General features: G+C 43.1%; 3 protein-coding genes across 9 annotated transcripts; 1 reads left to right on the forward strand and 2 right to left on the reverse strand.

Moving 5' to 3' along the window:
- Positions 1-7,586: 7,586 nt before the first annotated feature.
- On the forward strand, positions 7,587-12,301 carry r3hcc1l (R3H domain and coiled-coil containing 1-like). 2 transcript variants are annotated; one of them, XM_023820592.2, is made up of 7 exons: positions 7,587-7,673; positions 8,461-8,839; positions 9,422-9,603; positions 9,692-9,762; positions 10,154-10,249; positions 10,573-10,713; positions 11,395-12,301. In XM_023820592.2, the coding sequence occupies exons 2-7, from the start codon at positions 8,486-8,488 to the stop codon at positions 11,445-11,447; spliced, it is 897 nt and encodes a 298-aa protein (XP_023676360.1). In that variant the 5' UTR covers positions 7,587-7,673; positions 8,461-8,485; the 3' UTR covers positions 11,448-12,301. The 2 variants fall into 2 exon arrangements, with proteins under 2 accessions (XP_023676360.1, XP_023676361.1); XM_023820593.2 differs by having other exon boundaries at positions 7,625-7,726.
- A 3,043-nt stretch (positions 12,302-15,344) lies between these two features.
- LOC111848505 (lysyl oxidase homolog 4-like) lies at positions 15,345-37,782 on the reverse strand. 2 transcript variants are annotated; one of them, XM_023820586.2, is made up of 15 exons: positions 37,700-37,782; positions 35,972-36,240; positions 34,754-35,496; positions 33,019-33,233; positions 27,830-27,868; positions 27,302-27,524; positions 25,944-26,124; positions 21,783-21,937; positions 21,395-21,562; positions 20,086-20,248; positions 19,408-19,651; positions 18,875-18,990; positions 18,625-18,761; positions 16,799-16,910; positions 15,345-16,396 (listed from the first exon to the last, which is right to left on the reverse strand). In XM_023820586.2, exons 2-15 carry the CDS (start codon positions 36,231-36,233, stop codon positions 16,326-16,328), a joined length of 2,829 nt encoding a protein of 942 aa, XP_023676354.2. In that variant the 5' UTR covers positions 36,234-36,240; positions 37,700-37,782; the 3' UTR covers positions 15,345-16,325. The 2 variants fall into 2 exon arrangements, with proteins under 2 accessions (XP_023676354.2, XP_023676356.2); XM_023820588.2 differs by lacking the exon at positions 37,700-37,782 and adding an exon at positions 36,335-36,435.
- A 1,957-nt stretch (positions 37,783-39,739) lies between these two features.
- LOC111848506 (uncharacterized) lies at positions 39,740-56,431 on the reverse strand. 5 transcript variants are annotated; one of them, XM_023820589.2, is made up of 16 exons: positions 55,942-56,242; positions 48,719-48,804; positions 48,415-48,495; positions 48,259-48,315; positions 48,029-48,187; positions 46,970-47,095; positions 46,185-46,230; positions 45,671-45,761; positions 45,390-45,531; positions 45,191-45,295; positions 44,973-45,063; positions 44,035-44,068; positions 43,819-43,896; positions 43,624-43,726; positions 43,365-43,474; positions 39,740-43,231 (listed from the first exon to the last, which is right to left on the reverse strand). In XM_023820589.2, exons 1-16 carry the CDS (start codon positions 56,051-56,053, stop codon positions 43,093-43,095), a joined length of 1,560 nt encoding a protein of 519 aa, XP_023676357.1. In that variant the 5' UTR covers positions 56,054-56,242; the 3' UTR covers positions 39,740-43,092. The 5 variants fall into 5 exon arrangements, 3 of the variants coding, with proteins under 3 accessions (XP_023676357.1, XP_023676359.1, XP_023676358.1); XM_023820591.2 differs by lacking the exon at positions 43,819-43,896 and having other exon boundaries at positions 43,624-43,663; positions 55,942-56,246; XM_023820590.2 differs by lacking the exon at positions 43,819-43,896 and having other exon boundaries at positions 55,942-56,245.
- Between the last annotated feature and the right edge of the window lie 5,457 nt (positions 56,432-61,888).

Here is a 61,888-nt window from a genome sequence, read left to right on the forward strand (position 1 = left end):
TTGACTTCACAAAAAGCCCTTTGCTTTTTTCTCAGAGGATTAAGCGTTGACTCAACAGCCATATACCCGTCTCAAAAATGTAAGAAGCTTTTCAACAATTCCTTTCGCTTAATTGTGGTTTCCGTTGGGCTCAAAGACCACCTGAGAGATATTTTCACTGACCTTTTTTATAATGCTGGTCTTTTCCCCAACTCAGCCACTTAGCTGCCTTCCTCCATTTTTGCCATTTAGCGAAAAGCTAGTCAGCATATTTTATGTGTGCGCTGACGACTTGTCCGTTCCTTTCCCTGCGGACAAAATCTCAGCTTTCCTCTGCTTTTGAGCCCTTTTTCTCAATCATAAATCCATGTCTATGATGAAACAGGCTTCAGTTCGGACATGCCAACTCATACACTGTACTGTATGTCTCAATGGGAGCTCTTTAGTGCTCACTCAAGGCTTTTAGTTTGTCGTGTGTGTGGATACCACTAATCTGGATTGAATAATAAGGGCAATCTTAGGAAAGTTACTCCAGTTCCTAAAGGAGAAGGCCCAAAATGGTTCCCCCACTTTCCGTATCCTCTCCTCACCCTTTGCCCTGTAAAAGACCTCCCAGACAGAGCAAATGTCACCTCCATGTTATTGGCCGTTGCTTTCTCCATCTACCAATCAGAGATCAGATAGGAGGCGGGCACCATGCTGCTTTTTTTGTGTCCCTTTTCCCCCTGTTTTTGTTTGGGTGGTCGACCTCTTCTGTCACCAGCGCCCACAGGGTCCAGCAGACACAATGAATAATGAGCTCCCTCTTGCAACCCCCCCCATCCCGTCCCCCAAGCCCCCAGTGCGAATAATACAGCATCTGAATGAAAGGCCACCCAAGAACCAGCTGTAGAGGAGCCAGGCTAAGAGAAACTATTTGGAAAAGACGTCAAGAGGTCCTTCAACAGCAAAATTAGCAAGTAAAGCGGCCTGCGTTCCTAAGCTTTTGTTTTTATTCTATTATTATCAGTAGCTTGACAGACACTTTATTTAAAATAAAAATTCCACATCATCAACCATGATACTGTCACACCACAAAGGACTTGGTGGCAGGGAGAGCTGGAGGGAGAGAGTTGTGACATCAGCTTGACAGGCCTCTGTTTGCACTGATCAGGAGTCACTGCATTGATTGCTGAGGAACAGGGTAATGATTACAGGCTGGGTGCAGCTCAGGGGTCCTCAGTCACTGTCTTACTGCAGCTCTGGGGCCCTCAGTCACAGACTGGGTGCAGCTCTAGGGCCCTCAGTCACAGTCTGGATGCAGTTCTGGGGCCCTCAGTCACAGTCTGGATGCAGCTCTGGGCCCTCAGTCACTGTCTGGGTGCAGCTCTGGGGCCCTCAGTCACTGTCTGGGTGCAGTTCTGTGGCCCTCAGTCACAGTCTGGGTGCAGCTCTAGGGCCCTCAGTCACAGTCTGGATGCAGTTCTGGGGCCCTCAGTCACAGTCTGGATGCAGCTCTGGGCCCTCAGTCACTGTCTGGGTGCAGCTCTGGGGCCCTCAGTCACTGTCTGGCTGCAGCTCTGGGGCCCTCAGTCACTGTCTGGGTGCAGCTCTGGGGCCCTCAGTCACAGTCTGGATGCAGTTCTGGGGCCCTCAGTCACTGTCTGGGTGCAGCTCTGGGGCCCTCAGTCACAGTCTGGATGCAGTTCTGGGGCCCTCAGTCGCAAGCTGAATGAACCATTGGGGCCCCGATAACTAACAGTGAATCCTGCAAATATGTCAGGCAGTGGACCTGGGAAACTGTGATCCCTAGTAAACCTTGGGTAGGAGCAACTAAGGAGAGGCTCCATCACACCTGAAACCTTTATAAAATCTAAAAAGACAACAGTGCCCCCTATGGGTAAAAATCATGCATAGGATCACAGGTTATCCAAACGCGAGCTTTTCACCTTGGCTTGCCTCTCCCCTTATCAGACCTTTCCCAAAGAGTATCGCATGCCTTTGAAGAGCCTCCCAGCCCTTAATTAAAGCAACCTTTCCCAGGTGAACAAGACCCCATTGTTCTCGGAGAAGGTCAGTGTCAGCTGGGAGAGTCTGGCCATGGAACAGGTGACATTTCATTGTTACCAGGTCAGGCCGGACCATCCCCAAGTCGTCTAAGCAAAGCCACTCTTATTAAATCGGCGACTGTCAGCCCCCCCTACCCCCCCCCCCACCAAAGGTCACTCCAAGGGAGCTTATCAGGCATTGAGTGATAATCCGAGTTCAGGTAAACAGACTGATCTGCTATGTCTGATGTGTTGGGTAAGAAGCCAAATAAAGCCTAAGCTGAGACTCTCCTGCCGCACTGCTAGCTGCATTAGCAGTAACGGGCCATCTCAATTATGGGCTATCTCAATTACGGGCTATCTCAATTACGGGCTATCACTTAGCAAGGCTCCTGTGGTTATTATACTGGCCCTTTCTATGCACCCTTGAGTTGCCCTTACGTTTGAGCTTTTGCTCAACCATAATAAAGGTATACAAACTACCAGCTTCTACCAGCCCAGCTTTGCGGTGGCACCATGCAGGAGAACCTTGGGCCAGCCTGGCATAAACCACCCAGACAGAAGCTTCCCACATTCTGGCCAGACACGGCACCATGGTGGTCCGTTAGATGGAAAGGGGCCTTGTGAAGAACAGCCCGGAAAGTGCACAATGGGCTGGGTTCTGAAAACACACCAGAACTTCCCTGAAATCCATTACACACCCCACACATCCAAACAGTCCCTAAGCTTCTCTTCCAAATGCACTTGGAATCACACCAGCGAACTAAAAACTAATTCCTCGTTCCAACTTATGAGTTCTAATTCAAGTATTTTTTTACCGTAAACCCAAGGACATCATTCAAGCTGCTCTTTTCCTGCTTTGTAGTTTAACAGAGGTTCTCCTGGAATGTTCCTTACAGTACGGCCTGAGGTCCTCACTGATTGCTCGATCCAGGACTGGTCCGATTGAGTGAGAATGATGCACACAGAAACACTGACACTCGTGAAAGTTTGACAAGCCTGGAAGTGTCAAGCCTCCAGCCGCGTTATGCATCCCCACAACAGACCGATACGTCTTAATTTCTTCTTTGTCTCACAGCTGCAAAAGCCATTGCCTCCTCAGCTTGGCCGTCTGTTCTCCGAGTCACCTCCTGCTCTGTTTTGTCTGTTGCCGACATTTCTAGACCAAAGCCTTGCAGAATGCCTTGTGGAACATTCTGCACAGGGCAGGTTCTGCTATCGAGCCTAAATATCCTCAGTGTTGCCCCCGGGGGGCCTAAATTCTCGCTTGAACACAGAAGCCCAGCCAGCTGGTCCCACCAGCACGGGTAGCTGGTGACCATCTGAAATGCAGCAGCTCTTAGCAGGAAGGGCTCAGTTTCCTGGTCCCGGGACAGCTGTAGATGAGTGAAGTGGCCCTTTTTCTGAATGAGGCCCATGAGAATCAAACCTAAAAGTGAGGGGAAAAAACCCCCGTTAATGACAATTTAACAAGATGCGATGACGTAACAAGAGACCCGTACAGCTGCACGGCCTGCAAAAGGTTTCACATTCAAAGGCCATTCAAATTCATTGGGCTCTAGTTCCGGCCACTTTACTACCTTTAAATCCCAAGATGCATTCAGTTCAATTCAATTCAGCCGAAAGACAAAGGAAACCAAAGTTCCTGTGTCAGTTATAGGAAGAAATAAACACCTAAGAGTCCAAGGTCAACTGACTGCCATGTTATCCTTGCACATGTCAGTAATACGCTAATGTGGGTCAGTAACAGGTATGTCAGTGTTTTTAGAGCAGAAGCTCCTTTTCCGCCATGCAGGATCATGCAGGTGTGAGGAGCCGCCTGACTCAAGGGCCCAAGTGAACGACGGAATCCCTCCGCCTGCAGAGGTACACCGCGTGCATGCAATTGTGCATGTATACTGCATTTTAAATATAAAAAATCACGCAATACATGCCACTTGTGTTCTGCAATAAGCTTATACTTACTAATCAAGGTTCAGGTTTCAAGTTTTGAGATTTTATTTGTCAAATACTCAGTACAATGTGCAGGTATGCAAATGCAGGTTTAATGTATTTCATATCTACACAAAACGGGCGTGGTTACTTAATAATCATGCTCACAACACCAAGGTGGGCGTCCTTTGGGTAATGACTGTGCTGCCTTTATGTCACCAGGCAATGTACTGCATCCTCTCAGTTGTGACGTGTGTTACCTGGGACAGGCTAAAAGTCCCATGCGTCCTTCTCCTAGATGAGCAACTAGAAGACTGACAGATCATACAGCTGCATACATGTAGATACACACCCAGGCACATATACTGTGGGTGTGGATGAACATGCATGCGAGTACCTGCACACGTTCTTTGGCATCATTGTTCGCAGGGAGAGGGCCAGTTCATTCTTTACGTTTTTACAACTTGGGCTTAATTTCCATTTTCATATAGAAGCTATTCTCTGTTGCCATCTAGTGGTCAAGAAGAGATTGTACCCTTCCACATCGAAAAATTATTGGGTCACTGTGAGATTACTGACTAAGATATCACATGTGGGGCGACCGTAAACACATTTGGCGTCCTCCAAACGAGACTGTACATGTATTTTGTGCCTTAATGATTGGCTGAACTTTTTGTGTGTTGTCTGCAGCGTTTGCAAAACTCCCAAAAACTCCAAAAAAAATCACATTAATTTCTTATGCTAGCCCTGCTATATATCGAAACTGTGATGGGGAAAGTGGCAATGCAGAAGGATCAAATGAATATAAATTTTAGGTATTTTTGCTACTCTGGGGTAAGTCTGCATGTACAGTATTGCTCGTCAAATTCCATGGTTCTCCTCTGATAAGTGACCATTGTTTTAATAGAAGCCTATGAATCTCTGCATTGTCCTCTATGATCAGGGTGTCTGCCTAGATATTCTGAGATGCCACCACAGTTCCCATTAGCCCCGACACTCACCAGTGCTTTACAGAGTTAAATGGTATGCAAAGGAGAAAAACACATGAGTAAATTGCCTCCTAAAACTCCCAGTCATAGTGGTGTGGAGTTTACTGCTTTCTTAGGCCACAGCCTGCCAGATTCTGGCCATTTCTCACAACCTGCCTGGGGTGCTGGAAAGTTGGCTGGCTCCGTCGGACAGGCTCCGTAAGACAGGCTCTGTAGGACAGGCTCCGTAGGACAGGCTCCATAGGACAGGCTCCGTAAGACAGGCTCCGTCAGACAGGCTCCGTAGGACAGGCTCCGTAAGACAGGCTCTGTAGGACAGGCTCCGTAGGACAGGCTCCATAGGACAGGCTCCATAAGACAGGCTCCGTAGGACAGGCTCCATAGGACAGGCTCCGTAAGACAGGCTCCGTCAGACAGGCTCCGTAGGACAGGCTCCGTAGGACAGGCTCCGTAAGACAGGCTCCGTAGGACAGGCTCCGTAGGACAGGCTCCATAGGACAGGCTCCGTAAGACAGGCTCTGTAGGACAGGCTCCGTAGGACAGGCTCCATAGGACAGGCTCCGTAAGACAGGCTCTGTAGGACAGGCTCCGTAAGACAGGCTCCGTCAGACAGGCTCCGTAGGACAGGCTCCGTAGGACAGGCTCCGTCAGACAGGCTCCGTAGGACAGGCTCCGTAGGACAGGCTCCGTCAGACAGGCTCCGTAGGACAGGCTCCGTAAGACAGGCTCTGTAGGACAGGCTCCGTAGGACAGGCTCTGTAGGACAGGCTCCGTAGGACAGGCTCCGTAGGACAGGCTCTGTAGGACAGGCTCCGTAGGACAGGCTTCGTAGGACAGGCTCCGTAGGACAGGCTCTGTAGGACAGGCTCCGTAGGACAGGCTTCGTAGGACAGGCTCTGTAGGACAGGCTCCGTAGGACAGGCTCCGTAAAACAGGCTCCGTAGGACAGGCTCCGTAAGACAGGCTCTGTAGGACAGGCTCCGTAGGACAGGCTCTGTAGGACAGGCTCTGTAGGACAGGCTCCGTAGGACAGGCTCTGTAGGACTGGCTCCGTAGGACAGGTTCTCTGAGGCAGAGCTGGCAGGAGGTGCGTTTGTCTCCAAGGCAACACTGGCCCAACCAAACTGAAGAATGCTGATGGGGATTTAAACTGCCAGCATTTTCCCTGGGAAGAAGGCCAGACTTTTCTTGGTTTTCTCTTCAGCCAGAGAAATTTGGTCAAGCTTTTCAGGTGCCAGTTGTGTGAACATCTGGCTCTTGGTTTTGCAGGCTTGGGTTTGCCCACAGCCACCTACCTGGCGAATTCTGCTTGCAAAGGAACAAAGGTTATGGACCATTTCCTGAATAGAAGTATGATAGTTTTTCTGGATAATGTTTTCACTAAATATCAGACTGTATTCACATTCAGTCAAAGAATGCATACATTTTTAACTACAGGGCAGCACTGAAAGCTCTTCCAGTGTACATGCACTGGAACTCGTCAAGTTAATAGGAGTCTAGGGTATTCAGGTTTTTCTGTGTTTCCAGTTGGATAAAGCAGAGTTTTTTGGTTCTGGGTTCTGCAGGAACCATTTGTTATAAACCATACCAGTGCTCACGGGATTTATTCACAGGAACCTTTTGACAGATCATTAGGATATGAAAAGGTGGAGGTCCAGATAGTTTGAAAGCTCAGCAAAACAGAGAGTGGGGCAAACTTCCACAAGATGGAGTTATAGAATCCCTTGAGCACCTCATTCACTCCTAATTCCGAACATATGGCTTCTTCAGGAGAGTCATGTTGATTTATTCATACCAACAACCCCAAGAGAGAAAATCATCCACATATTCAATCAAAGTAAACAACTGGCATATGACTGGGAGGCTGAGAAGCCATTTTGAGGTTTTCCTTCAGGAAGAACCTCACCAGCATGTTATGGTTCATCAGTTATGAATGCATAGCCAAGAAATAATTCTCTGTAAGTATTGCAATTCTAGTAAACAACTTCTCAGGTGTGTCTGCAGAAAGTGTGCTCTCTGTTACTTGGCAGCCTAAGCCCATGCAAGAGAAATGTCGCCACCAATTAAGTTCCTCTGGTAATTTGTAGGATTTCCTTCATCATCCAACTATCCATCCTCCTAACCCAGTGTTTCCCAACCCGGTCTTCAGAGACCCCCCAGGCAGAGTTAGGAGGGAGCAAAAATATGGACTGTCTGGCAGGGTTGTGGGAAGAAACAAAAAAGTGGACCGTCTGTTGATCCCCGAGCACCAGGCTGGGAAACCTTGTCCTAACCCATCTTGTTGTTCCAGGTGACAACCTCCAGGGCCATCTCTCAGCTACATTCCCACTCAGAACAGGAGGCTTGGTATCTTTTCCTAAGAGTCTGTAAATATGTGGGTTAATTTCCCAGCCATATAAACTGACCAGTGGTATGAAGATTGGTGAAAAGAAACAGTGATGGTAATGCATAAAAATTCAGTATAATAATTCGAAATGCGCTCACAAAGAATGGGGGGCAGTGTTATGGCAAGACAAAATGTAAAGCATTGTATGTGTTACAATATTATAGTTTATACATAAAGAATTTGTTTCACCCTTTGAAGAAATTCGACTTATTTTCTGAAATTCTGGCACACTACAATTCCCAACACCTCCTGGCTCCAGGAAGTTATGTGACGTCATGCGGAAATAGATGTTCCAAACATCCGGTGGTGGGTTCCGTGGAAATTTGCTGGTTTTGGAGAGTTAAAACCGAAGAGATACAGGTAAACAGGCCGACGAGAGTCGTGATATTCGAGGCGTTTGTGAAGTTTTGACGGTCAGTTGAAAACCAGCTGTTTGTAAATTCAAGCGTTTAGCGGAGTTTACAAATTTAAGCGGTAATCAGACCTGTAGTGACCTCATGTGTGTCACGGCATGTACGGCCAGCGAAATAGAGAAACAGCGTTAGTTTTGTTTAGTTTGGTATTTTTGTACACCTTGGAGATCCCAGGATTAAGTTACCTTGTCCAGTAAACGGTGTTACTGTGGTTATACCAGTCCGTGCCGTAGGGATTCCACGATCGATAATGGTTATAATGATTATAGTAAAACGAGATTGTACAACAAACTGATAATCAAAACAGTGGTACTTTCTAAATTATGTTATTAGGTCTTTGCATTATTCACTAAATGCTGCGTATGCATTTTAAAGTAATTGCATTTGGTCCGTTAATAGTATTACCGTTAGTATTATGTTAAGTATTATATTATTATTTCATAACACCTTAGATTTTGGGTGAATTGGAGAGTAAATGCATACGATTTTCAGTAACAATGAATTGGTGAGAATTGTGTTTGCATGGTCAGTATGAGGTTCATACTGACACTGATCTGTTATCAGCACGAAGCAGACTACTGCAAGGTCACAAAGATGCAAAATCATTGTTTCAGTCCTGTGCTATGTCATCGGTCTAGGATCATTTTGGGACTGTTTAGATATATTCCTTGAATTTTACTTTTTATCTGTTTATTGGGCATTCCCCCTTAACACAATATGTGTGTTTCTGCCAGGTGTGAACCAAGCTGGGGGGCAGTGATGGAGAATGGGGAGGTAAAGGCCCCGGTGTGCTCCAGGCAGGTGAAGGGGGGGCCAGGGAAGGAAGGCCCGCCCACTCAAAAGGCCCCCAAGCCCCGGAGGCCCCGCTATGGGGACAAGCACAAGAAGAAAAAGAAGCCAGTGAACCCGGCCGAGGAAGGAGGCTGTGAGGCTGGGGAAACCGCGGGCCCCGACTGCAACGGCACCACGGAGCTGGACGGGGAGTTCCAGCAGAACACAGCAGAGGCAGAAGCACCCCAAGGGGGGGCAGGCACACCTGAGGAAGAGGGAGAGAGCTGGGACACCCTGTTCAACGACGACGGCGACTGTCTGGACCCGCACCTGATCGAGGAGGTAAATGCATGGGCTCCTCAGGCCCCAAACACACATCACAGCTCCTGTCGCAGTCAAGCTGCACAAGGAAGCAGGTAGCATGCAGAAAGATCCTACTTTTGGGGGAGGTGTACCTCTCAACAAGCACAAGCCTCCATCTTGTTGGTCAACCTTGTTTCCTCACTCGTTTAATTTCGCTCTTGCTTTTCGTCATGGCGACAGTTTTCCGAGGGGTCATGCCCTTAGCAATACCCAGTGCAGCGCTGATCCGACAGCCTCCTATGGGGTGTAATATCCGTGTTGTTGCCCTGCTTAGTAAGGTAGTAAGAAAACAAAAGAACCGAATGCTTCGGTGATTCTGGATGAAGCTGGGCACATCAACGGCCAACGACATAAATCACAGGAAGCCACTCTGTTCTGCGCCAGTTTGCAGTGCCGCTTATGGATGCCAAGCTGAACCCGCCTTTGACACCGATCTTCCCTGCTGTCTGAGAGGGGACGCGGCGTTAGCCGTTTGTGGCTAAGTTGCCCCCGACCAGCTCACACTTCTGCCGTTTGTCAGCGCTGCATGCTTCCCTCCGTCTCTCTCCGTCGTTCCCCCAGATCTCACTGACGGAGGGGAAGAAGAAGAAATCCATCCAGGATCCACAGTTCGACTACTACAACTACACCGTGGAGCGGGAGGTGGACCTCTTTGAAGACGAGCTGTCCCACATCCTGGAGATATACGACTTCCCTGTCGAGTTCAAGGTGGAGGATCTGATGCGTGCCTTCCAGCCCTACCAGTGCGTCCTTGTTTTGGAATCAGTCTCTATGACAGCATGTCAGGTGTGATGATGTCATGGTCACATGGCCTTTCCTTCTCCTCGATAGGCAGAGAGGCATTGACATCCTGTGGGTGGATGACAGGCACGCCTTGGCACTGTTCTCCAGTCCAATAACAGGTCAGTCTGACAAACTCGGGCCACTGGTGTCATTTCAGCAGGTTTTTCTGTCGAAGTCTGACAGAAAACAAAGACGACCCTGGCTTCCATCATACCTCTTAAGCCTCTTGTTTAACACATTGACCTATAAACCAAGCCTTTTGAGATTTTTATGGTTTATAAAGTATCCGTAATTAATGCATGTTCAAAGACTGTCGCTGCTGCCTTCTCGTTAGTTGGTTCTGGTTTGTTTTTCCAGCAAGACTTTCCCAGATTATCTCCTGGGTTATTCTCAATACTTTGTTAGCCTTCTCGATTTTGGGAGCAGCCTGGGTTCTGTTGAATTCTCTCATGTATGAAGGTGCTGCTCCCATGTCAAGCTCACACCGTCTCCTGATTCTGTGCCCCCCAGCCAAAGAGGCCCTGAGGTCGAAGCACCCGATGGTGAAGCTGCGATCCCTGTCGCAGGCATCCGCTGCTAGCAAGGCCAAGGCCCGCCAGTGCTCAGGTGCCCCAGGGCGGCCTGCCAGCCTCCCCTCCTCTATGACCATCGTTCTTTTTGAGTAACATCTTTTGCACTCTTTTAGTAGGACTGGCTATGGACAAAATAGCACCCCATGAACCATTTGCTGTACTTTTTGACTCCATTAGGTGGTGCTCTCTGTTCAAAAAAGAGCATGCCCAAAAGCCCAAAGCACAAAGAGCATGCCCCAAAGCAACCGAAGAGCACCATCTAGTGGGGTGAAAAAATACAGCTAATGGTTCATGAAGCGTCATTTTGTGTATCACTTATTATGACCCAATGCATTCCTGTGTCTACCCCCTTCCCAGATGACGTCCTACCTGCCAAGGAGCGACCACAGACCAGTGCCGCTCTTGCCCGTCGACTGGTGACCAGCGCCTTGGGTGTGAAGAGCAGGCAGACCAAGGAAGAGCGCGAGGTGGAGAAGAAGAAGCTGCAGGAGGCACGAGGTGACATCGCCGAACTTTTCACTTTTCATGATGGGTCTTCTAAACCTGGGACGTTTCCCAATTATGGTTGGGTCTTCTCAAAATATATGACTTCCAAAAATAAGGTTGCCTCATTAAGCAGGGGGGCTCTTACGAGGGCATGGTGGAAGGTTTTTCAGAGTAGGAAGTTCTCCCCTTTGTCTCCGGAGCGCCTACTAATACCGTCACATTTTGATCTGGCCGTCTGTTTAGCACCCACCACTAGATGGCAGCACATTTCAAAATAGTCATTGACTCGGTGGCCTGCTGCTCTGTGATATAAACTCATTCCTGTTAAAGAGATCTGAGCCGTTTTTAGCACCAAACAAAATTATGGTGGTTTTTATGGGAGCTTAGATCCCTTTTCCACCAATTGCAGCTTTGCTTATAGGAACCACTTGTTTGGATCATGGATACTTTCTGAAGCAATAAAGCAGGACTAAGAGACCTGCTGTGACTGTCACACACAAAGCGTTAATAGGACTGGATATATTTACTGCCACCGTTCCGGTTAAGGATCGTGTCCCAAGAGTACGGCTGAAAGACTCTGTATTGGGCAGCGTGGGAGAGTGCAGGAGGACCCTGAAATGGGGAACGTGTCACCGGCATGAATGAGTCCCCCGGCTGTGGTTTCATGGTTGCATTTTGTCGATTTATTCTTAGAGCAAAAGCGCTTGGCAGCAAAGCAGAGAGATGACGCCTGGGAAGGGAAGTGAACCAAGATGGATGGATGAGAATGAAGATGCCCCCCCCCCCCCCAATTCCTTATAAACTGCCAGTGAATCCCTCACCCACCCCCCAAACACACGTGTGACCATGAAGGGGTGCATTTGTGCGCATGCAACTCACATGCCGAAGCAGAGGGCTGGCACTTAGAGCTTATATAGACATTTGGAGCAGGCCCCGCTGCGGTCACATGACCCGCCATGATCACATGCCCCGCTGAGGTCACATGACCCGGTCGCAAAGAAACACGGAGGCTTTTTTAATAGAATGTAGCCAGACAATGCCACGAAGGCGGCATTTTTAGAAATGCAATCAAAGCCAGTCAATGGAGAAATTTTCATTAATTATAAGACCCATTAAGCTAATAAGCTGTTCATTAAAAATATTGGGTATGTACATAGTTTTTTTAATTGAGAAAATGTATCCAAAACTTTGTTGCTATGTTTCCAAAAATAGCAGGTATTTATTTTTTATGATTTTCAAAGGCCATGTTAGCATTCCTATCAGCACGACAGTCAAACAGTTAGTGAATTTAAGCCAACCGGTGTTAGCATAACAATGCTGCCTAGGTGAACCCCAAAAGCTCACCAGCTCCTTCCTGGCTGTGGTCTATGATTATCTGGGTATAAGCCCTTAATTTTCATTATCTCTACATTTGAGTGCTTGAGGTGTGGGATTGTACAGCTGTCAGTGTGAACCATGTGACCGGCTTGTTTTAAAGGAACATCAAATATTTTTTGTTTCTAATATTTTTGGCTACCTTTTGATTTTTTTTTTTACCCCTTTCATCTACTGTGAAGTTGGTGCACTTACTCTTCTGTCATGAAATAAATGGTTTTAAGAAGTTTCTGCTTAATGTGTGTCAAGTCAAAATCCTGAACGACGCCCTAGTCTCTACATCGCCAGGTCATGTCCTCTTGCCAGAGACTTGGATCATCTATATACTGCCTGTCGTTGAACAGACTCATCCCAGGACAGAAATCAATTCCAAATATCAGTGGGTTCAGGGTTCGAAAACGACAGTCGTTTTATAGGGTTTGGAATTTTGGAGCTCACCAACCAGTCAGACTGCCATCTGCTCACCTGTCCAGGTTTCCTGGAAAGATGCAACACCAGTACGTATTTTTTGACATGAAAAGACTTTGGTCTTATTAACTCAAATTATTTTTGCCGGGACTGCATTGAGCGCCTGCTTAAATGACTGAAATAATTAGTGTTTTAAATATATTGTTAACACGTACACCTTCCAATTGATGCAGTTGGTGCATTTCCATAACAAAAAAAATTAAAATTTGTAATCTTTTTTCCCTACCTTCCCTCAGTTTTTTCGCCTGGTCTTTAAGTTACCGCTATCCACCAACCCTCGACCGGAAGAGGGTCAGTTGCCATGTTCTCTCGTCCACGTGACATCTTGTCTATCCTTTGTGTAACGCATCTCTCAGTAGCAGCACTAAACAGCTACTGGTGTAGATGACCATCTCCTATCCCCACAGAAGCTTCCAGACACTCACTGGCACAGGAGTCTGTTTCATTGCTTGTGTGACAGCTAAATAACTCCGTGAGCACATACAATTTTGATCACCACAGATTTTTGTATAAAAACTAAAGTCTATTAAATGTATACAGTGTCATGGGATCTAGCAATAAATGTTCGAAAAACTTATAATTAAAGGTCAGAAAAAGATCCTTTCCTGTCATTTTAGAGCACATTGTGGTGTCTGAAAGGTTTTATGGTTCCAGGAGGTGGTTTAGTTGTGTTTGCTATTTAGGAAGACCTAAAGAAGGTTTAGGTTACCAAATTTTAAACAGGAATCAAGTCCACGTGCTGAGAATCTTTGGTGCTTTAAAGCAAAATTGTGGGTTTCTCAAAATAAATCGGTTGGCTAAATTTTGCCGACGTAGCCCAGGACTGCTTGTCTGAGTAATGAATGCTTACTTTGAAGGCAATGCCGCGTTTCACGTTTGCTTAAGTGCTTGATTGCATTTGTGTATACGCCTGCAAGAAACCCTGCGTGTCTAAAAGTGTTTTCAGCCGGATGTGAGCGTACTCTTGAGCTATTTTTGCTTGTTCCACTCCCTCGGTTAGATGGATGTTGCTTAGTGCCACAAAGAGTCTTCATTAATTCTAATTTTCTTTGATCATTGGTTTGCCGTTGTATCCCTGTTGCCCGTCTTAAATTTTGTAATATCGTAGTTGCACTGTAAAATGCCTAACCAATCTAACTAAAGACAAAATCGGCGTCTGATAAAGACTGATAAATTTCTTTTTATGTTGTTAGCTAGGTTTGCTCTGTTTTTTAACAGGTTTTTCGAGGACACAGATGATCTTGAAGAGCAATCTCCCAGCAATACACGTGTGCATGTGTCTGGAGCAAGTTACGGGCTTTCGGATGAAGTGAAGTAAACGTTTCGTTAAGTGCGAATGTTAAAGATGACGCAGTACGTCACTGTATTGTTCTGACAGATGTTCTGCAAGGTTACATTAACAGATGTGCATGTTAAAGTCAGCCGTTACATACGTGCACAAAATTACACGGTTTTCTATTTGCTTGATTTTTTTTTTCCCCCGCTCAGGTTGTTTGGTAGGTTATTTCTGCCCTGACATAGTCCCTCCCTATAATGGTGAAGAGCTGCAGCGTTCATGTCTGTAAGTGTTCAGTCACCGCTGTTACCAACGAGCACGTTAGGCATTGCAGTGAAAGACAAGTCCATTTGAGCTCCAGTGCCTGCGGTCAGTGCCTGTCTTGGCCTTTCCGGGCAGTTTAGACCCCACTTCAGGCTAATTTGAGGTAGTTCTTTTCCCGAAATTGATCCAGCGCTTTTTTTAAAAAAAAAAAAAAAACACGTTTATCCCATGTATACCGACTAACTCCTTTACAAACAACCTAGACATAAGTATTGCTAGTATGTACGGGAAGTCAGTATTTTCCCCCACTGTCATCAGATGTTCCCATTTCATTGTGCAGTATTTTATTTTAATGCCATTGCAAGCATCTTGTATTCCATTTTGCCGGATAATAGAAAGCATGCTTGACCTGTAACTTTTTCAGGCAATCTGAATATAATTCTCGTTTTGCTATGTTGAAGGAAGAGCGTTTATATATCTTAATTGAATTAGGGCTTCCAACAAGAGCAGTACTAAACCGAGCTTTTGGTTGTTCACTTGAGGGAGAGTTCATCAGGGGTTGTGGGCAGTGTTAAACTCCTTTAACCTCTAAGATTCCCATTAAGAATTAAATGAGGTAATGGATTAAGACAGAGCATATAAAGGCCTACCAGAGAGCAATTTAGCTCACCAGCAGGGTGAATCGCACTGACGCTGTCATAATATCGAAAGAACAAATGTGATTGTAATTGATGGAATCTCTCTGTTCGGTCTCTTGGTTACAGAGTGATGGTAACTGGGCGTCACGAAACAATAAACAGGAAAGAAAAAGTCAGACAGACAGTCTAAAATAGACATGAAATGATACCGTTGCCGTTCCTTTTAGGTGAAGCGTTCCCATCAAAGCCGGCTTTCCAGTCTGTGGTATCTCCTCACCCATAACGTCTGTTAAAGTGGTTTAGGCCGAGCAGCCGAAGTGGCGTTTCCATTCCGCCCGGCCCCTCGCTCCAGGAGAGACCACCACGTCCTCATGGGTGCCCATGCAAACTCATTTCATGCTTTTAAGTGGGTTTTCCACACAGTACCGAAATACTGCTCGCTGTTTCCAGTACCGGTTGTTAGTACTTAAATTTAACATCTTTAACATTTCTTTCACTAATATTAATAGCATTTATTTAAAATTTGTTCTTTGGTTGGGTGCTTCATTTAACAGTAATACACACAGTCAGATTTTATTTCTCTTTTTCTTTGTGAGTCACATGTAAGCAAACTGTACACAAAATATACAAAAGTTTTAATTATCTTTATATCACCAGTAGAACAAAGAAAATTACATTTTCACTAAAGCGTCGTCATGCTGACGTAAGTGCTATATCCCAGTGGACACTTCAGAAAATGGTATATTTTCACTGCCATTGTTGGTTATCATTTTGGTGACAAGTTTTGCGAACATAACTGTTTAAATTCCAAGGACTAACAGGAAAAGTGCATTATTTCATGTGAGTCGTCTGTAATTTTATATGGTATGACAGCACCCTCAAAACATAGCAGGAGACAATGACTTGTTTTGTGTTTTTTTTTTAAAAAAAAACAAAACACTTAAAACATGTACATGACAATACAAAATGCAACAGTACATTTATTTAAAACTTATTCCTAATCTGACAAAAAAATATGTATTTATAATTAAAAACACAAAGAATACTGTAATGAATTCCAAGAAAAAAAGCACCAGTTTCAAGATGGATATCACAGATCTTCCAAAAGACAAAACAAAAAGCAACCTGATCTATTTCTACAGACATTACACATTTACCTAAAGAGGATTCTTCCAACAAGGACAGCAAGTTTCAAGTCCACTGCCATATATTAAAAATGTTTTTTTCAAATAACCTCTGTAATAGTTCCTGAATAATTTAAAAATACCTTAGAGTAATGTTTAGAAGTAACATTTAAGAAAAAATGAGTAGACTTTAATCAGACCCAAACTTTTAACTTATGAGCTGTTTTAAATTAAAATGTTACAATGATGACATCTGTCCCTGCAACTGCCATTAAGGTCCCATTCCGAATGTTGTTTTGGCACTGGAATCTCCATAGATCCAGTTGTCCCCAAGGCATGAGCCACTCAGTATAGCTCCCGTAAGCTGACAGTATAGAAGTCCATGCCCTTCTGTAACTTTTCTGACATTGTTACCTACCTACCATATGACCCTGCCATCACCCCCCCACCCCTGCCCCCCAGCTTTCAGCTCTGCCCAGATTAGATGAAGTTATTGGAGATCTGAGCTTCGTGCTCGAAGAGGTCCTCAGACTCGGGGCTGTAGGCATCTCCTGGTGGGGGCAGAAATAGTGATTTCAGTGTGAGCATATCAGTGACCTGGAAAATAACATCAGTATGTGGCAGACAGAATACTCCGGATGAAAGGTAACAGTAAGCAGACAGGTTATCACGGCCGGGATCGTGTGGGGGAGGGGGGCTTAGAGGAGAGAGAGAGGACGAGAGACCGGAACCAGGGGAGCCTGCAGTCTGAGCTGGACAGGTGGATGACATTGTGATCAGAATGAACAAATAAAATGATTAAACCTTAAGCACTGTGTCATCACTGCTGCCTCCACGGAGCCAGGACTGATCTTCAGAGCAGCAAGTTCATGCGTGCATGCATGCTTCTGTGTGTGTGTGTGTGTGTGTGTGTGTGTGTGTGAGATGCGAGGGGGTATGCATCCGGCACGTACTGGTGTGACAGCTGTACAGAAAGACTCTCTGTCCGTCGTATCGGCAACGGCAGCGCATCACGTTGTTCACAAAGTCAGATTCTGCCATGTCCAGCGAGGGATTAACCTCCACCTGCAGAAAGCCAGGGAGGATAGATAGACCTCTGTCAGCGGTATAATCCTCAACACTTCACATATGTCAGGAAAATATGAGCCCTCCCCAGGCTCTTCAGTAGACATTTATGGATGGTATTCTTTATAAGTTCATCCCTAAAATAAAACGCATGGAAAACTTAAGGACTTAAAAATGAAAATACTGCAGATGCTTGAGTAATTTAAAAAGGTTTTACAGCATTCAGGCAGGAAATACATTAAAAATCATGTGAGCATTCATCCCCAAAAAAAATCATAGGAAAAAAAAAATCTCATCGAGAACAAAAGAAAGATGAATGTTGCAGAAAAGCTTATTTTACTAGGGGCCCGTAGTGTAGGTGGAAAGAGGTCCTGCTGTGTAAAGGGCGACATCAGCGCACTGAGTCATGGGCTCTACATCCCGCCAAATGGCCTCTTTAGGTTTTAGTTACGCCCTGTAATTCAGTGAGGTTCGCTATATAGCACACTAAATGGTCGCTGTCTGAGACGCCCCACAATCAGAACTGACAATAGCATAGCCCAGTAACACACCAACAGCCCCCCTGCCCAAGGAGGGCAGGGGCTAATTACAGTAGCTTTTCTAATTATGTAAGGATAAGGAGGTAACTCTGAGTCTGTTGTCATGGATATACTGTAACACTGCTGTCCGCTGTAAAGTCAGCCGACTCCCTTTTAAATTAAAATGCTGCATCTGTATCTCCGAAGCAGTTTTCCATGTATCCATGGTTTGGGGCCTGTTTTATTAGGTCATACTGGATCCTGCCACATGCAGGCCCTGGTGACATGTGCCACACAGACAGCACAGCAGCAGAACAGGAAACCTGGGGAACTGTCCTGCATTCTCCCCAAAAGCCTTTAAATCAAGGCTTGTTACACAGCAGCCGTTTTCTTAAAGCATTATCCGGCAGAGAGAAAACAGACGGCTCCATCATGCAAAGTGACATAGCTAACAAAATTAAGCCAGCTTTCAAATTCAATTAAATACAATAAACTTTTATATAGTGTGTCTCCCCCCCCCAACATGGTTGCCATGAAACAGTTAACAAAGATTCAGCAAAATGACAGATTTCATTAAGGGCAGCATCAGAGGGAGGCATCTCTGCAGTTAATGTTATACTAATTATATATATTTTTGAGACGGTGTAGAAAAATGACAGGGGATAATAAAAATAGAGCAGAACTACGGTTGGTATAGGAGGAGAAAGAACAGGAGGGAGGTACCGCGGTATTTGTGGGGTGATAAAGATGATTTTACCAATTTCAGTACTGTACTTCTTAAGCATTTTCTCAGTGGTGAAAATGACACAATGGCTGTAAACACACTTTCCATGTGCTGGTTTTTTTCTCCAGAAGGGTCTACGCCTTAATGAATGCAAATGATTCAGGCAGACTTTCCCTTCTTTAATTACAGCCTGCACCTTGGCTGTGAATCTCTGGGTCCCTGTGCGTCCTTTCTGCCAGTCCAGTGGCTTTAGAATGGCCTCTGCTTCCAGACACAAAGCAGATAATTTCCTGTGCAATAAATCACACTCTTCAAAGTGAGGTGAAATAAAGAATAAATACCAGGTAAACAAACAGCACTGCTTTGTTGTGTCTTCTGCTGTGTAGTCAACTCCTACTTGGGAAGTGACTTATTTAGCTCATGGTCTGACGTCGACGAGAACGGACGCCCAGTGACCTGCATGAACTCTGACCTGGAAGATGTAGTTCCCCGGCCTGACGTCCGTGATGTCGACCCACTGGCAGTCGATGTCGTGGCGGTACGTGTCCCAGCAGCCTGCCGTCACGCCCTGGTCACCCATATTATAGCAGGAGTAGCGTTTCTGCAGTCCTGCACATCAAACCATCATAGCTTCTTCAGAATCACACGTGTGGCTGTTTACAGGAAATGTAAGAAGCTACTATAAAGGATGAGTGATGATAAAAGCAGAGATAATGACGTGCCGTCGGGACAGGTGGTGTCCTCCAAACAGAAGCTGGCTTTGTGGCCCTCTGCGATTCTACTGCCGTTGAGGGTCAGGAGGTCGTAGTGTGTAAACACCTCGATGCTGTGGTAATGTCTGTAAACAGAGAAATCGGGCTCCCCATCAGCGGCCATCGCCACTAACCAGACTCATTTATATTTTGACATTTTGATTATCGCGTCACATTTTTGCGGGGTCTCATGCAGAGTTTAACTTGTGGTCATGCAAAGGGTTTCTTCGGTGTCATGTTTGTTCCTAAATGCTTCCACCAATAGAAACAATCCTGTGTGAACTGCAGTTCATCTTAAATGAAAACTAACAGTTACGCTGCTGCACAAACAAACAATTAGTGTTATAATCTTGCCGCTTGCACCAACATCTTTCTTACTGACAGAAACATGCGCGGGGGTGGTTGTGTGGTGGACAGGATCTGAGAGGACACTTTTGATAAGCGTGGTTAGACTGATGGCAATAAGCAGAGGGTACTGGTCCTCGCAGCACCACCATGCCCACCTGTGGCACTGGTGCCAGACCCAGGCCTCCCGGGAGGCGCGGGGGCGGAAGTCGGCGCGGCCCAAGTTGTGGATGCGGGAGGAGAAGCGCAGCAAGCGGCGGTGCCCGTAGGGCCACTGCATGCGGTGGGCAGAGGAGGACAGGCAGTTCTCCTCGTGGGCACAGGTGAGCAGGTGCAAAGGCCGGTCCTCCAGATAAGCTGTCTCCTGCACGAGCTGGGCGTCTATCACCAGGTCAGGGGCCGCTACGGGGGTGGGGGGGAACTTATCATCATCATCATTATCATGAACATTATCATCGATACATGACAAACAACAAATATGTGGGCAATCTATGGCAGTTATATTCCATACAATGGTGGTGTGTAGCTCCATGGTTAGGATGCCTGTCACTGGAAGGTTGCCGGTTCAAATCCCAGGATCAACAGAGTAGTTTCACCGTTTGGCCTTTGAGCAAGGCCCTTAATCCCCAATTGCTCCAAGGACAGACTGACGCTACTTTCTCTAAAATAACGTACAATGTCTGCTAAATGAATAAGACGTACTATAATAAAAGCTCGGTACTGACAGGGTCTTTGGGTTACCCTGAATGTCCTCCTGAATGAGGGGGTGAGTGTAGAGGCGTGTTTCTGTTGTGGAGGTATGAGGAGATGGGCCTGATGCTGCTGGGGCTACTCACTCTCCACGCAGCTGACGCCCGCTGCCCTTGTCCCACCACCCCGAGGGCAGTACTCCTGGCTGTTCCTGCGGCACTGCTGGATGGACAGCTCGGACCCCGTGCAGTGCGCCCCGCTTAGAACCACGTCACTGGCACTGGGGTCCCCGGGCCAGAACCAGGTCTCCTGCACAGCAGTAATCCAGAAGCCAAGGTTAACGTCTTGCTAATGTAACTCCAGTGCCAACACCGGGCTAACTTGTTGCTTACTCCGCCGACCGTGGCCAGATACCCTTAGCATCACATGACATCAACAGCACAAGCAGCAGTTGTGTTTTTAATGTCATTTAACATAAAGAGGGTTGCCATTAGCGGCGCCCACAGCTAATCCCACTGAAGGTTAGCAACCAGCAGCACTAATAACCGCAGTCATTAGAAGTCCTTAGCGCGTCTTTTTCCATATGTACTTGCCACGAGCATCTGAAAAGAAAAATTAAAACACCAACATTTTTTGGCCAATCCAAGCAACGAAAACCTATTTTAAGTTTGTTTTTCTTCCGACTCTTTCTTCTGCAGTGGTCACGCGTTCTTTCTTGTAAAGCCTGCAATTACCCGTTTGGGAAATAACTGCACAGAAGAACAGCCTTCCAAAATATGAACACTAAGTGAACCTGTGAAACACTTGATGCAAATGTAGAGGACTGGGGAGAAATGAGACTTTAGGGAATACATTTTTAAATATATGCAGCAATAATGATGTACTTTAGGCCAAATGCAGGCTTACTAAATTACTATTAGTAAGGAGTATTTAAATGCTGCTCATATCTATACTTCTGGGCATATGAATTAAGTGAAAATAATCACCTTGAAACTGAATTTTTTTTAGTTTTATGTGCAGCCTAAACACAAAGGCTTTGTACCATGTGTGACAAGTGTGATCAATTAACACACTATGTCTTAAAATGTGCCCAGCACCTCATAATCTGTCTGAAATTACCCTGTCCTCTGGGACCTAATGGGATGGAATTTCATCTCAGTCCACATTCATCTGCCTTATAGTATGTAGACACGTGGAAAAAGAACTGAATCATGCAACTTAAGTAAATGTTTTGCACCTGATTTAGCATAATAATGTTAATTTTACACTATTTCACAGCCCTTTTTAAGGCTGTCCTCGGTATTTAATAGTATTTGCATTGACCTCGCTCAGCACTTGCTTAATCCAAAGTGATTTACACGCCATATTCAAAGGCTTTCTCACAATAGCAGGTTTTCTGTTTACATTCAGCACTCCCACATGCCCACGCTGTGGCGGCCATGACACTCCGCTCACCTGATGAGCGCGTGACGCAAAGCCAAAGCCCAGCTGCCGGCACACCACCATGGCTTCAGTGAGGCCCCAGTTCTCGCTGCAGATGGCCCCCCAGCGCCGCCTACCGCCCACGTCCAGCAACACCTCCACACGGCCCTCAGCAGGCTCCCGGCCACCCACGAGGCGCACCTGGGTGGGGCAGCAGCGTAGGTCAGGGGTGGAGTCAGGACCAAAGGGGGCGGAGTCAGGACCAAAGGGGGCGGAGTCAGGACCAAAGGGGGTGGAGCCATATTTGAAGCGCACAAAGTAATGAAGGAAGAAAGAAAGAGAGCAAAAAGCAAGACAACATTGTAACACCCAGTGGATCTTTTTCATGGCTGATGATGGTGACACTAGGCATGGGCCTCACCGTGCTCTCCAGGCCCGTCTTGGGCACATTGCAGCGGACCGCCGCATCCTGGGAGTGTTTACAGGTCCAGTAGGTAGCTTCTTGGTGCTGGCACTGCAAGATGGACTTCTCGGTGCCCGTGCACTGCACAGAGTTCATGTGTATGGGGCCCGTCCCTGCAGGGGGAGTGCAGCCCGTCAGCTTGGTGCCTTGACAGGCCCCTTTCTGCCCGATTTACACAGCTACCCATTTTACACTTAACTCACTCAAATGGTTCCTAAAGCACTTCATCTGCATCAATCAGAACGGCACAGAATCCTTCATTAAGAAACTTATTTCAGCCTCTCATGCTTATTCCTCCTTTGATTAAACAGCACTTAGGCAGTCCTTACCAATTAAGGACCGGTGCATCAACAGTTCACAGCATGCTTTAATTTTCCAGACAGAATAAAACAAAAAACTCTAAAACAAAATTCTTTTTCATTTTTAACTCTATTTACTCTGTGGAGTCTTCATTTCTCCTTAAAACATACATTCAGTTCAATTCAATTAATTTGTATTTGTATAGAGCATTTTCACAACATTACATTGTCTCAAAGCGCATTACATTATCCCTGGCCAAAGCCCCCAGAGAGCAAGCCAGAGGCGACAGTGGCAAGGAAAAGCTCCCTAAAAGGAAGAAACCTGGGAGGACCTAGACTGAAAGGGGGAGCCCATCTTCCAGGGGCCGGCAGAGGAAGTCAAATGAGGAAGATAAAGTGAAATAACAGTATGACTAGCATCAATGATGACACATTCAATATTGTGTTCACAGTGCGAATATGCATGCATTTTCCAACCACTTATGCAATACCAGGCAGGGAAGAGCCTAGATTCCAGGAAGCAAGGGGGATCATTCACTATGGGCTATTTGGAGTCACCAATTCACCTAACCGCATGTTTTTTGAACTGCAGAAGGAAACTAGAATACCAGGAGGAAACCCAAGCGAAACAGGGAGACCATGCAAACTCAACACACACACTGAACCACCATAGTCATCCAAAATATACAGCACTAGACTACTGGTAATGCACTGAACAAGATAATTACATTTATACAGTCAGTCCTGCTACAACGAGATTAATGCATTCCTGAAAAACCTTGTGTTCACTAAAACTGCGTATTAAAATACAAATATCCATTGGGGAAAATAAGGTTAGGGGAATGCAACTCCAAAACCTATTAACTTACGCCAAACTAAATGAATAAAATTATAAAAACAGTGGTACCAGTGGCCAAAAATGTAACTGTATCCTTTTTTCTAATAAGAAATAATGATAATACATTAATAAATTATATCGTAAACATCTCCTATGGGTCTTATGAGTCTCATAAGAATTGCCTAGTAACTGCTTCAACTGAACACACTGAACCCACTAACTTGTTGATTGCCTAGAATGATTTGTTCATGAATTGGACATCACTATCATTAATTTATATAGCTGTTTTTGTATGCAAGTAGTGTTTGTGCTTTGTAGTTTGTATAGTGCCTCTCAGACTAAAAATCTCACAAATACAAATGCAATTCCACATTGTATTGGACTTGGGTACCAATATATGAATTAGAACTGATTCGAGGTATGATATTACGCATTGTAGCACGGCTGACTGTACATAATAATGCATGTATAATGACTTGTACTGTAAATACACTATAAATTGAAATGTCTTAAGATATAAATGTGTTGATTGAGAATTCACTTTGAAACATATCTCAACATGTATAACTCTCAGATAATGGAGGGACGAGGGAAGGGGTCGATGGGAAGTCTGCACTGGGAGACCAATCACATCGCGTCAACATGAAGGCACTTCTAAATGGCATTTTTTAGACAGACATGCCAACTGTTTCCAGCTTTTACAGACAATGACGGGATTGGCTTCGACTTCTAGGGCCAAAGACACTTGTCATTAAGTGGAATGCAGTGGAGACCACGGCTCCACAGGGGGGTGGATCCAGAGGTAAAAGTCCGGGAAGAAGATCTGCGGCCCACAGAAGAAAAGAAGCAGAAAGCCTCAGAGAGACGGGGAAAGTCCCAGAGAGACAGAGAATCCCTGGGAAGCTCATCCTCTGATTCTTCCCTGCTTGTCAGTTGTGTTATTGATATAACCCACTGACAGACAATGTTAACCTAAATGCATTAGGAGTGGCTGCAGAGAGGATCGCTGGTCTAAACCGACCAAGCCTTGATAGTTTTAATGTGCAGTGAGGAGCCACAGGCAGGGGGTTGTTACGTCACTGACAGAATGATACCGAGACTCGGAAACCAAGGCCTTGAGATGAAAATGGCAGCGCTCTGCCCCCTGTAATTTTTTTGGCATCTGAGGACATAATGGATCATCTCAGCAAGTTATTTTAGCTCTCTGCAAATGAAAAAATAATAGCTGGTGGGAGAGCTTAATGTTTGGGTGCAGTTTTCTGATGGACCTTGTGCTGATCTATAATGGAGTTAAAATAAATTAACAGTAGATTTTCCTACAGTAAGTTAAATTGGACATATGTTTCCCTTACCTAGCTACCAGTAGACTCTAACAACCTTCAATAACCTCTGACCTTGCAGCAGGAATAAGGAAGAGGACACCCATGTCGTATGGCTCTCCCCCCACAATCCTCAGAATGGCAGTTAGGCTAATTGAGTCTCACCCTTTTAATAATAGTACGTTTTATTTACAAACTGTTTAAACTGTGGGGAAGTGCATTCCAGTGTGTAGATGCTGTCACACAGCACCCATAGTGAAGGCATTTCTAAATGCAGTGTTCTCTAATCCTCACTTGAACATGGCTGAGATCAAAAGCATCTGTTAAATAAACCAGGCATCGACAGAACCAAGCTCATTATCAAGATCCAGATCAGCGCAGCACATGTGTTCGCTACAACTGCCTTTGATCTACAGGCTAATAAGTGCCTTCGCTAACTGCTGTATGTTTAGCGGCCTGCATTGCCACAGGAAAAAGTTACATTTCTTAACACATACACAGGATCTTGGCTCCTTTCACTTTTCTTGAGGGGTTCATCAGCTAAACCAAACAAAGGCTTTTTGGGCAAAGATGGCGATACGTCCCAAGCACGTCCAGATCCACAGGAAAAACCACCAGGTTCCAGCAATTACGGCTGGTTCTGAGAAAAGTGCCAAGTAACTACAGAAAAATTTCTCAGGACTTATTGGGACTTCAATCATGTACTTTACTACATAAATGAAAACCGCATCAATGGAAACTGTTTACACCCACGGACAACCATCCAAAATAACTTTATGGTTAAACAGTATATGATTACTCACTTCTTAACTCCTATAGTAAAGTATAACTAAGCAGACATAGCCTGATACTATTCACTTCCTGCTGCACATACCGTCTGGGTAAGAATGTCTGTTTACAGTACAGATAACATCTCTGATGAGATTCACTCACGAATGATTATATAGGGATCAGAAATCAGACCAAAGAATGGGCTTCATCTACACAAATTATTCCACATAGTCTTTCCATGTGAAAGCTTGGTGCTGTAATGCGAAATACAAAATTTGACACATCAGCGGTTCCCACTGAGCATGACCTACCATGGGGATTTGCTTTCCTTTGCTGAGGATTAAGGGCTGAGAGGGGACCAATGGCAGGCTTTGCCAAAGCATGACCAGCCAATCACTGATGAGTCTTTTTTCACATCTGGTGGCTCTGAATATCAAAATAATTGTTTTTTTTTTACCTGTCCAATGTCTTGTAGGGATATTTTTCACCCTCAAGCCTGGTTTTACTACACAAAGACTATCCATTGAGCTGGACAGATAATATTTAATCATGTCCAGAAGATTTAGTCACTTCCCATAAGAATCAGTCAAACACTGATCTTGGTTATCAATGTAATCTCTCATTGCTATAGCAACCAGACACCACTAATGGCTCCCAGGGCTTCTACTGAATTTTTGCTATAAATGAAACACAAATGACAAAATGCCAAACTCGCAAAATCAGAAACTGAAAATACGCAACCATTACGGTATATGTACACCTTCCAACTCACTGCCACTCCAACACGCAGTGACGACTCCAAGGAAATACCTCACTATGAATATGGAAAGCAAGAAATCAGGGTGAATCCCTGGCAGCAGTGACACAGGAGCACACAGCAGGAGCGCCTAACCTTGGCCCAGATGTGCTCTGTTGAGTGCCTGGCGCGCAGTGCCAAACCCAAGCTCCCGGCACACCACGCTGGCATCTGGCAGGTCCCACAGGTGGTCGCACACTGTGCCCCACTTCCCCTCGCGCAGAACCTCCACGCGCCCCTCACCCAGACGGGGCCCGGCCTTCAGTCGCACCACACCCTGGAACATCGCAAACAGAAAACACACATATACCCAGTGTAACTCACACAGAGCAACAAATTCAAGCATAACAGTCATCCGCTAATTCACTGGCCAAAAATCTGTGCCAAGTAAAGTGTGCTTCCTCAGTCATAGCTGCATGATAACTACAAATCGGATTCTTTAAAAGGCAGTGCGACAATTTGTCAATTTTATGTATGTATTGTGATTCCTGTAATAAAAGTCCTTTAAATTCACATCTTATTTCACAGGTTCGGTTCAAGTCGAAACACATACACCAAAGATGCCTGAAACTGGAGTTAAAATTGAAGTGGCAAGAAAGTAGTTTTTTTTTTCTTAAAACATATTTTGAGCCTTTGAAACCCTGTAAAAATGTGCTTTACATGTGTGGTCCAACTTTCCATGCATTTAATCCCAAAGAACAGAGGGTTCTGTTCAGCACGCTTTTTAAAGTTTTGCAATGGTTTTTAAACTGCCTAATTGCAATGTACTATTCTGGAAATAGTCCATCCAGACGGATACACCAGTACTGGTCATTCTGACTGAGGATAACAGACAAAGCAAAAAGGAGGCCAGTAAGCACTCACCTGATTGGTGTAGGGCACCCATGATGCGCTGTCATAGGAGGAGGCCGATAAGCACTCACCTGATTGGTGTGGAGCACCCATGATGCGCTGTCATAGGAGGAGGCCGATAAGCACTCACCTGATTGGTGTGGGGCACCCATGATGCGCTGTCATAGGAGGAGGCCGATAAGCACTCACCTGATTGGTGTGGGGCACCCATGATGCGCTGTCATAGGAGGAGGCCGATAAGCACTCACCTGATTGGTGTGGGGCACCCATGATGCGCTGTCATAGGAGGAGGCCGATAAGCACTCACCTGATTGGTGTGGGGCACCCATGATGCGCTGTCATAGGAGGAGGCCGATAAGCACTCACCTGATTGGTGTGGGGCACCCATGATGCGCTGTCATAGGAGGAGGCTGATAAGCACTCACCTGATTGGTGTGGGGCACCCATGATGCGCTGTCATAGGAGGAGGCCGATAAGCACTCACCTGATTGGTGTGGGGCACCCATGATGCGCTGTCATAGGAGGAGGCTGATAAGCACTCACCTGATTGGTGTGGGGCACCCATGATGCGCTGTCATAGGAGGAGGCTGATAAGCACTCACCTGACTGATGTGGGGCACCCATGATGTGCTGTCATAAGTGGTGGCCAAACTGGCAAACTGGGTCCCTGGGACACAGCGAGCCACGGCGAACATGCCGCCTTCGCAGGGAACCTCGCTGTGGGGGATGGACAGCAGTGCACGACACTGCTCCAGGCTGCTCTCTGTGCCCTGACAGAGCACCTTCTCAACCCAGGAGGTCTTCTTGCTGACCTGGGAGCCCAGCCTGCAAGAAGCAGCCAAGGTATTGGACTTGAGGACAAAACACTGTGGATGTAAGGTATTACCTTTAAAGAATAGTACATATTTAACTGTGAAATAAAGGACAGAGTTGCAAGCTATGGATAAAAATGTCTTCAGTAACATCTTGCATTAATTTACCTAGACTTTAAGTGAAGCAATCTTTGAATTAAACTAACAGTCATGATAATAGCACTAAATTATATTTCATCTTTGGATTCCTTCTTCAAAAAAAGTTCAGCTGTCATATCCTCTCTGTCATATATTTTTAAGACAGTTCTTCATCCTCACCTGTCAGATGGATCGGCCATCATCGTGTCCCATGCCTTCCTGAAATACACAAATAGGGAAGGTCATTGCATTGATTCAGGCAAAGTCACTAGCTCTGCCAATGTGAACATAACTGATATATCATCACTGGACAAGGGGAAACAAGTCCTGACTGCCACACATTTACCAACCACATTTCCTCAAGATCACCCAACCTCATTTAAAGGTTGTTCATTGGCTTTGGACTTTGACTAACATCTACTGTGAAAACAGACAGCAGTTTGGATGGGTAGTTTATTGGGCTGCAGGTCGTGAGGCACAGCTTAAGCCGAAACAGACCAGCGTACAGTACTTCAGTGATTAATCCTGAATTCAAGTGTCAGATACACAAACAATTTATAACAGTCCATGAGACTTAAAAAACAGATATAAAGTCATTAACTTGTAATATAATAAACACTGACAATCAATCAGTTTTATTTGTACACAACAAAGAAGCAAATAACATTTTTATTGTGAAAAATTAAGAAAAATTAAGAATACAAGAAAAACCGTTTGGTGAAAACCGTAATTACTTCTTGGTAATTGGAAAGTTGGAAAAGTGATCAAAATGATTCACCAAGGCGAAAGTAATGTCTGTTAGGGTGCAAATCCCAAGTACAGCCTGTGTGGACTTTAAAATCATCTCTAAATCCCATCAAAGCACACCTTGACTGAGGTACATAAACAACTGCGTGACCTCAGAAAATATCCAAAATGCTACACAGTACAAGTGCATGCAGTAAAATGTCAGTCTTGTACCTCAACGCAGGTGGCATATGACTGGCATCCCTCCACTCAGTGTTTGCCACGTTACAGACAGCTGGCAAATAAACAGCCGATAAATCATTCGGGATGCAAAATAAGCAAAAATGTTGGTGCGGCTCTGTGGCCACAAACCAGGAGCAGCTGAAGGTCTCAATGTTCCCTTTGTGGAGCCAAGTCGGGCTCTCCATGCATGGCCACCCCCGGGATATTTCTGCCTCACATTTAGGGAAGCTGTCTAGCCAAAGTGAACACTTTTGGAATCACCATCGAGATGTAAATCATACAAACATCACCTGCGGATGGAGAAGCACCTCGACCAAGCAAGGCGGACACTGCTGTACCTCTTACTACACGTAGAAAAGGCATTTTCAGCCATTCGCTTGGCTAATGCTTTTATCCAAGACAGAACATTTGAAATTAGAAAAAACAGGGTCGGGGAACCGCAGCAGATGTAAAATTTATGCTTTAATAAGAGTCAGAGATTTTCATGAATTTTCAAGTACCTACTGCTGCTCAGGTAGATCTAAACTGAATGTAAAAAAAACACCTGCTACTTGAGCTAATGTTTGTAGCGAGGTAAGAATACTATATTATGACTATATTAATGTATATTTCAAAGAGGTAAAGCACTTGTTTCCTTCCAAATGGCACCCTAGAATCCGACTCGCTCACAAGCCAACAGGGCCAAGGCCGACAACGATCTGTTGAGCCAAAGTGTTCCACAAAAATGTAAAAATTAAAAAATGATTCCGAATCTGAAAGAGCCAGGATTCGGGGCATGCCGTTGATGCTCTACCCTTGACTAAGGTGTATAAACTAAAACACAGACTCCAAAAAATAAGCCAGTTTGCGAAGGAGGAAGTATTTTTATTGACCACGGTGGATGTCAGCCATTCAAGGACTAACGCAACTGCCAAATACATCCGATTAAAGGGCCCTGCCTCTTATTTCCTCCATCTGGCGTCTCAGGAATCCACGGCACGTGTTAATGTGGGCCGGCCATAGCAGTGAATGCCACACACTTCTTAAGCTCGAGGCTGTCTTGGCCTTCGCTTGGTTCCTCCTCCCTTGAGGGAACCCGAGAAGAAACTCCACAGTTAGACTTGGAGCTTCTGTGGTTCATTAATATGAATGGAGGAGCTGAATTTAGCCGCTGGTCTTGGGAATGACTCGCTTTAATACGTCTGCCACGTGGCGCTGCAGTGGTACTGTCATGGCCGAGCCCAGACAGCATTTTTTTGGATCAGAAAAAGAGCTAATAAACACATATTTGTCTGAAACCTGTGGTGTTATTGCAACTACCCTACATTTCAAGACACTAATACGGATGTCCAAGACAAACAAATAGGGCTCACAGACCTAAAGAGAGCAAGAACTTGTCTGCAAACCAGCCGACTGCTGTCAAATAGAGGGATGTTCCAGGTAGCAAGTGATCTTTCAGTCTGTGTACTACTCAGGCTCAGTGAGACTGCGAGACATCAGTCGTACTCTGTATGCAGATAAAATACAGCTGTTATTTTTTTTAAAGAGCAACCCTGATGCATTTTCACCTTCATCAGGTTATCAACATAAAAATACTATGTTAAATAGTATTTTTGCTACATGACCCCCAGACCAATGAACCACTGGCTTTTCAAAATGAAATGGATGACCCTCCCCCCACCCCACCCCACCCCCAGCACCTAGACAGTTTCACACTGAGCATCACACTTATGCTGACAAACAGCCGCTTAACTTACAGCAGCTAATTATCAACTTCAGTGGCAAGTTACCGCAAGGAAAGTCACTGGAGGAATTCCGAGAAAAACATTCCTGCATCGCAGAACCAAGTGCTTTCACTTTCTTCAACGGCAAAATCTTTTTCATGCCTGACACCTCTATGAACCAAATGTATAACACTCACAGATGGGTAACTTTCAAAGACAAGCAACTATGGGATCAGTGTATCCCAAGTTAGGTCCTCACACAGCCAAACTCCAAATATGTCAGCACTAGACCACGAAACCATCAAGGGGATACCTCATATGGCAAAGGCATTTTCTATAGCAGAAGAAAGTTGCCTCAGTGACACTAACATCTTTCACACTTGCTTCCTGTGGTGACAGATGTTTCAGGGTCAATGACACCAATGAGAATCAATTTTACCAACTTAGGATGCAATTGCCAGTTTACCTAAGCGCATTTGATTATGCAAAAGTCACTTCTAAAATGCACTACAACAATCACAGTTCATGTGGTCAACATCCACAAACACGATTGTGCATCACATTCCTTCTTATTTCAACTTTCTGAGATGACTTGGGCAATTACTTTTGAATCAGATCTGACCTTTGCTGCAGAGATCAAAAGGTGTGCTAGCACAAACAAAGGCTTGTGTCCACCAATTTAAATCTGAGAATGACACGTCTTCAAAACTACTATTCAGGAGAGCATGGTTCTTGGCTCAAAAAAGTGACCTATCAAACATTATACGTGCCTCCTAAAATGAACATATTCAAAATAAAGTCATCTACTCATATTTTGCTTTAAAGTAAGCTAGATGTAAAAAAAAACACAGTGACTCGAACAGAGAAGAGAGTATTTTAATCACCTCTGGTGAGACTTGCTGACACTGCAGGGCGTTGTTCAAAAACACAAAAAAAAAGCTTCTAAGGCCTCAGTCTTCCTTAAACATATAATTACATGATGTATAGACTATTCAAGAGACCTGATTGGGCGCAACAGCAGCCCATGCTTAGAAGGCGGAACAGAAGAACGTGCGTCTCCACATGAACGCTAGTCGTGATGCAAAACTGACAATCTTCACCTCATTCTAGGCTGTTCTAATCCTAGTTATGCCTAAAGCAAAGGAAGTTTAAATGGTGCAGTTTAAGCAGTGCAGGCCCCGATTCGTGTAATTGTGAGGGTGTGCTTGTGAGTGCTGCTTTCACTCCAAAGTGAAATAACAGGAACTGCCTAAACCTGATGTCCTCATAATCAAAGTGTGAACTTTAGAAGAAATCCAATGATATGGCTGCCTACGGGCGACATCTGTTGTTCTGTGACTAGAGATCCTTGCAGCTTTTAAGAATGAAAAATGCATTTCTTCCAGACACTGGTGCTCAATAATTAATTTCTGAGGTAGTGAAGTGGTTTAAGGGGTAAATCATGGAAAAGTTTAAGTCAAAGTTTAGTTTTATAGAGTGAAAGTTCAACATTGAAATCCAAATATGACAATATCGGTGGTTTCCTGATGTACAAACAGTGAAAGTTTCCGTTCCTTCACAAGGAAAAACAGTACATTGGTCCAGTTGACAAACAGTGCTCTCTGATACAGCGTGATGCGCAAATTAAGTAATTGTATGACATTACAACACTCAGACAGAAGGAAGGCTATCTGGAAAACACCCATAATGCTTTTTCAAAAGTATACATCTAACATTAATGATTTTGATCGAGAAGGACAAGCAATTTTCCAGTCTAGGACCATGTTTTAACCATGTCCTTTGGCTAATGTTTCTGGTGGGAGTCTGTGGTAGTGGTCTTGACAGGTCACTATTAATGTATCAGTATTTTTTGACAGTCTAGCACTCACTGATCAAAAGTACTGACAAGAAGAAAAGTGCATGTAAATGAAAGGAGATACATACCACTTATAAACTCCTTAAAATGTATTCAAAATATATCACTGACCTAATTTTGGGACTATCGGTATAAAGAATTTCAGCACTATCCTCGAACAGTTGTGGCCAAGCCACTTCCCCATTTTAAATCACCTGTGTCCAGACCAGCATTATTTTTATTCATCCACAGAACATTGTCATTTTTTGCCAAAGTGTCAGCATCGAACTGATTGTCTGACAGAGAGGAAAGAAAGCTGGAGCAGAAAAGCAAGGAAGTCAAAAAGGGAGAGAAGGAGAGAGAAAAAGGCATGTACCCAGTGAGGCCAAATAAAACGTAAAATAAGTGTGCCATTAAGGCCTTCTGGACGGGGAGGCGGGGGGCACTGCTAATTTTAAACTGCAAATGCTTCACTCAGGCCATTAAAAATAGCCGTCTGGCTATGTGTCGCTGCACCACGGCTGAATAGCCACGGCAGTTAATGCAGACATACAGACATTTCTATACAAAAACACACACATCTACAAAGACAGTGTCAGTCACGTTCACACAGACACATCTTTATGTACATACAGACACTCAAAGATACTCATGCTGACATACATACACACACATTTATACATGCACAGATGCAAAAACACAGAAAGGCAGACACACAAATAACCCGAATGCACCAGCCAATTCTAACAAGCAGAACAAATAACTTCTTTTTAAATATGGTTCTGACGCCGTACCATATTCTGCTTAAAGATGAATAACATCATTAGCATCCACCTCATGAACCGTAAGTGGAGGGGGCTTACCTGTACATATTGACGTTGTGCTGCTCCGCCGCAGGAAATCCCAGCATCCCGCAGACTACTCCACCGGCATTGAGGTCCCATCCGAGGTCACAAACATACCTCCAATTCCCATTGTACATCACTTCCACCGCACCCTCTGTAACCAGCGCATAACCTCTGGTCGCTGGCACGACGGGCTGCAGACGTACCTCTTCAAAATTCACATGGGTGGAGGCCTGAGGGGGAAGAAGATGACCAGATATTCACCGTGGTATTCCGATATTCCTAAGGTATCGTTCCCGGAACATCATGCCCATGTTTTGCGTGCATGCAACCACTGCTAGGCCTTAACTGACAAACAGCGACATTACAGACTTCTGACTGAAATGCAGTTAGTGTCATGCAGTGTTTTAATAGATCACTTTCATCCAAATGAAATGACTTCATTCTGACCATAATACATCTGAATTCTTATTGGTGCAATTCAGATTAACTGCCTTGTCCAAAAGGTTCCACAGCACAAATCTCCTTGGAACTTCTCCATGCATCCTAATGGGAGTCACAGGTCTGGTTCCCTAAACACCACTGAAGCTGCGTCCTTAAACTGTCACCATTGACTGAATGAAACCTTACAGGAATGCAAACCAGGAAAGAATACTGTGTTTTACCTACATCCTCTAACCGTCAAAGAAGGCTTTCGATATTGTATCTCCATCTAGTAATCCGACAGACATTTTCATTTGGCCATCAGCCAGATACTTTCACTTACAAGCCATGTCACCACAGGAGACCAAAAGAATTCACTTTGCACCCTCAGCATACCCTGAAACCCAAGGCCAAGGCCGGGTACAAATCTGAATCCCAACATAAACATGCTGCTCGACTCCAATTACTTGTACATACAGTCATGATCAGATTTCTTTCCCCGCATCTTGATTGTTTAAACCAGTGTTTCTCAACCGTTTTGCACCGAGACCCAATTTTTATCATGCCAGTTCAATCGCGACCCTATATCAAGTATAGATTTATATTATCGCTATGAAGAAGCACGCCATGCACTCCGTAATTTATGCCAATCAATGCCTATTGCACAAATCTGATTGGAATTGCCAGTGAATTTCATCTATGGTTTGGCTTCTTGGATTGGTTGAGTGTTCACTAGCTTTGCACTAAGCATCTGCCAATCAAAGACCCATTTATATAAGTTAATTCTAGGACTGCGGCTGGGAAATCTGATTGTGGATCAGCATAGGAGCTTGCTGATTTTAAACTGCTTATATTTTCCAACTCTGCCTCGCGACCCTTTCAGAACTTGCAGCAACCTAAATTTGGGTCGTGACCCATGGGTTGAGAATTGCTGGTTTAAACAAAACTTCTGTCTGGAATCACTCCAGCCACAAAAAAACAGTCAATTGTATATTTACAGGTGTGAGTTTAAGAATACAAGAAAAATGAGGGAAGATAAATGAAAGAATTTATTGTTCAACAATCACAAACTAACAAACTATAAACTAATGGGATTCTTTCCAAAAAATGGCATCATCAGTCTTGGGAGTGTGGGTGTGTGCATGTATGTTTGCATGAGTTAATGCGTCAGTATACATGCAATGAGTGTGTGAATATCTGTCTAGTGGCTAGTAGGTCTGGCCTGACAATATTTAAAAGTATCCCACTTTAAAACCACAGACTGGGCAAGAAACTTGTGTGAGCATTTAACCCACAGTAGGAACGGAAGCAGAACCCTATGATTCCTTACCGAATCATATTGGCTGGTGTACCTCTCCGGTGCATGTCTGCTCACTGGCTCAGGCCGATTCTCCTCTACATGCGTGACTGCATTGCTGGGCCTCTGCGCAGCAGCACTCCCAAGACCTGTGGGAATCTGGTGCCCACGTGGGACCGTGTTCCCATTGCTACGCTGCAGGTGGATCACATGTCCACGGGGTTGGGCTGGCCGGCGCCCTTGCCGTGGCGAGTTCAGGTTCCGAAGAAGGGCGATCTCGTGACCCCGTCGAGTCTGTCTCGTGCGCTCTGGTGGAGGGGGAAGGATCGTGCGTTCTGGCTCAGGGGGAGCAGGACTCACGCGTCGGATGGCGTTACCTGACCACGGAGATGCAGAGTTCATCCGTTCCGATCGTGGAGATGATGTGTACGCATCCTCCATCCAAGGAGAGTTCACTTGTTCAGAGCGTGGAAATGATGACTGAGCATTCTCTGACCATGAGGAAAGTGAATTGAAGTGCTCGGATGGTGGAGAAGGAGAAAAGGCATGCTCTGTCCAAGGGGACAGCGAGTTCACATCTTCTATCTGTGAAGATGCTGGGTTCACACGTTCAGGCTCAGGCCTGCGGTGTGGGGGGCCAGACCTCCTCTGGGGACTGCAGATCACACCGAGGTCCTCAGCATGCGTGCAGTCGTTGACTCCCCAGCCATTAAACTGGCAGTTCGCTATTGATGTTTCTGTGCCAGTGCAGCGAACATTGTCCATCCAAATCGGACCTGATAAGGGACACAGCAAATTCCTATAATGAGACACTAAGTTATTGGCCTGCTTTGCTGTTTAAAAATCAAGGAGGAGGTTTACCAGCACCCAAGCTAATAAAATACCTCTGAAAAAAGCATTTTGGCCAGCTTATGTCTATGTACATTATTCTGCTTTAAGGACTAGGAAGGTGAGTTAATTTGCTACCCCAGAAATGCATAAAATTGAGCAAATTACATTTTACTGCAAAACTGACTGTCAAGGGGGATTTTGTAGAGACCAATAAATAGTGTTCAATATAGTTTTTGCAATATGCCTCTTACAGGACCCAAATTCAGACACTATAATTATATGTGATAAAAACGTTATAAAAACATACAGCTGGTATGTGCTAGTGCAAATAAATCATTACTTTCTTTGAGATATAGTAAAGCCTGTATTATCGGATTTAACATAGAGCAAGCTTAAACTTTAAGAGGAAATGATGCTCACCTCGCCCTTGTCCGAACTTGGCACTGTGCGCCCACGTGATCCCGCGCCGGAAGCCGAGCTCGCGGCAAATCACGTTGGTCAGCTTGATGTCAACCTCATCGTCGCAGATGGTGCCCCATGCATTGTTATAGAAGACCTCGATGCGGCCTTGGTTTGGTTTCCTCCCGACGCCACTGCCGGCCAGGCGTACTTTGAAGGCCGGCGGGAGTCCGTGCGCCAGTTGGAGCAGCACATGGCTCACGAAGAGGACAAGGCCCAACATGGCGTTTCTGTTGTGAAGCGAAAATCACAGCCACGGTCTGGTGAGAACGGCAGACACATAAATCTCTGTACAGAAAGGTTTGTGTTATATTTTTAACCCACAGTTTATTTCAAAGCGCCTTATTCTTTCGGAGGCTAGGCAGGTCTTAATTGGGGGGTTACGTATACAATTCAGTGTAACGTCCTAACGGTTTTCCCGCGAGACTCACACGTGCAGGTGTTGATAAATCTCCCCGAGAGGCTGTCGCGTACATATTACCCTTTACGCAGAAATTGTTGCACACCTCTTTCTATATTTTAACTTTCCGTGTTTTTTTATTATTTTTTTGGAGATAGCTGGTATTGCGATTGCGATTTCGTAGGCTATTATGTATAATACGAAATGAAGGGATACGGTTTAGAGTTTTTGAGAAACATTAATTAGATAAAGTATATACAGTATGTAATTTGGTCTGCGTTGTGATTACCCAGAGACCAACAGTGACCCCCACTGGAGAGAAACATCTAACGCTAGTTCAGGGACTAGGATGAGCTCGAGGGTAAATTAACGTTAGCCGGTAAACTAGTAGAAAATACATTCACTAATAGAAAATGTACAGAAATTACTAATACGTATAATTTATTAAACGTATTTAAGCTCATGATGTTCAAAAGCTCATAATCAGTTTCACATTATAAATAAATTTGATGCTGTTGCTATATTGGCTCATATATATATTTAAATGCATTTTTGACGTGGATGCGTGGATAGAATGTTACACTGAACTACGTGAAAAATAAGTCAGTTGCTTTAACAGAAAAAACGAAGCGAAAACGAAAAACGATACAAAACACCTTAAAGCAACCTGTGTTAAATATGACTCAGTCCACGCTGTAATACCTATACGCTGTTCGTTCTCACACAAGCTGATAGCGAATTTAAAACTGCCGGTCCTCTTTGGATATATCCGACTTCGGTGTTATAAATAAAAGTCTCTCTTCTTATTCGGATAAAACGTAATTACTTGTTAGAAATTTATATTTTTGGATTTGGTCGGATTCATTAAAAATCGTGCATTTTTGCGTGATTTTTAAAAATTTTCTTATTTTGTATTTTATGACATCAGCAAGAAAACTGTAAATTAAGTACTTTGCTACTTTAATTCCTCCATTGCAAGTGCTGCTATTTGTGCTGTAGTACTCATTCTGTCATCTTCCTCTTAACTAATTAAACCAATTGAATTCAAATCACCACAGAAGTTGCCAAAGCCTGAAAGAACTCTAATAAATTTTCAAGATCCTCTGTTTTGCGTAGACCACAAAGAATTAACACATGCAAAATCATCATTATAGTGAGCAGACAAGTACAAGAAATAATTTCATATCCAGTGGTATACTACTGTAGGAGTAAACTACTAAATGAGCAGAATGGGTGAGTAAAGCAAAGAGTATCTTCATGGCAACAGTTAAAGAGGGAGGCTCACCCACCTGACAGCCAGCTTTGTCTCTGCGTGTGGCTCCCTTGGAGAGAAGGAGAAAATGAAGGAGGGTGATAAGCTGAGGTCTTTGGTCTAGACTGGCCCTCTCCTCCAATCCCTCCCTTCTCTGTTCCCTCCTTCCTAATGTCCCTTTCTCCTTCCCTCTCTCTTTGGCCTTTGTCCGAAAGCTCACACAGCTACATTATGAGTGCTTCATTGTCAACCGTGGCCTCTGTTGCAGCTTTTTGTATTCTTTTTTGGTGGGAATCATCAGACATCCCTCCTGTTGGGTGCCAGTTTGTGTTAGTCATACACCTGTTGCATGGGATGAATACCTAATCTTCAACTGTACTGCCTGCTACTTGCAACCGAGATGTAAAATATATTATCTGATTATTTACATCAAAAACAGTAGTTTTGATGGAGCTATGGAAGAAAGCAATCTCTTTTGATTGACCATCATTAATTTGGTGACACCACTTCATCAGTCATTTCTAAATCGCCCATAGTGTGTGGTTCTGAGTCTGTGTGTGTGTGTATCTGTCTACCTTATGACGGACTGGCATCCCATCCGGGGTGTACCCCTGCTTCATGCGCTATGCTGCTTAGGATGAGATTCATACCCAAAAATCGTCATTTTTCTGTGAGTTTTTAAAGAAAACAGCACCCAGCAAAATACCCATTTGTCTGCTACTTATTTGTATAAGTCTGGCTCTAGTTTTTATTTATTTGCAAAAGGATGGGTAGGTGCTCCATCAGAGAGCTCTAATCAATACAAACCTCGCTGGATGAATAAGGGGTCAGCTAAACATACCACAACCGCCACTACTTCTGGTTATATGACAAAGTGTGATTTAAACGTTAACCAGTTCACAATCTAGATAAACTAGTAGCTTTGCAGTGTATTTTTCCATATATGAAAGACCTAACCTCATGGAGAAATTATATTCAAATATACATTTTATTTTCACATCCTCTGGCACACAGGCCGTTTGTCTTCAAACCTCACATCCAAGTTTCCTTGCTCCATAGTGACCCTGTAAAGCATTCCAGTATAGAGGAGAATGAAAAACTCAGCAGATATGAAAGAAAAAAAGACTAAATAGCTCACTCTCCATGATGAGGCATGCGTGACAAAGAACTGTTGACAAGTCTGTGCAGTACGAGGAACGTGTATACTTGTCACCAACCTCCATCCCATGATCATGACCATATCAGGATGGGTGATGTGAAAGACGGCCCCTTTAAGAGAACAACGTCGGCACAAGTCTGTAATCACATACTGGGATCCCCCAGCTTCGCCTGTACCCACAGTTTGTGGTGACATAAAATAAGTATGTTTTCCAACAATAACAGCAGTGTTTGAAACTGTGGAAGCTTCCCTGTTTTTGTTTAAAGTGCTTCATAATAGATGCAGCCATGACTTTCTCCCAAAAATAGAGCCAGATCAATGCATTTTACATTATTCTAAGATATAATAAAACATAGGATTTTTTTAAATCTCCAATTTCTACTATTTATACTTTGTGATATTGAGCAAATTTAATTCTTGAAAGCGCACACACATGGAGGCTGAATCACTGAACTTCCCACTATTCATTTGTTTAGTGTATTTCTTGGTGTTTCAAGTGTGATGTTTTTCTAGTTCAACTTGTGGTGGTTTTACAAAAACAGAGACATGCTTTGTATGGAAATGCATCTCTCCTTTTTTTAAATCAGGTAGTCAAAACTGGAAACTGAGGTTTATAAATGTATACCTTTCCATATCCCCAGAACCGAAATTGGCAGTTTGTGTTGAGAAGGAAAAGTTTATTTTTGTTTTCACTTCTTTTTGAAACATGGATAATTCCACTGAAGCAATGTGAAGCAATTTTCTAGTTTAGGATATGAATTTATCCAAGGCACATTCCTGATAAAATATATTCAGCTGGATACCTTAAAGCACCAGAGTACAATATTATCTCCTAGGAACTGCTACCTTGCTGCCTAATCATTAGTCCTTGATACATTGCATTCATCAAATAAAAATACAGGAAAAACTCTGACAAGGTTAGAATCTAAACACAACATTTTATTTCACTCTTTGGTACAAATTGTGTATAATGGGGAAAAAATAAATAACTTTGAAAAGAAAAAATAATCCTTACCCCAAAAAGTCAGTTGGGAAAAAAGTTAGTTTTAACTTAATAAACAGAGCATTTAGTGAGACAGATTCATTATTAACCTGAAGCACTTTGAGAATCGGTATCTCTGTAGGAATAATGAAGTAAAATGTAATAAGGTAGAACCTTAAAGGAGCCATTGTGTGGTTTTGTTGTTCATGAAAAAGGCACTGTGGTGAACGGGAACCTGCAGCGATTTGCTCAGGAACTTTAATATTAATAATAATAAAGATGACTTAAAAAGCCCAATTCCAAAAGAAGTGATGTGGCAATTCTTCATCCCAGCAAACCAGAGTTAACACCAGAGCTGTGCAAGTCATCAGAACAGACACTTCCGGGCATGTAAATCTTATGAGCAGTTCCTTTAAACCAGTGTTTCCCAGTCGGGTCCTTGGGGATGCCCAGCCGGTCCACGTTTTTGCAGGAGGAGGGAGCAAAAATACATATTGTCTGGGGGTCCCCAAGCTCCAGGTTGGGAAGCTCTGCTCTAAATTATATTCATTGATAGGAGGTCCTGGCTTCTTCATCCTCTCAAGGCACAATATGCACCTCTGAGACACCTAACAAGCCATGCAATGCAGAACTGTAGAAATAGGACAAAGACTAATATGAAATTTAGTATCCAAGTAAAACAAAAAAGTCTGACGTTTTGATCCCATTGACTTAATTGCTAGCTTCAGTTTTACATTTGAACTGGCTTAGTTTCCTCACCCATAAATAAACTGGACCTTTAAATCAGATGGTAAAGAAATTCTTATTTGGTATTTTAGTGTTTAAGATGATTACTGCGCAATAAGATGCAAGTACTCTCCTTTTTGGTCAGTACAATATAATAAAAGGGATAAAAAAAAAGTTAAAGATTTTTTAAAAAAATAAAAGGTTTGACTACAGAATAGAGTATTCCAGGCTTTGCAGTGTATGTCTTAGCAGTTTTACAGAACCCCACTCTCTTTCGGACCGTACTCAATGTAAAGAGGACATGTATCCATCCAGAGAACACATTAGGCATCACTAATACAAAGGGCCTACTAAGAAAAAAAACATTTCTGACCATTACAGCTTCCAGTTTGAGGTTTCTCAAAGACAACACATGAGATCTGGACCATGCAAGGCAAGAAAAACAGGATATTAAGATGAATGGGACCTGACAACATGCTTTATATGAAAGGTCCCCAAGACACTTATGGTCCCCCCCCAAAAAAAAAAAAAAAATCAACACACACATACAACAATCCAGCTACCTCCTGTGAAGAGGCCTTCTAATTAATGCCAGAGAACAACAAGCTGCAAATAATGCATTAGGAAACATCATGCACATAAGCTCAATCACACTAATCTTGTCACCCTAATGCCAGTTTTGTCTCCCTCCATGTTGTGATTGTGGAAACCACAGCAAAATACATACATAGTGACTGAGTGTGAACAGCAAAGGCAAGTTGCATCTTTGATTCCCATATAACCATCCTCCACTCATTAGCATCTCAGTCAGCTGGACACCAATTAGCATGAAGTCAGTACATTCCTCTCCTTTCAAACAGCACAACGCCAGCAAGTGCTTGTGTCATAGTGTATGAAATTCTCCCAATGGTCCTCTGCAACTTGTGCATAGTAGTAGTTATTTTCATGACACATAACCGAACAGTAATAATATATTGTTATAGGAAAATAAACAAGGGTGGAAATATAACGAGTGGTACATATTCCCTTTTCCTGAGAACCTAAAAACCCAGAAACTTTATAAAGGAATATTTAGTAAAAAAGTAAAACCAGGAAGCTGATTCAGTCAATCCTTCCGAAGTCAATTTTGTAAAGCCCAGAAGTGAATGTGAACACACGACAACAAAAATGTTTGCGTAATCAATAACAATCAATTTCGGAGTTCTGATACAGAAACAACAAGTCAGTAAAAGACTGAACAGACTAAAGATGAGGGTCTATTCAAACTTTCTACTTTGAAGTCAGTTAACATTCAAAATGCTTCAGTGTGAGCCTGGACTGTGTTTAATCCTGAGGCCACACTCTAGATTTTCCAACTTTGTAAACTCCTGACATTGATAAACTTGTTCAAGACAAGTCAGCTCATTTAACTGACTCGATTCTTGGCAGAATCAAAGACAGTAAACAGTTTAACACCTAAAGGTTGAATCCCTGCTGGTGCAAAACCTGACATCTAGTGGTTGATGGATGTAAGGGCATTTAGGCCTGAGAATTACAAAGGGTGATAATGTAAAACAAATCCCCTAAGTGCAGTCTCCTAGCTGCAAAACCTATTCAAGAGCCCAAGCTAAAATATGAAGACGCACATATAAAATAAAATACTGTAATAACCCCTCTTTTCACAGAGGGTGAAAAAAGACATTTTCAATATCGTATAAAACCTACAGAAACCCAGTATACAAATCAGATGACATCCCTTCATCCACATTCGAACACGCAGTCCAATGGCAAGTATGCTGAAGGGAAACTCTTATGTTTGTATAGCTTAGCTACAGTGCACCATTTCAAATCCATCCTTCCTGCAGAAAGAAGACTTGACAAAGGATATGCTGTCAAAAGCCACTACAGATCGTGTGCGTTTTTTAGAAAATGTTGACCCTTTCCACTGTTCAAGAGAACCTGGAAGTGGAGCCTAAGAAGTGCAAAAGGACCATTCCTTCAAAATGTTTTCTCCTTCTCTATAGTAAAACGGAGCATAGTGTAAAAGATGGTTTTAAAAAAAGTAAACGGACACATAGGGGCACAGGGAAGGGTGTCATTCAAAGGGACTACCAGTGACATCCATTTCTTCCCTCCAGGTCGAATGTCAAAGGAAAGGAGGCATCTTGCATTTAGGGCCACTGTGTTTCTATACTGGACAAACGAAGGTTGGATTTAACTAGAAAATGGATTTGACATCTTACTCATTCTGTCGACTGCCTTTGGTTGGATTTGAGCAAAAAGCATACCGGTTAAGCTAACTATGGCAGATATGAACTGCTACCGTTAGTAAGCGACTTGACCATTAAGTATGGAATTATCAATTAACCACAGTCTCCACCATCCATTCCAGTACCATCGTCTTCACAAACTGTGACTAGCACTCTGTGACAACATGTAACTTGTGCAGCCAGCTGGAACTGTGCAAAAATAATTTAGGTAATAAGAAAGGAAGTTCGTCTTAACAGGCATTATACCAAAGTGGTATGAGATCCCAGTCCTGCTCATCTATAGTCCTCTCCCTTCCTTTTGTGGGGCAAATGGGCTATGATGGCTGCCAGGGCTTCTTGTCCCGGCCACGCTGCTCTGGGATGTGCTTGTAGCGGCACTTGTCCCCAAAGTGGCAACCGGTGGTCCTCCAGAAGTAGCACTCATCCCCCTTTATGGGACCCTTGCGCCTGGATCTGTGGACAGACCAAGACGAAATCACTCTACATTTACTCATGCAGAGTTAGATCGAATCAATCCATTTAATCCCGTCATATTCCAAAGTCTTCTTTGGAATTTGTCCTCAAAGTACAACCACAAATGAATTACCCAGCAGCTGAGGTCAGTTGGGATGATAGGGGGACGGTGCCTGAGGAGAGCACAGCTCTCTGACGATCTGGATACCGAATCACAAGCTTGGTGTCCTCAATCTCTACTCCCTGGAATCAATGATCGATAAAACACAAGTTACTGAACTACAACTTACTGGGGGCATAAAACAGATTCAGCCAAGCACCATTGGATCCAGTTAACCAGTGGCATCATTAGCATCTCGAGCAAGGAAAACTTCACATTACAAGAATCCTACCTGTAGCTTCTCCATTGCAAGGGCAGCCATGTTGGAGTTTCTGAAGTTAACAAAGGCACAAAAGCGTTCATGAAGAACTCGTATGCTCTCAATCTCTCCAAAGCTGGTGGGGGGGACAGAAGTACCGCAACGTAAAGCACCATATGTATGTTAATTATTCAGAGACCTGTGACAGCTCAGAAATATTGACCCTACGTTTTGAAAAGGCTCAAAAGGTGCTTCTCGCTGACATCTGTGGTGACATTTCCCACCCACAATGATACGCATGGGGACCTGTATGTATTGTGAGATGGACAAACAGGTGACAGAAACCAGCTTTGTCAGAGCACTCCTCTGTGACATCATCATTCAGTTGTTTCACAGCCCCAAAGCACAGCTCACGGGTGCTTGCTGAAAGCTCATCATACTCACCCTGACTGGTTCTGTACAGAATTGAGATCCAGTACTAAGGAAGGAGAAATTAACAAGATGAGCACTTTTGGTTGTCCAATATCTAATGTTCCTAAGCAACAAAGCAGATTATTGAAATTAACCTAGCTAAAATCTAATAAGTCTTTATAATGCAAATTATTTAAAAATGCGCACACTCAATAAATAGCATGTAAAGGACTAGTGTATCATTTATAGTACAGGTGTCTTTGCTGCCCCCATCTGCTGAGATATGGCACTACCAATAATTTGAAAAATGTGTTCCCATTGTTCATTATTTATTCATTAAATGGCATTGAGAGCAAATTAAAGTTCTTGGTGGGTGAGGGTAGTACTGTTGCCGCACACCTCCAGGGTTCCACTTCCACTGTGTGGAGTTTGCATAGCTTCCCCCCCATCTTTGTGTGGTGTGCAATTCTAGGTATTCTGGTTTCCTCCCATAGTCCAAAGAGTGTTAAGTGTGAGTGTGTGCCCTGCGACGGCCAGGCACCCGAGTGTGTGTGCGCCCCATGCCAGACAGGCACATCAGTGCGTGCGCATCCCACGATGAACAGGCCCGCCAGTGCATGCGTTCACCGCAACGGACAGGCACCCCAAATGCGTGTGCTCACCAGTGTGCGTGCCCCACAATGGACAGGCTCTGCCCAGGATTGTAACCTAAAGTGCAATGTTAGCTGCTGCATTTAAAATAAGACTAACTGCGGCCAAAAGGATGCGAGCTGCATTGCCCAGGTTGCTTGCTTAATCCCCAGCTACTGTGGTGAATTACAGCCATTTGATATAAACTGCTTCAGATATGCATGGAGCTGAACACTGGCTAAAGTAATGGTTACAGAAAAGCAACTGGCTAAAGAAAAAAAAAGGTACTGGTTCCTCAAATATGATAGGGAAAAAAAAATCTCCCAGTTAGCTATTCTTACTTCTTGCTGCCTCAGGAGAGGTGACTGCATCTTGCACTGTCGCATACTTTTCCAGCAGCTGTTTGCTCTGTGGTTCCTGAAAGCCCATTTCCTAGCATAAACACATTTGATATTATCAGTTAAATGCTATGAAATACAAGCTCCCTCCCCCCACCATTTAGATCAAATAGATCATTTCATTACATATGTGCCAGCCAATCACAGCTCAGTTCATTCACCAAGAGCTGTTGCAGCTTGCAGTTGTACAGGTCATAGGTGGCATCCTTGCAGTTCGCGTCCAGCTTGAGCACCTGCTCCATGGCCTCTTCTGCCTTGTCGTACTGCTGCAGATTGCAGAGGTTAGGGTCAGTAGGTGGCCTCAAAAATATATACAGCATTAATACAGAATTAAGATTTGGTGAAGATTCAGGTGCAGACCTTCATTCCCATCAGTGCCCGTCCTTTACGGAAATACCCATAGGGCCAGTGGGGTGCAAGCCGGATTGACTCCTCAGCATCCGCGAGGGCCAAGGTATAGTTACCCAGGCACTCATAACAGCTGGAACGATTCCCAAAGAACCTGCCCCAAAAAGACAGGTCATTCTCGGAGATGAAACTCAGGGAACTCTGGCGCATTGTTAGGCAGGACAGGTACCTGTGATCTTTGGGATCGCAGTGAACAGGTACCTGTGATCTTTGGGATCGCAGTGAATAGGTACCTGTGATCTTCGGGATCGCAGTGAATAGCTTCTGTAAACATACTGACGGCCTGAGTGTACTTCTGCTCTTCCCACAGCTTAATGCCCTTTTCTGATGAGACATCAGACCAAAACTTCAGGAAATGGGAATTGTAATGGGGGTAAAAGGTCAGGTAAGAGAGATAAAACGGACATCGCAGGACATGGGAAGTTTATGTAGAAAGCCAGCATGATGAAAAGTACCGTGAAATGACCAAACGTAGCTATTAAACCAGCACAAACAGCTCATTGCAGGTGGTTTCAGAGAAAAAAGGGGAGAAAAAAAAAAGCGACTTCACCGTCTTGGGCAACTTTTCTGCGTCTTGCTGATAAGGTGCCAAAACGGCAGAGACAAAAACCACATTTCCCCAGAGGTGAAAAAGGCTCCCGTCGTCGCCTGAGGTTTAGGGTTTATCTTTACAGTAACAGCCACCCTGGCAACACAGAGGCCGGCTTTGCAGCTTAAGTCTTGGTTCTGATAGGCCGAGCAGCTCACCGGCCAACGAGGTGCTCCGCTTGGCCGCAAGATCTGCAGGGTCCACCTGGAAAGCATAGCCACAAGCAGGACATTCAGTAGCCTACATCCCCCAACCAAATGCACAGTAATCACTTCAAATTCTCCTCTAACTTCAAATTTTACATCTTTTCTATTACAATATTTTTTCAATGTGTCCTCCCCCACCCTCTATAACCATCGTACCATATTAGTCACAGAACTCTCAAACTTGCTTTTCAAGTAATATTGTGAACTCTGCTAAAAATACAGAACAAGAATTTCAACACACAGTTACGCTTCCTTCAGCCTCTGTCTCACCAGCCAATAAATGTGCTTCCTCAATTTACATACCTGCCGGCTGTTCTTGCACAACAACAGGCACGGAGCGATTTGCAACTCAAGTCGAACAGTACAGTGTCATGAACAGACATGTTTTGGCTTTGCAGCAAGAGGTGTGCTGTCTATAGAACTCAAAAGAGAACCAAAATACCACAGATTTCTGCAGTATAACTCTTCAGTGCTGTGCTTAACCTTAATTCTGTAAAGTAAATTCCAGTTATAGAAGTGAATACAATATTTAAAATAATCAAAAAGTAGCTTTTATATACCTATTTGACATCTAAAAGGAGCATTTACTGGTTCTGTGCTTAAGATAATGCTCTTTGTCCATTATGTACACATGGTTCAGATGCATCTATATGCAAAGCATTCTGGGTGAAGAATGTCAGGAATGAATTAGTGAATAAATCACCTTGGAGATCATTTTCCAGCATGTGGTCACTCACCTCCCTGGTCCTGGCTTCGTTCTCTTTGTTCTCCTTTGAGCCCTGACTCCGCCCCAAGCGAGTCTTCGGCTTGATATGGCTGGCAGCGTTGGCGTAGAAGGCACTGCTGACGTCCCAGCCCGGGTCCTATGACGACATAGGTGCACACAGCTGACTGAGAGCGGTCTTCATTAATATCCAGCATCACTGCTCATGGCCCAGTCATGGCCTTCCATGTACAGCGCTCACAGTAAGTCATGGGAAGCTTGATTAATTTTGTAATAATGTTACAAATTTATTGGTTTCATAACAAAAGCCCATTGACAAGCAATGTTTAACATATCTGCAGATATGTTATGAACAGACATTCTCTTTTTATTGTCATATTTTTTTGTTTTTTACCAACTTATTCAGTTCTGTTCTTGCCATTTTGCTATTAATTGCATTTTTAGTCACTGGCTCCCAAAGGGACACTAAACACAAATATCTGGCGTCTTATGTTATTGCAAAGGTGTTACTAATTAAAAAGCACACAATGATGCTTGTCAATAAACGTTTTCACACAGAACAGCTGTTTTAGAACAATAATTTGAGTTTCAATTGATTACAACTTTAAATGGTTCCAGTTGTTTCTAATGTCATATATATTTTTTGTAAATGAAAAAAGTAATGATTTGTTTACAAAACCCAATAAATCTGCAATATTTTACAGCATTAAGCAAGCATCCCAAGACTTTCTATGAGCATTGTAACTGTAGGAAGAAAGCTTGTTCCAAGAAAAGACACAGGACAGATCTTGATCCAAAGACAAATTCTTGGACTGAGAAGTGTGTTATGGGGCACCTCTCATACCGCAGAAATGATTATGGTATACAGAGATTTGGTACTCTGCAGAGGCAAACACAAGCCAGAACCCTTACTGAACACCTTCTTTATGACACAGTATGCAAAGTCAGTGAAAGACCAGAACGGCCCACTTCAACCCTGGGGTTTACTCCAGCACACTGAAGCTTACCAGAACTTAGGCCAGCCCACCATTCATTTCTATAAGTACAATGGTTTCATTACTTTTGGCAGTACCTCTTCACAAGGACTGCATGATGCATGGTGATGGGCCCTGTTCCCTGAAGCTGTGAGCAGTTGGATAGGCACTCCTTTGCAGATCACCACCTCGTCCTCCTTTTCACTTCCACTCTCCTCGGACTCCAGCTGCACAGAGTCCTCCTCATCCTCCTCGTCCTGACAGACATTGTATAAATGACCCACTCTCCCTTCAACGGAAATTAAACCGTAAGTGACGTATCCCCTACCTGCTCAGTAGTTTCGTTCTTTCCAACTTGTTCCAACTTCTTCCGTTGTCGCTGTCGCTACAGAATGACGTTAAGGGTCACAGTACCGTTCCTGACTCCTGTGAGCATAGGACACGATGGTGGAGGGTTTGCGGGAAACCACGGACCACCACTCACCTTCCTCTTGGCTCTGCGTCTCTCTGCACGACGCCTGGCCCGCTCCTCCTCACTGAAGCCCTCCTCTCCCATAAGGCCGTCCTGTTGCAGACACGCATAACTGATCAGCACAAATCACTTGCACTCCATATATAGATGCAACCTCTACCTGGGTCTCCCCCAGCCAAGTTCTGCACCTACTCTACCCTGATAAAACTCTTCCTCCTCTTTCCAAACCCCAATGCTTCACTTAGCAGAGCATGATGTCCCTTGTTCCCTTGTCAAGCTGAAACAGTCAACAGTTCAGGAACAGCTCCTGCCATACCGGAGTCAGAGCAGCGTCATCAGCCCTCTGGTTGGAGATCTCTGCACTTCCACATTCAGTCTGCTCTCCCTTTTGCTCGGAAGTACCTTTCCAGAACAAAAAGATAATGGCACATACTGGCAATGTCACAACACTGCAAAGCAGAACCGCATCGATCCCAGAAGTTTCAGAACAAGAACTCATTCAAAAGATATTTTAAATGATGTTTCCAGAAAAGCATTAAAACGGAAAATAAAAGCCATACAAAGAGGCAGTGTAGCGACAGAAGCGAACATGCAAAGAGAGAAGAGGAAATACATGCAAGCAAATACATTTAATCCTGTCCCTCTGCTACAGGAAAATGATGTAAAGGCTCAAACTCAAACCTTACTTTTTAATAAGCAGAGCTCAAATAACTACAGTTGTTTTCTGTATTTGCAAATAATTATGAGCAGAATCATAACATGAGCAATGTTTCAATTAAGGACACAGGACCAGTACGGCAATCATGTTGCGATAAACAGTGCTGCTATGGTACGGCTGGCTTGAGGATACAGTGACTAACCAGAATTATGATAATTGAAAATGGATGTTTGGTCACTAACAGAAGGGATAAATGACTTAGAAGTCTGCAAGCTATTCTTTTGCCAGTAAGCAAACCTTTTTATTAGGCTAAAAAAAATACTGGGATTTTGAGTCAAGGGAAAATATAATTTGTAGAGTTCCATATTTGTTATGCAAAGCAGGAAAGCCTCGTGGATTCTGATATCGTAACACAGCTGCCAAACAAAACACCTTCTCTGCAAAACACGGCAACACCTGCAGAGCCGCCTTCGCCACAACCTGAGGCGTGTGAATAAATCATTCATTTCTCTCTGTAAAATATATGCTAAGAGAGTCTTTAGAAAACTGTCAGGGGAAAAATGTTTTATAGATGGGATACCCTAAGAAAACAATGACAATTCTTTGCAATGAAGGAACCATGCTGAAGGACAAAACCAAACATCTATTCTCTCTTCTAGAGCTGAAAATAAGGCTGCACACAACCCATTTGATTATGATTCATAGCTGTAAAAAGACATGAGATGATTAAAACAATTGAATGGGCCTCCATTTGGACAGTGATTCATCTAAGAGCAGCTAAATGACAAAGTAAACAGTGGAGCGTTTGTTTAAGTCCCATGTTTGCTTGGGATGAATCTGCGCAAGTCAGGAAGCATCTGCCATTTTGATTACTTTTGTGCTCTTACATCAAACATTTAAGAACATACAGGGGAAAATGTTCAAAAGCTTTTTCACAACTGGATTCTGTCAGACCCAGTGCATGCAGGCTTTCCCCAACCTCGTCCTCAGAGACCCACAGACTGTCCACGTTTTTGCTCCCTCCCAGCTCCCTGCCAGACAGTTCTATGGATTGTCTGGGGGTCCTCAATGACCGGGCTGGGAAAACTGTTTTAGACTTTCAACTCTGAAATCTGATTCGTCAGTCTAGTCAGCTATTGTGTGCCATTTGTAAATGTTAAATGATGTATTGCTATTTCATACAATCAATAGAATTTTTATTATGAGTAAAAATCTATAAGTTCAGTGTCACAGCATAACAATATCAACTGAGGCTAAATGTTAAATAATCTTACAAGTTAAAAAGAGTGATACTAATAAGGGGAGAAAAACTGCGCAGGATGTCAATGCAGTACCTGTAAACTCAGAAAGCGTACGAACACACACCGTGCACGTTAACCCCGATTCAAATGTAGAAAGCGTACGAACACACACCGTGCACGTTAACCCCGACTCAAATGTAGAAAGCGTACGAACACACACCGTGCACGTTAACCCCGACTCAAATGTAGAAAGCACACCGTGCACGTTAACCCCGATTCAAATGTAGAAAGCGTACGAACACACACCGTGCACGTTAACCCCGATTCAAATGTAGAAAGCGTACGAACACACACCGTGCACGTTAACCCCGATTCAAATGTAGAAAGCGTACGAACACACACCGTGCACGTTAACCCCGATTCAAATGTAGAAAGCGTACGAACACACACCGTGCACGTTAACCCCGATTCAAATGTAGAAGAACGTACATGGTAACTTTGGCCAAAACAGAACATTATAATATGGCTAAAGTCACGTTGCTTTATTGTCGTTTTACAACCATGTGATTAAATTGCGATTCCTCGAAGCATCAAACAGCTCGGACAGTGATAAACACTGGACAGTAAATATGTTTTTTTTTTTTTTTTTAAATAAAGGAATAAAAGTAAAATAGTCATATGTAACAACAATGACAGTGCAAGTGAAACAGGTAAACGCTGATGCAGGGCGGTGTATATAAGACAGCAGACTGTGCAAATATGCGAAACATTGCTGTGCAAATGTGCATTTTCCTGACGTAGGTAGGAGTTAACAGGTCTGACAGCCAGATAGACTTAAAAATTGGTTGCATTCCTGAGAAGACCTATCACCAAAGACCATTCTGGTCTCTGGACATTTTTCAGTATCCCCCAAAACTTTCGAGGTGACACACGTACATTTACAATTTCAACTCAAAACCAAAACACATGCTGCTCCGACGGCAGAGTTAACGTTCACACGTTACTTTAAAAAAAATTAAAAAATTATATATATATCTTGCAATTCATCATCAACGTTGAAGAAAAAGCAGGACTGGTTGAAACGTTTATAACAAACCAGCTCACTGACCCAAGGAGAGTAATGCGCATTTCTGTTTGAATAGCCAGGATAGAATGAGAGCTGAGTAGCACGACAAGTGACCAGTGGGTATCTATTTGTGTGGATGTTCATGCATCAGAATAAAGACTGTAGTTTACAGGTTTGCATCATCCACACATTAATTTATTAAGACAAAACCGCACCATGCCACAACCAGAGAATGATGCCGCTTTCTCTCTAGCTAGATGGGAACGATCTACAAGGACAAAACAGACTCCCAGCTGTCTCCAATGTTCTTTGAAACACACCATAGACTGCAACAAGTGAAACCACAGCTGCATGCAACAATGCTATGTTTTGTTCAGAACCCAAGAACAAACGGCAAGTCCCTTAATCTCACTAAAGATAAGACCAATAACATTCAGGAGGGATAGCTGCACAGGCAGAGTGTAATAATCTTGAATTTCAAGCCTCACGTTTTCAGATTATTAAAACAGTAATGGTTAATGCTTACTTGCAGTAAAAATCTAACTACACAGTAACTCTTTACATTAACCATACCTTCATAATGCCTTTATAATGCATCCATAGAACATTCGGTGCACCTTTATAATGCATCTATAGAACATTCATGAACAGCATGCAAGTACACCCTAACATCCAAAATGCGTTAAAAGCTTTAATATACAACACTGTACGATTGTAATGCTTGTTATTATATAATTGTTATTAATGTATATTAAAGCTGTCAATGTATACTTTCATGCTGCTTATGAATGTTCTATGAATGCATTACGAAGGTGCACTGAATGTTATGAATGCATTATAAAGGTGCAGTTAATTTAAAGTTTTACCAAATAAACAAATGACTGTTTATAAAGCAGGCAACATATTTGGATTTACTCATTCTTCAACCTAAACCATGCTCCCTTAAAATGGAATTCTCTCCTGTTTGGAATGTTGTGTATTTTTTTTTGTTTTTAAGTCTAAAACGGAAGTATTGGGGAAAATACAAGGCTAAGAACATCTGGGAATGCCACTGCTGTCTGCGTGTCACGCTACCTTTAGCTTGACGCCTGATCACTAGCTCAGCAGAGACCACAGCCAGTCACAGGAGATCCGGCCACGTGCATGTCGCACTGTGACATTATTGGCTCTGTGACAGCAGTCTATGAAACTCACTATTCATGTTTTTTATTCATTCAGCACATAATACGCAATTCGCAACATCTAAATGAAGACAGAAAGTGATACGATTTACACCCCCCATTCCCAAAGTGTTATCATACTGCTCAAAGGAAATGCGATTAAACTCCCACCCCCCCCAAACGATTCAAAGTGAACTGCACCATGAGTGCTTTCCACAAGTCCCATACACTTCCCTTTAACATCACAAATTTGAGAACTCAGCACTGATGTGGAGTGGAGATATTAACGCACCTTGTGCGTCAACCTGCAATGCGGCCATCACGCGATAAGCTACAGCTTTACTTAAACCTTTTTCACATTTTAAAAAGAGGCGACTGGCAGCTTATTTGCCCATATTCACCCACCAGTAACTCTAATACCACAGGAAGTACTAATACAACATGCAGGATTAGGAACCATCAAAATTGTTCCTAGTGTTTGTCTTGACAAGCGAGACGATTCAATGAGGGAGGTTTATCACAGCAAAAATGTCTGGCCACAGAACTCCAAAATATGCAACATAATCATTTCCTACTCTGTGTCTCTGTTCCCACCCGCCTTGTTTTTGTGTTACGTTTTGTATCTGGGACACAGTACGTTTAATACCACTGTGATTGGCATTGGAAATTTCATTGTATTATCTATAATGACAATAAAGGCATCTTAATCTTCTAGTTATTGAGCAATTTGGCCATAGTTCTGTTTTATGGTGAGTTACTACATGATTACAATGACCCTCCCCCAACACTGAAACCAAAGGACGTTTGAGCCAGGAATGTGAGAAGTGAAAAAAGAACCATGAAAGTATTGACTAGAACCCAGCGCAGCAAACATAAAGGGTGACCACTTCTGCTGCTCGCGGAACTGAGAGCTGTTTGAAGGAGACATTATCTCACCTGCCACCCAGCGCACAAGCAGACGTGTGACACTGTTGTGCAACCGGGAGGTCACTGCCGTTAAGTTTGGGGTTGGAGGATGTAACAGAACAGCCCTGGGAAGCAGTACAGGCCAAATTGCATAACTATAAGAAAGACAAATGTCATGTAAGAGCACTCTTTCTTTACTACATAATAAAACATTTCAGAAAAGTCATAAGAAAGCAATTTTGCCATGTGTGGGACACTATAAAAGCTACCAAAATAACTTTCTCGAGAAAACCATGCAGGATAACTGGTGTTTTTCTATGAAACGTACAAAATAAATAAAGCTTACGAAATTTTAATGATTGACCCTGTTTATGTAGCTGGATAATTTCACTGAAACAATTCTGACTTATGACCTTGTACGAGATCCATCCTAGAACCAGCAAACTTCTGGTTAAAGGCCCATACCCTTAACCACTAGGCAAACTGGGCTTACTGCCGGCCCATCTGTCGCTCTGATTAAGACATGCTATAAATGCCTTAGTGCAGCCATACCAGTTCTCACGAATACCCACAATGCATCTTGGTTCACTACTCTGCAAATTCCCACTACTGACATGAAAAATAGCAGCAAACATGGGGAAACACCACAGCATAACAAATACATGTATTTGCATAAATTGTAGCAGCAGGGAACCCATTATTCTAACACTGACTGAAGTGGACAAAATTCACAACATGTTTTACATCACGCCAAGAACATGCAAAATTTAAGAAGATTTAATCCTTTAAGTTGGACTATGTACATAAAGTCTGCAGCAATATAACATATCCATCTCAAATAGAGCAAGCACAATAAAATACATACTCTGAAGTGCTGGAACCATAGTCTGGATGAGTAGTTTAAAAAAATGAAATGAATGGGGATTAAGAAACAAAGACCACTGCAGAAATACTGTGTGCCACTGACCTTCTTTAACATGAAACCACTGTAATAAAACTAGTAGCCAAATGGCCAGTTATCTCACAGATAATTAGTGACATATGAGGCAACTTAGAGCATTTGACAGTTTTAAACATTTTAAACGTTATATTGCAGATCTTAAGAGAAAAAGATCTTTCTTAGAATCACTATATCAGATTAGACTATGCTACTTTTGCACAAGCATGCTGGTGTGACTTATGCTGTTGTCAAGGATGTATAGTGAGTTTGATATTGGGGGGGCACAATCTAATAACTTAAAGTCTATTTATTTAGTGGATAAATAAAGCCAAATTAAATACTGGGGGATAGATATGTTCCGCTCCCCCACAGTTCCTATGGGCCTGGCTGTAGCACATTAGTAGTAGGACAAAATAGCCACAAAGTGCTAATCGAATGGAAAATCCAGTCCACATGAAGTGACGAGCAAAAATAATGTGTCATTTACTCAACTACATAGTCAGGATCGAATATGTAACATTCTGAATCCTCTGAGTGGCCTGGTTTCATTGGACAACTACATAGCTGTTCATTAAATATGTTAATTCATGCACCTCAAACATTTAAACAGCATGAGTCACATGGCGGCCCAGTTCAGCCATACTGGTTTTCCTAGGTTTTACCAGGCTTGACTGGATGTTTTGGAGACCCAGATTAAAAGATTATCAAATTCCCTTCCCTGTTGACAATCTGTCATCAGACAGCATTTAACTATTGAGCTCGCAGTTTCTGCTACTGACAGTAAAGTTTAAAGACATAACCAACGTTTACAAGGAAAAAGAAAAACATGTCTTTGTGTTAGCTATGTAGGCCTATGTGCCTTGATATTTCCTTGAAAATTTTAATATGTGCACGTGAGATTTAAATATTCTCTACATCATGAATTTACAGAAGCGCAGCTTTAAAGACCTCATCAGTTAAGAGAAAGAACGCCTGAACAGCTTCACGAGCGAAAGGAAAAAAACATACAAAGCTGTCCTAAATGACAATCGTACAAATTATTTTTGAAAACGTTTATTTTTTGTTTTCCTACTGGTTTAACTTTTAAAATCACTTCCTGGTCTTTGGTGCCGGTTATTAGTCTTTATGGTGTTAATATTAAGTATATGAGCGAAATCACGAGGGACGCCTAGATGGTCCCAGGAGGAAGCGCCCACGAATGACACGGAGACAAACACCCATATTTATCAAAGTGTGAATTCCGCTACAGACATTTAATAAAGTATTTCCCCGATGCTCCCTTCCCTAAGTAAACTATTGTGAAGCCACGAAATAAAAGAATGCATGATGTGATAAAGGAACCCCAGCAGCGGCTCCTTAGCTGTTAGTATCTGCCAAACTTTGCTCTCATTCCAGCCGATGTCACAGATTTAGGGGACAGACGCGTTAGGTCGCTCCCGGGGACTCGCACGAGCCGGACTTACCGGCCGACGGGCTCGAGGAGGAGGAGCGGGGGGAGTCTTGGCGAGTGGGACTACGGGGGAAGCAGGGCGGAAAAGTTGCTAAAGTTGCGTGCGGCGATTACTCACCGATCCCGATCCCGATCCCGAACAGCCTGCGTATGTCTTCTGTGAACCTCATGGCCGCCACCATCCAGCAGTATTGACTCGAGTGCAGGTATAAATATACGGATGCGTGCATTTAGCACACAGGAGCGCTCGGAGGCGCAGGCGACCGGCTCACCATTTAAATTGCCTCCGGTGACTTCTATGGTTCCCCTCGGTTTTGTGGACTGTCGGTATATTAGGATTTTGCCGACACCCCTACGCGCGTCTTAAAGGGGCCATAACCTCATCAGCCCCGGCAGGCCGGCGGCACGTAACAGACACGCACGACCGGGTCGCAGCGACGTCGACAATAAAGGTGTTAAACAATGTTTGAGCTACAGATAAAAACACCATAATTACTGTTAAAGTACATAATAGCTAACAGATCACATAAAACCTGAACATTGTGGCTTTGGATTTAATTTCACTTTACATTGCGTATAGGTAAATACACAGTGTACTTCACATGAGATCCATTAACTGAAACGCCATATAATATAGTTCAAGTTCTTGGCATTTTTTCAGTCACGAATACCTGGTTATCGGGTTTGTGGATACTTCCTTATTCTGTGGTTGCATGACAAATATATTTAAGTACGTGTATGTATTCTCTATAGTGAGAACGGCTAAATCAGTTTAAAACAGGTGAAATATCTGCATGACTAAGCAATCAATAATGTAAATATCATTATTATTCATTGCTTTAGTATTTCTGGTGCATTTTAAATGATCTGAACAAAGATATTACACAATGAGTTATCCATACCGAGCAAGGATTGCGTCAGACTTTCTAACGAGTTTTTTTAAACGTGTCTGCGTGCTGTAATTATTGCATTTGCTAGATGCATTCAGTTCTGTATATTCTGTTATCGTGTTCAGGTTAATGAATAAGCTTGTCTCTAAGGAAGTTGGACAACGACGTGATTTTTTTTTAAATTATTGTAACTGCATTTGTTTACAATATACAGCATATTTACAATGAGCTACGCAAGTCGACTATATCACAGGGTCGTGTTTAGTACAGATATTGTATGGGTTCCACTGAAATAAAGGTAGCTGATTTTGAGTTTAAGTCAAGGGAGGTGATGCTAAGATTATACAATTCCTTGGTAAGACCTCACCTAGAATATTGTGTGCAGGTTTGGTCACCATACCTTAAGAAGGACATTGCTGCCTTGGAAAAGGTGCAACGTAGAGCTACAAGAATGATTCCTGGTCTTAGAGGAATGTCTATTATATGTTATTGGTTCTAACAATAGCAGTATTTGTCTCACAAATTAGTGAATATTAAAATTCAGAGGCATTAAAGTGAAGAGCTAACATACTATTCACTATTCACCAATTTCATCTCTGTTTGCAGGAGACTAACAGTAACTGATTACTCAGGAAAATGAATTATATCACCACCTTAATATTAGCTGCTGTGATCATCCGTATAAAGCTCTCATAAGATAGCAACCAGATCTTGGGAGACACAATTGATAAGCAAGTTTCTGACAAAGGACCCTAAAACAACCTCCAGGGATATTTCAGTCAGAGAAGAATTCATTATGTAATGTTAACAAAGTTTCTCTGATCACAAATGTCTAATTCTTGTAAACTGAGAGGAACTAAAGGCCCAACTTGGGCCTCCTAGATACAGTTTAAAAATAAGTCTTGAGAATGTTAATGGAGCATTACTCACTATTCATTTCACCAGTATACAGTTAGGCCTGTTATTAATAATTAATCAGCTTATCTTAAATAAATAGCATGAGTGTTGCTACATATGACTGCTCCTTCAGTCCCTCTTTAGTTGATGTAGTGGTCTTGCGGGTGACATGATTGAGGTTGATGGGGTTCAATTGACTTTATTGTGACTTCACACCTCCCAAGTTGTGGGCTCGATTTCTGACTTATTTGTGTCAGTGTGGAGCTTGAGTGTCCTCTTCTGCATCCTCTTAAATTGCACAGACATGAAGTTTAGATGACTGCTTGTCTTTAAAATCACCCTTACTGTGTGTTTATACACGTATGTGCAGGTCCGGCAGCCACTCCGCTGTGTAACCTGCCTTATGCCCCCGTCTGCTTCCTGAGACGGGCAGCCAACTTTCCATGGCTCTATTTTGGATAAATGTTTGGAAAATGTTTCTGGAAACTCAAATGAAATGTTGCTTGGAATTAAACCAGAGAGCACTTTGGGACATGAACTGTCTTGTAAGGACTTTTGATGGCATGCAGTACTTGGATTTCAGAGTTATGGGAAATCAGAGCTTTTACTGAGAACTTACCGATGGCTGTAACTGTAAATTGCAGCAGTAGATTTGTGGCAAATTGCATTACGAGCCACATCAGACAATGTGTTCAAGCTCCTACCCCAAACTACACGTGTGGTCATAATACTGGTGATCATTTTTTCTCTTTAACTGGGCAATTATGTACATTTCTACACCATTCCTTATACTTGCTTAGTTACGTACTGTGATAACTGTTCTGGAATCAGTTAAACTCTCAGTCTTCTCCAGGCTTGCTTGAGGCAGGTTGGTGGCTGAGTGTAATTCTTAACAGACTTGACTGTATTTATGGTTGTTTCGGTGCTGAGTGTGGGGGTGTCACTGCTTTGATGTCTGAGATAGATGGGCCAAATTAACCCACTGTAATTTCGTCCAATCAGTGGGCTGGTCTATCGGTTCTCAAAAAAACAATAAAAAAATACATAATTTCCAATTATTTTTTTCTCTCTGCCGCATCATCCATCCATCTATTCACCTTCCATTACGAACGTTTCCATTTAGGGTACCAGCAGCCCCCCAAAAAGTCACACCTTATTGCCTTATTAGTCTTTCTAGGGGAACATTTTAAGTGTAAGAAATGCACGGCTTTTAACCTTGAGCACCCACCCCCCTTCCCGCACAAAAAAAGATAAATCTGAGTTGTACTTCATAACCTACAAAAGATAAATACTTATGAGAAATGGGTCAAATGTAGATTAGCTTTATTTTTGGCAAGGCCCCGCATGAAAAAAAATCTATAAATAACATCATATTTTAACAACCATGAATGCACGGATGTTTATATAGTCTGTTTGATGAACACTGTGAACTCCGTTGGGAGGGAATTAATCCACTTTAAAACAGTTTTTTACCAGGAAAGACAACATGAACAAAGCCGTGAAACGCAGCTGCATTTGAACTTCTACTACTTCTACTTGAACGCTACTATATTTGCTTTCAATATTACAAATGCAATGGCAACCTTGGATTGCAGTTATTTGGTTACATGACCAATGAATGGTATCGTTTGTACTGAAGGCACCGGAAAAAGCTCGCCCATGAAAACTGGAGTCCTTATCTTCCAAACTTGAAACGTCGCCTGTAATTCTTGTATCCGGCCAAACGGTCCACTCTCCACCGAAACATCAAAGTGTAATCCACGTTATCCCCGCTTCCAATTAGTTACCTTTAATAGACATATCATTCGACACACATTTTACTGATTACTAGTTTTGTACTATATAGTAGTATTACTATGCAACTTTTAAAACCCACTGTAAATTAATCATCAGTTTGGATCTTACGTCTTTTAACTAAACAACACTGTTTATCCTGGTATAAGGGAATACACTGCGAACCCATATGACAGTGTTAGGCCGTAAGGATGCTCCGCGAGCACGCGGGGCGCGTCATTGCGACACGCGCCCAAACAACGAGCACTTTATGCACGCATCAGCTGCAATAATGCGCACATCACTCGCAATGATGCACATATCATCCGGAATGATGCAAACATCACCTGCAATGATTACACATTCTGCCTTACACAGAAGTCTAGCATGTTTGCCTTTGTACGAAGCTTTATTCCGTCATTTCAATTAGGCTAACGGGTGTTTATCGCTATAGATCTAGTAACGCATGATTTTGAAATAATTTGATATACTTTTTTTTATACACAAGCTGCTTAAACTTTTCATAGCATCTGCCCATTTTAGATATATTCACATTTTTTATCCTTTACTCCATCTCATGAAGTTTCTGGCTGTAAGTGGACAGTCTACTATCTGTAGAGTACAAGAATGGAAATATTCATATGCACATGCTATTGAAAAGCTCACTGAGGGACGACCTGCCGCTAGAGGGCAGTCTCCTACCAGTTACTCATGAAAAAAGACTAAAATTCAATTTATTTAAAACAAATACCAAATAATTTTGAAATAATATTACAACAAAACAATTAAAATATATATATTCTGTTGGCGTTATAAAGTTATATATGTGGTGTATATATAATATAGCTTTAATGTATTTGAATTGCTGCAGTTAGCAAACTGGTATCTCTGGCATGCCGGTAGGGGGAGTGTGTGAGTCCTATAATATTTTTTCGTCTAAAAGGTTCTCCACCCTTAAATATGCTTTCAAAATTAAAGATCCTGACATACAATCCCTTTTTTGTAATATTTCATTTTCTGGTTATTTCCGTTTGAAGATTTCTATCCAAAAAAAAAAATCAATCATCTGCCCAATACAGGTTTTCATATTTACTTGAATTAATTTTTTTTTCATCCAAAATCCCTAGACATCGCTGCACATGCCTTAAGCCGTAGAATCATTTTCTTTAATTTTCCTTTCATTATTATTTTAGTTTTTCGAGATGATGAAGACAGAGGTTTCCTGTCCTAGTGTGTTATCCACACGTACGTATTGGTTACTTTTAGCTTTTTTGTTCAGCTTGAAATTTAAATCCAAATTGTTTAATTAAAAAAAAATCATGGAAAAAAGCTACATCAAATTGTATGCATTTCAATACATGAAGAAATTTCCTTTCAGATTTTTTTCCCAGGCATCACTGCCACACAGTGATTGATTTTATCTCATAATAGATTATATCACCCAGTCAGTGGATTTCCATGATAGATTTTAATTAGTTCTTCTTATGGTTTTGACATGCCCGAGGTGTGTTGCACACCAAAAACGAGATAAATCAAAGCCCTGTAAATCACATTTATCATTGGGGCTGTTAAGAGTTCAGCAAATATCTATCAGGTTCACTCCAAGTGCTCACCTTTCACAAGAAAAAATAGCGCAAATATCTGAGCTCTGGCTTCTCCCCATGCACTTCAAGGACAGTGAAAGTGATGTGTGGCAAATTAAGGGATTTTTCAAAGGCCTAGAAGAGCCATCACTCTTACATTCTACTATATTTGTACTTGAATTTACACATTGTTAACTTCAGTTGTATCTGCAGTCTGGTACAATAGTGAGATACTCCATGCAATAATAAGGCAGCTTATTGTTGGTGAGGCTTTTCCAGCTAACAATGGATGCATCAGACATGTAGTATCAGTGACAATATATGATATAAGCAATGCAGAAGTACTTCAATAGCCATTGTTCATAACACAATGTGTATCGTCTGCCTCAGCTGATATAGCACAGTCTAAAATTCTCCATTCTATGGCTAAAACAATTCTGCTTATTCATTTGACATCCACCACTTGGATTAGGGTGGAAGGTTGGTGAGGTTTTCCCTGTATTGAGCTACTGCAGATTCCCAGCTTCTTGTGACGTTCCTGGTGAAAACCTCAGCAAACATTGACACGCACAGCTTCCAAACAGACACCGCTGCATCAAAAGCTTCAGCTTGTGTCCACAGGTTCCTTGGCTTCCAATATCATCGCAACAGTTTGAAAGTAGTTTATAAAATGTGGCAAAATATGTCTACATAATTATTATAATCAGATCATATTAAATCCCCAGCATGACAGCAAATTGAAATCTCTGAAGTCAGCATGTCACATAGGTTTGCAACCCAGCTGGGCAAATTTTATAGTAAATACTATGTCATACCATTGAACAAGCTGCTTGTGTTACATATTCAGGAAAAGTGGATGGAAAGTTAAACTGCAGGCCATATAAACTGCTTTTATGTTTAGCGAATAAAGTTATACTTTCAA

The sequence above is a fragment of the Paramormyrops kingsleyae genome, chromosome 20 (genome assembly GCF_048594095.1).
Source record: "Paramormyrops kingsleyae isolate MSU_618 chromosome 20, PKINGS_0.4, whole genome shotgun sequence".
NCBI classification, from domain to species: domain Eukaryota; kingdom Metazoa; phylum Chordata; class Actinopteri; order Osteoglossiformes; family Mormyridae; genus Paramormyrops; species Paramormyrops kingsleyae.

Bases quoted from the DNA above. Each gene is read 5' to 3' on its own strand.
- LOC111848505 (XM_023820586.2), bottom strand. From the start codon at position 36,233: ATGTTGGGCCTTGTCCTCTTCGTGAGCCATGTGCTGCTCCAACTGGCG. The intron at 35,497-35,971 runs GTGAGCATCATT...GTCCCTTATCAG, and splicing joins CAAGTTCGGACAAGGGCGAG to GTCCGATTTGGATGGACAAT. The intron at 33,234-34,753 runs GTAAGGAATCAT...CTTCCCCCTCAG, and splicing joins ACACCAGCCAATATGATTCG to GCCTCCACCCATGTGAATTT.
- LOC111848506 (XM_023820589.2), bottom strand. From the start codon at position 56,053: ATGCACGCATCCGTATATTTATACCTGCACTCGAGTCAATACTGCTGG. The intron at 47,096-48,028 runs GTACTGCCAAAA...ATGTCGTCATAG, and splicing joins CATGCAGTCCTTGTGAAGAG to GACCCGGGCTGGGACGTCAG. The intron at 44,069-44,972 runs GTAAGAATAGCT...CTCCTTCCTTAG, and splicing joins CTCTCCTGAGGCAGCAAGAA to TACTGGATCTCAATTCTGTA.
- r3hcc1l (XM_023820592.2), top strand. From the start codon at position 8,486: ATGGAGAATGGGGAGGTAAAGGCCCCGGTGTGCTCCAGGCAGGTGAAG. The intron at 9,763-10,153 runs GTCAGTCTGACA...TGTGCCCCCCAG, and splicing joins GTTCTCCAGTCCAATAACAG to CCAAAGAGGCCCTGAGGTCG. The intron at 10,714-11,394 runs GTGACATCGCCG...ATTTATTCTTAG, and splicing joins GAAGCTGCAGGAGGCACGAG to AGCAAAAGCGCTTGGCAGCA.